We start from the raw sequence: 60948 nt of genomic DNA, 5'->3' as shown, positions 1-60948 counted from the left end.
TCCTCTTTTTGTTGAGGAAGACTGGCCATGAGCTAACATCTGTACCCATCTTCCTCTAATTTATATGTGGGATGCCACGACAAGCAGTACATAGATACACACTGGGGATCCAAACCAGCAAACCCCAGGCCATCGAAGCAGAATGTGCTAACTTAACCACTGTACCACCGGACCAGTCCCAAACATTTTTAATACAGTAGATAGTTCTATCACTTTCCACGTTTGATTTTGGGTTCCCTTGATATCCTAAATGATTTATTTTAACATTTGCATTCATTAAGATTTATATTTTGTCCTATAAAACTTATGCATTTTTTAACATATATCTCTCCTGATACTTGGAAATATTACTTTCAATCTATCTACCAGTATACTACTTAGAAAAATTACTGTATAATGCCTTCTTTCTATATTAACCTCATAACTCCAAGACCTTCAGTTTATTTTTTAAATCATTGCTTCTCAAATCCTAGCACCTTTTAATTCCCAGGATTATGACATTCTTGCAAACCTATAAGTCAGCCACCTGATCTTTGCTTTCTCACACATAATGGCAGCCAATCTTAGCCCTATCCTCATTTACCTATAGAGTTCTAAAATCACATTGATTTAAAAGAAGAGCATGGATTTGTTAGAAATCTCTTTAAGGCAGATTTCACATCCTTATTCCGCAGGCTGTAGATCATGGGATTCAGCATGGGGATCACCACTGTGTAAAATACAGAAGCCATTTTATCAGTATCCATTGAATGGTTAGTTTGAGGCTGCACATACATGAATAGTAGTGTCCCATAGAAAACTGTAACTGCCATCATATGTGAAGCACATGTGGAAAAGGCTTTTTTTCTTCCTTCTGAGGAACGTATCCTTAGAATGGACAAAATGATGTTGAAATAGGATACGAGAACTACAATCATGGAAAAAACCAAGTCTGCAGCTGCAGATACAAACACTAGTGTTTCTGGAAAGTAAGTATCAGAGCAGGACAATGCTAACAGAGGGACAGTATCACAGAAATAATGATTGATGACATTGGAAGAGCAATAAGACACAGAGAATACAGAAGATGAAGCCACCACAGCTGTGGAAAAGCTATAGAGGTACGTGAGGGATACCAGCAGAAGGCAGACCCGCCGAGACACCACCACCATGTAGAGCAGGGGATTACAGATGGCCACATAGCGGTCATAGGCCATCACAGCTAACATCAAAACCTCAGCTACAATGAAAACCAAGAACATCCCCAGTTGGGTAGCACATTCGCAGTAGAAGGTGGTTTTCTTCTTTGCTAAAAAATTGACAAGCATTTTAGGGGCAATGACAGTAGAATTGCCAAGGTTGATGATAGCCAAATGTCAGAGGAAAAAGTACATGGGGGTCTGAAGTCCAGAGTCAACACTGGTGAGAGTGATGATGCTCAGATTTCCTGCCACGGTCAATCCATAGATGACCAGGAAAACAAAGAAGAGTGGAATCTGGAGTTCTGGACGGTTTGAGATACCTGTGAGAATAAACTCAGTGACCCAGGTGAAATTTCCAGGATCCATGTAAGAGTTTGGAAATTCATCTGTTTTGGGAAGAAAAGGAGAAATAGTTATAAATTTTAAGGATTTTTTTTAGGACTGCTGTTCAATGGCAAGGACAATTACTTGAGTGATATTTTCTACAAAGATGTATTAATCTAACTCAGTTATTAAACTCAAGGTTTTAGGTCTAATAAAATTTACAATCATTAGGTAGAGAGAACAAGGAAGTACACTAAATTAAACAGATGATTCGGCATCATGCATACTTTGAGGATTTACTTCCTCATGTCTTCATTAAATTATAAACATCTTATTAGCTTACAAACAATAGAAGCCATAATTCAATTCTTATGTCTCTTGAATGGAGTATGAGAAAGGCATGAGAAATTGTGTGGCCCAAATAATTCTGTGTTGCTTTGTGATTTCTTAATCTGAGATTTCTTGCTTTTTCTTCAAGAATAGACGATACACCAACAATCCTGCTCCATTTTCTTTACTGGACCTTTCTAAAAATTCTGTTTGATGTACACTCAACTTGCAAATTCTACCATCAATATCTGTTAACTGCCTTTTCTTATTTTCTATTTTATTAACTCAGACAAAAATGCATGGAGATATGTCCTCAGATCTATTTTTCAGTTTCCTGATTCTCTTCTCAATTTTAAAACACTGATATCGGTGAAAATGTTATCATTTTTGAATTGCATCACTCTATGCTTTATTAGATATAGCTTCCTTTTTCTTCCCTCTCATAAGTCTTTTCCTTCTTGCCCCACAATTTGATGCAATTCCTCATATTGTTTCCACTGTGGCTCAATATTAATCACTATTTTTTATTTATATAGTTTTATAGTTACATAGTTTATATGTATATATATATATTATATAGTTCTATAGTTTTATATAGTTATGTAGCTTTATATAGTTTTATACTTATATATTTTTATAACATCACTTTAAAATTTATAAATTATGTCTGGCCTTAATCTTTAGTTGACATTTTCTTGATATTTTTTCACATTTTGATATTTTTCATTATCATAATAATAATAAATATCCTTTTTTTAAAGAGCTTCTATGATAATTACATTGCATATATTTGCTAAAGAATTAGTATGCTATTATAATATGATTGAATATTTTTCTAGAGATGTTTGTTTGAAGAATGCTCATCTGCTCCTATATAAGCCAAATAGAGTTCCTTTCCAATCACAATTGATATTTCCTGTTGGGCGCACCTGGCCCAAAAAAGTCCTGTCCTAGTCCTTTACCTGACAATTTGGAGGCAGTTCCAGAGAATCAAGAATATATCATCATTTAACATAAGTTCTACCCTTTATCAAAAATTTAAGTACACATGCACACAAAATAATAATAGTACAACTACTACTAATAATTAAAGAGTTCAGGAGGAAATTGATGGAGATGAATTCTGTTTACGGCATAGACTGTGGCATTACTTTCAAGGATTTCAAACTTATAAAGTTGTAGACATTAAACATGCACAGCTTTTGTATGTCAATCATACCTCAATAAAATGCTTTTTAAAAAAAATGTGTATCACAAAAGCCTGAATTTTAAAAGCCCAGAGCTACTGACATTATCTCTCCTAAGAAAGGATAGAATAGAAACAGAAAACTATTCTGCAGTGAGAAAAAGGAATGAAGAATCAATGTAAAAACTAAGTTGAAAATAACTTTCTAACATTGTTGAGTTTGTTTGCTATCAGTTTGTTTCTGACACAAAACGCAATTCTTTCCCTAAGTTTCCTTGAATAATCTTCCTATTTATTTATTTACCACGTATTTGCTGATTTCCTATTTGTGCCAAGAAACACTCATGCTTCAGATAAATTCCTCATTCCTCATCTCATGGACATTCTATTTTAATAATAATGAAGAAACAAAAGGCTGGTAACAAAACATATCAATGAGACAGATGTAGATTATAGCAAGTGCAATAAGAAATTTAACAAAAAGGTACATCTGGTAACCTGAGAATTATTTCACGTGGCATGTCAAGGAAGGCCTTTCTGAGAGGGTGACATATGAGCTGAAACTCAAAAAAATGGGAAGGAAACAACTATTTAATAAATCACAGGAAGAACATTCCAAGATTCCAGGCTGGGGTATATTTCTTGGAAACGCTGTTCTGGGGTAGAGAATAACTGAGGTTTTGTTTGTGTTTTTTAGTTCTTTTTGAGGGGGAACTTAATGGAGACCAGTGTGACTGGATAATAATGAGGACATGGAGAATTACTATTCTCAGATGATGTAGGCCATAATAACTATTTGGATTTTATTCTAAGTAAATTGTTAGGAGCCGATAAATTTTAAGAGAGGTAAACATGATCAGTTTTAAGTTTTAAAAAGATTATTCTTGCTGTTATGATGATAGTGAATTATAGGATTGGAAAGGGGTAGAAATTATGAGTGAAAATTTTAAAAGAGTCAATCAGTTGTTACAGGATTCCTGCTGAAATATAATATTGAATTGGGCCAAAGTGGAGATGCTGAAGATAGAGAGAAGAAGGTACATCGAACTGTTGGGAGCACATACAAGATGATATCTTCAGCATAATTAATATTATGAATTATATGAGAGACACATGAGGGAGTGACAGATGAGAGGTAGATCAACAAGGACTAGAGATTTTATTGCAATTGAGTCAATGACCATGACATTTTTTGCATATTAGATGATATGGTTTAAAATGGAGTGATCAAAGTGATATTTTGAACATGTTAAGCTTTCAGTACTTATGAGACATTTAAACAGTCATTTAAGCTAATATTTACATCTGGAGCAGATAGGTGTGGTGTTTGCAAACTTAAGAAATCGCCACCTAGCTGATATACCATACATTTTTTAATCTATTTCAAGATGTTTTTAAATATTCATAACAAAAATCCCTAATGTGTTCCTCAACCAATCCTAATAATTTTCCATTGAGGGATAACCCTCTGTTTTGAGATTGTAGCTTTCCTTTTATCCTCAAACACTACACTAAAGGATATTGCTTCTGTGTCCCCTCCCATGGCTATTTCTCATCTTGCCTTCTCTACGTTTGCAATTTTTCCTATATTATCTGCAGCCCTCAGTCTCTCCATTGCCTCCCTTTTCAAATATATCAACTATCGGCCAAAACAAATGCTTCAAAATTATATCAGCTCCTCTATTTCTGCTGAAATCAAGTTTGTTGCTGGTTATATATTTTATTATAAATTGCAGTAATAAATTTTAAGTAGCAAACATTTTAAATCACAAGTATGTATCCATCCTCTAATTTTCTCTTTCAAAACTCCATATGGAATTGTTTGCCAATGTCTATTAATACTTTCCAGCCTTAAGCATCCCCATCTTCTATTTTCTCAGGCCAAGCTTTCATTAACATAGTCATTAACAATTTATCCTTCTTGGTCTCCATGCCATGAATCTCTCTGATTTGCTGGTAGGCAAATGACAGTCATTAAAGATTTTGGAGTAATCAAGTTATGTAATCAGAGATTTTTTTTAGGATAATTGAAATAGTCTTTAGCCTCATTTTCAGTTCTTTCCACATTCAGGTCCATATCACCTTTCCAGTCATACTACCCTACCAGGCACATATTGAACATACATTTTCATCTCTGACCCTCCATGTCCTTACTTATACTAATTTCTCTGAGATTACACCACTTATTTGTCAGAGGTGGCATATTATCTACAAGAAATTTGCCCACCACGTGTAGCAGTGGCCCCAGGTGATCAGAAACTGAAAATGAACATTGTGTCAAATGAGGCAAACAAACTTGATTTTAGATTACTTGAGAATATCATTCCTGCTCATACCCTAGTCATTTACAATCTTCTTATGAATACAAACGAGTAAAGAGAGGGTAAAAAGATGCATGAGTTTAATTTAAATTTGCACAGATATTTTATGGCTAATGAGTAATAATATTAGCTTTAAAAATGTATATAGACATAGTTTCTACGTATTTAGAATTTTATGATAAGGTAGAATATAAAGAAAATAAATTTATTTTTGAACATCCACTTTAGTGGAACTAAAAGCAACTCAGGAAATGAACATTTTCTTCTCGGTTTTATTTCCTCCTAGAGAATGTTATAGAGCTTGTGTTCTTTCAAACCAGAAATCTAAGGGTCTGCGTTTTTTTTTGTGTGTGTGAGACAGCTAACATCCATTGCCAATCCTCCTTTTTTTGCCTGAGGAGGACTGTCGCTGAGCTAACGTCTGTGCCAAACTTCCTCTATTTTGTATGTGGGATGCTTCCACAGCATGGCTTGATGAGTGGTGCTAGGTCCACACCTGGGATCCAAACCTGTGAACCTTAGGCCACAGAAGTGGAGCACACAAACTTAACCACCACGCCACTGGGCTAGCCCTGGGTCTGCATTCTTTAAAGTCTTGCTCCTGCTTATGCAGTGAGTTTCCTCAAATAGAAGTCCTTTTTTTTTGAAATCTTTTCAAATAAAATGTTGGCAGATTATTTTAACATTAGATATATGATTTATCTAAACATTTCATTATTACATTGATTACTTATTGTGCTTCTGTATATATATTTTCCCTTTGTTTTAAGAGTTAATGGAAAATTATCCTGAGAAAATTTATGGTCTAGAATTATGTTCTCAAACAGGAGCACCTTTTGGAGTTCAGGTAGATATGTATCCAGTTTTCTTTCACAAGATATTCTGTAACACATGGTGTTTTCATTTCAGCTAACATTGCAGAAAGAAAACTATGATATGAACAAACTCAGTGAGCAAAACTCCATCATTTCACTAGTAACATAATTTAAGTACATAAGACATAATGCCAGTTCTAATTTGGATCATATTTGACACCCTGTGTTAATGAAAACAGTTATAAATCTTGGAAACAAACCTTAAACACTCTGCTATTTGGTTGCATATAATACCCAGTGTCTTCCAAAATGAAAAAGAAGTGGCTCATTTTAAGGTACAGTTTTGGATCTTGTAAAGGCCATTATACAAAAATATAAATATTTTTTACCCACCTGTAATGGAGAATCGGCCACGGGTTCTTAGGGAGAATCTCTACATTGCTGTGGCAATGAGAGTTGCTGGGGCTCTATAAACATTTGAGACGCAAACTCTGAAGCACAGGTGCTTCTAGGATCCACAAATTGCCTTTTACATCCTTGGGGAAGATGCCACCTGGGGTTGATTCCTTAACAAGGTCACTTACTAGAAGTTCAACCAGAAACTCCTTGAGTCTTTGTTGCAATTTGGGCCTATATTGTCGAAGTGAACTCAACTCTATGACAGCTAAGGAGCATGGTGATGAAAGTGTGTCTCCCAAAGTAACTCATTTGCATTCAGAGATTCATTATTGAAAAATGTAGCATTGAAGAGCCAGAAACCAATGTTTTAGTAGTGAAACTAGAACAAACTATTTATAGATAGTTTTTTATTATGACACTATGTCTGCTGTTTTTTCCCCACTTTTACTTCAAAGAATACATTTAGCATAGTCACTATTTTAAGGAATGAGATAAGTGGATGTTAACAGGAGGGTATGTCCTCTAAAAACAATCCTTGGGTAATAGAATTATTTTACTCTCTTCTTTATGATTGTATTTCAGGTGAGAAAAGGTAGGTAATTAGTAGAGAAGAGTCAAAGATAATATTTAAAAATGGAACTCTGTGTCATATCTATAAATTCCTGTCACACAAATAATTTTTTTACACACTGAATAGTGTAGATATTTTGTACGCATATACTGACTACTAGAATTATGTACCATTTCAATTTTACTATATGTGCTACTAAAGCAAGCCCGTGACTAACAGAATTATGTAGAAAGCAAATTGCCCTGAGGCAATTCTATTCTTTAGGGCTTAAGTTCTATTTTCAGCAATACTTATTTTTTTTTTTGTCATAAGACATTCCCCTATAGGCCTTAAATTTAAGGCTGGAAGTTGAGATATTTGGCACAAAGTCATTTATGAAAAGTGTAAATGTATGCACATGAGAGTAATGCATATTTTGTAAGAACAGAGAACATAAAGAGAATCACATTGAATACATTTGGATGGTTACCTGATGGTGGTAGAGGGAACTGGATACAGAAATAAAGAGGAAGAATGTATCAATTTGCCAGTGGTACCATAACAAAATACCCCAGGCTAGGTAGCTTTAACAACAGAAATATATTTTGTCAACTCTGGAGTCTAGAAGGCCAAGATCAAGGGGTTGGCAAGTTTGGTTTCTTCTGAGGCCTCTCCTTGGATCACGGATGGCCGCCTTTTGCTATGTCTTCATATGTTCATTGCTGGGTCTGTACTTGTATGGCATCTCTCTCTGTGTCATAATCTCCTCTTTGTATAAGACACCAAACATGGTGGATTAAGATGCCACGTTAATGACCTCATTTTAACTTGATTACCTCTTTAAAGGCTCTATTTCCAAGTGCAGTCACATTCTGAAATATAGGGGTTTAGGGCTTCTACACATGAATTTTGGTGGGACACAATTCAGCTCATAACAAATTGGAACAAAAAATAAGTTAAGAAAAGAGAAGAGACTTGTCTGACCCAATGATGATAAAGTGTCATGAACTGAGGAATGTAATTTATCAAAATCTCTTGTCTTAGGTCCAAAAATAGTTGAACATGCATATCTTCTTTGGACAGAAAACTTGCTCCTGGAAAACTGTTCTGCAGAAGTAATACAAGTTATTTAAAATATATAAAATTCCTCACAAGAATATTATTAATAAGGTATAATACTGAAAACTAAATAGATAGTTTTGAAATTTATCAAGTAAATTATATACATAATTTAGCATAATTTTATATATCCTTTACAAGTTTATCTACATGAATTGTATGGAAATTCATGGAATACTTAATAGAAACAAATTAAAAATACCATTTAAAAGGTCAAATTGTATTGATTTTGCTTAAAACAGCAAATTTTAAGGTGTATTTTGGGTATAATAAAATGCCAACAGAGCTTGGATGACATTTAAAAAGTGAAGATTCCAGTGTGTTAATACAGCTCCCAGGTAGAGAGTATTTCCATCACTCAACATGTCCTTCAATGTCTCTCTGCAGTAAATTGCCCCACATTGTATCCCAGGCCATAATTACTGTAATTTCTATCACCATAGATTCAATTTACTACTTCAGAACTTCAAATGAATGGAATGATAAAGTATGTTTCTGTCTAGTTATTTTGTTTTACTTAATGCTATTGACATTCATCCATCCTTTTGCAAGTCTGAGCAGTTCACTCCATTTTATTGCTGGCAATATTCCATTTTATTTATATGTCATAATTCATCTTGTATCTGTTGATGGACAGCTGAAAAATTTCCATTTTTTACACATAAAGCTATCAACATTTTAGCATTCATTAACAAATGATTGTATACTAAAAACACTACATAGTTTCATTCTTTCCTATTGTTTAGTGAATCTCTGAGTTCCCATACCTAATTTTAGGAAATAAAAAGATTTCAAAAGACTGCATGGTTCCTTGCTACTAAAGCATCTGTTCTAGCTGTCCTTTATTAACCTAGGGCCATTCATAAGTAATTTTGTAATAAATTAAAGTAAACAAGAGACAATACAAAGTACCAACTAATGGCTTTGTCACAATGTTAGTGCAACTGATAAAAGAAAACTTTTATCTGAGATACCTCATATTTCTTCTCCCTAAATTCCAGAGAGTTTACAAGAAAACCCTTTGGATAATGTAATTAGTAAGGGAATTCATAAAAGACAGTTTATAGACCAAGAGTTTCCTTTACTAGTGTCTCTGTTCTCACAGATATTTGTTCAACGGGTGAAGACATTCCTGTGAAAGAAAGGATTAAGAGAGGGTTTTATTGATTTTATTCTCCTCTTTATGGTGGAGAAATCAAAATTGCTAAATAGTGTGTGGGTGTCCAGTATGATTATTTCAATAATTGTACAATAATGTACAATAATGATGACACCCTATGGCCATGGGGAAGTAGCAAAGAGTTTTAATGACTTGCCTAGGCTCACTCAGCTGGTTGGTGTTGGAACAAGACTCCTAAATGGTCACTCTTTGTTTTGTCATTTCAAAGGGTCCTGTTTCCCACTATAGAATCATCTCCAAATCTCCATCTGGATCACTACACTCTAGCCACATTGGCATTCTAGCAGCATTTAAAACATGCCAATCATTTTGTAGTCTCAAAGTTCGCACACATATCTTAGGTCCTCTCATTATTTGAGATGCACTAATTTCTTTCAATTTTGTCTTCTGCTCTACTCTGTTCTAGGCTATTCCTCAAGGGATTCCTGGTTAAGATTCACTAAATTTGAAATATGCTAATGGTGAGTAAGCACATTTTAAGAAACTCCTCTCTAGACTCCTCTCCTCTTCATAAACATAAATATCCTTTGGATAACTATCTTGAAGCATCTTCTCCCATGCTCCATGACATTTCCTTCACTGATTTTCTGACATAAAATGTAGTAATCTCCTTACTCTTAGGACAAGTACCAACTATTTTTATTCTGTATTTCTATTAAGAGAAAACATGAAATTCTTTTTTATCTCCCTTTTCCTTAAAATAGACAGCTATATAAGAAAATTTCTGTTATAAATTTGTTAAAATGATTAATATCCACAAGGAACGTATCTGTTGGGTAAATCTATTACACAGTTTTCTGTTAAAGAAACATCCAACTATCATAGTAGTGTACTCCTGTATAATGGGGTGAGGTGCTGCAGGAGATTATAGCAGCATTCTTGCTAGGCTTTAAGCCTAGGAAAAATAAATCCAAAATGGGTGACTGGGAGATTTGTGATCTGATACCAGATTGTTTATGCCTTGGAGTCAAAGGCCGGAAGGGAATATCTTATGGAGCATGAACGCAGGGGACTTAGGAATGCCAGGCCCTTGCAGGAACGGAACACTGCCTGCATAACTTGCTGATTGTTCTTAAAATATTCCCAAGGGAATGACCTGGGATGGGCTAGTGTGCTTCAGGGGGATGAAGAATAGAACCTTTGGACTTTGGCTTGCGTGTCCCTGCAGGCATTAGTTCCTGCTATTGTACATGCTTGAGATTCTTTACCTGCAAATAAATATGTGGCAATCCGAGGGACCTCACCTCATTCCTTGAGGCTGATGGTCCCTGTCCCATTGAATAATATAGATTGTGTTCTGTCTATTAATTCCATCCACCCCTTTTCGGCTGGCTGCCTAGCTGGTCTCGGTAGCAGTGCGGAGCAAATTATTACATTTCTTTTCACGTGATATGCATAGACACTAAAAATTTCAATGAAGTGTATAATGTGTCCAATACTTAAAAGTGACAGCCTGACAAAATTCTATGAGTTATGACCAGGATAGGAATTATATAGGCAGAAACTATATGTTTGAGTTATTAAATAATTATTCTATGAATATACAATGCCTATTTTTCTTTCATTAAATAACTTTGCAGATGAATCTACTACAATTGGTCAAATTTCCCACCTCTGTTTGTGTCTTGCTATAAAATGCATGACTTAAGGCCAGATGTTAGATGAATGAACAACCATGGTACTTAACCACAGGAGCATGGTTAGTGTTCTGAAAGAAGGCTATTTGCTCTTTATAACTGTTATATATATTTTTCCAGAATTAAATTTTATTGCCTAATAATTTTTAGCCTAAAATAAAATATCAATGTAATAGTTAATAGAAGATAACTCATAGGGGACATTCTATTGAGAGTCATGTAAAACTAATAACATAACTTTTCATACAGGAGTTTAGAAACTTTATATAATGAATCATCCATAAATTTCCCCTGATGGATTTGCTGAATATTAGGTTCATAGTTCATAGGTTTATTTAGAATTGTACAAGTGTAAGTGCCCACATGCAACTCACAGCTTAGGTTACAATATTACACAAATTTGCTCCCTTGTCAGAAACAAGATTAATAGTGTGTAGTGTCATCAATAAACAGAAGACCTCCCAGGAGCTCTTTAAGGAAGTTACAAATTTCTCATCATTTCTGTGAGACAGTACCATTGGGGCATTGCCGTTTATCTTAAAATCCCTACTGGGTTATCACATTGAATTAATTTGTGAGAATATATTATGGTACTTAGAGACCTTTCATACTTAAGGACTGATTATGACAAAAATGGAAAAATTAAATTCTTGGAGTCCCAAATGTGGCAGTGAAATTGATTTAAATAATATACATGATATCAAAATTTAGATCAGAAACATACTTTTCAGAGTTCAATTTTCCAATAGAAGTGTTACTGAAGATAAAATAAACCTTGAAATTTCAAAAAGAACAACCTTCTCCAAGAAATAAGAACCGTCAAATTTCCTATTTTCCCAGCAATCAGAATTCTCCTTTTCCTTTTAGGTTTTTTAATGCCTGATAGTGTTTAGAGCAGTAATGGGATTCTGTGAGGGTGACCCAGGGAGCATTGCAGAGTGACTGAGAGAAGGATGTCAGGAAAAACGTGTAAGACAGACAATTCAGCAAAGCTTTGTTCCTCCCACTTCAATCAACCAGAGCAGTATGCTGATTAGTATCTTTTCTTTAGGATTAACTTGGGAACAGAAGAGTTCTGTGAAAAATAAATGAATAATAAACAAACCATATTTCTAGCATAATATCATAATTATGCCCAAGAGAAAACACAAGCCTAGAGAGAATAAAGTAATAAATTTCCAAAATGTCATTCAGTATGTGGTTCTATCAGGGGTCAAACCCATGCTTCCTGATGGACCAATCTGTTCGTTTGCCTTTGTTTTTCCAGAATAAATAGATGCCAAGTCTTTGCACTAGAGAACAAACTAGAACTGGCTACGCATGTTGGTGCATTGTTCACATTTTTATCTTTGAAATAGAAGTCCATTTACTGACAGGAGTGAAGCTGGGAATGCCACAGTAAGAGGCAGGCCCCTGAATGATTTGGTGAGTGTCACATATTTTTGTTGTTGTTCTTAAGAAACTAAAGTATATCCTTTACTCAGATTTTCTTAGTTTTTCCCCAAAGACCTTTTTCTGATTCAGGATCACATCCAGGATAGAACATGACATTTGGTTCTCATGTTTTCTTAGTCTCCTCTTGGCTGTCAGAGTTTCTCAGATTTTTCTTGTTTTTTATGATGTTGACATTTTTGAGGAGTACTGATCAAGTGTTTTCTGAAATGTCCCTCAGTTGGGCTTTTTCTGATGTTTTTCTCATGATGATATTGGGGTAATGAGTTTTGGGGAGGCAAACTATGGTAGTGGATTGACACACTCATCACATGGTAACAAGAGTACATATTATCAATGTGACTTATCACTGCTGATGGTAATCTTGATCACCTCGCCTGAGGGAGAGTTTGTCAGGTTTCTCTGCTATAAAGTTACTTCTCTCTCATTTCCATACTGTACTTTTTGGAAAGGAGTCACTGTGTGCAGCTTACATACAAGGAGTGGAGGGTTCTGCTCCACCTCTTTGAGGGTGGAGTATCTACATAAATTATTGAGAATTCTGCCTGTGGGATCTGACTATTTGCCACTATTAGTAGTTTAGTCAATCATTTATTTATATCAGTATGTTGTCATGGAAACATTTCATACTTGAGATAATAATTCAGCTCTAAAATTCTACTTTATTTTGTAACTCATATTGTTTTGGCTTGGCCATGGGAAAAATTTTCAACTGACTCCTCTGTTATTTTGACGTACCCCATTCCCTTTCTTTATTTTTTCCTTTCTTCCTTTCTTATTTCCTTCTTTCTTTCTTTCTTCTGTCTCTTTTCTTCTCTCTTTTCTTCTTTCTTTGTTTCCTTCCTTCTTATTTTCCTTCTTTCCTTCTTTCCTGCATTTTTTCCTTCTCTTGTTCCTCTCTTTCTTACCACTTCCTTACTTTCAGTGTCTATAATATGCTTTGGACTCATTCTGTAAATTTCCAGCCCATTCCTAAAATCAGTCAAGTCTCAAGAAAATTCTGGTTCCTTAAATTGAAGGGTGTTATTGGAATCTAATATCTTGGTGGTAGATGTATTTGTTGCTGGTGAGATGTCAAGCGTCTAAGCCTTGGCTAAGAGAGCAAAAAAATGTATATGTGTACACTAACTCATGTGGATATACATATCTATAACTATTTCTAGAAACTTCAGTGTTTGTATTAAGCTGTTCTTGCGTTCATGCTGATGTCTCTGACACTGATCCATTATCACATGGATCATTCTGGTTTCCTTTCATTGCTTTTATGTAAACTCCAACCATAACAGTGAAAAATTTGATCCCTAAAATCTGCCATACACCTACTTAATTGTTTAATTTCAGTATACATGTGTAATGTTTCCATAATTATTAAACAATATCCAAATGGGAACTTACATTATAACTAGAATACAGTGCTACATATGATTATTTTCACCTTTAGTCTTACATACTCCACTCATTTTTAATGTTTTCAGGTCAGCATATTTCACTCCAACCCCTTGAGGGAAATTGTTTCATACATTTTTAATTTGATAGATAGTTTTGTCTCTTTCTGCATTTCATTTTGAATTCCTCTGAACTCTTAAATGATTTATTTTAATGTTTGCATTCGTTAATATTTACACTTTGTCCCATAAATCTCTATGAGTATTTGAAAAGGCAATTTCACATATCTGCCATTACCATATCCTGCAGCACAACTTCGGTACTGCAAAAGATAGCCCCTGTGGGGAGAAGATCCAAGATGGCGCCGTGAGTAGTCCTCTTTGTCTCTCCCTCTTCGAGTCTACAATTATTTGGACACTCATCGCTTAACAAAGGATATCCAGATAGCGTCTCAGGACGTCTGAGAGACCCACGCGACTATACATTGGAAGGCGGACGGACTTCCCTCCGGGAGGAGGTGGAGATAGGTGAAAACTCTCCGACCCCGACTGAACAGCCTAGTAGCTGCAAGCGGCTTTCTTCCAACGGACGCCCCCAGAAGATCAACACACACCTAGGGCAGGAGCGAGCACACACCAGAGGAGCGACGGTGGAAACAGGTGACCAGAACCCTACCTAAACCCCCCGCAATTACTCCTAAACGCAGAGGGAAACTCTAGAGTTACACACTTGAGCCCGTGGGGAAAGTCTTGCCCCACCATTGGCGGGGAGATCCCGCCTGGTGTCCACGGGGCCCGGAGGGTCCCAGAGAGAATGACAGAGGGCATGGCAGCCCCCCAGCTGCCACTGCCTGCACGGCCAGGCAAGGGATTGCCAGAGATCTCGGAGAGGACTGGGGCTGGGTGAAGCTCCAGAGGCCGGCTCCGTGTCCCAGAGGGGAAGCCCCAGAGTTCCGCCTGGGCAGCAGACAAAACTCTCTGTCTGCCATTAGCGGAGGGGCGACGCCCAGCATCCACAACACCGGGAGGGTCCAGGAGAGGAGAATATCAGGCAGGGCAGCAGCTGACCAGCTACCACTGAAATCAGAATCTCCAGCTATCCCCCAGTCAGGGCAAAGGGCTCCCCGAGTTCCTGGGGAACAGGACTGGGGCTGGGTGGAGTTCCAGCGACCCGGCTCCGTAGCCTGGGGGGAAACCCTACAGGCTCACAGCAGCCTCAGTGAAAGCCTCTGCACAGCACTGGTAGAGCGCACCCATCCGGCAGCCACAAGGCTGGAAGACCCCAGGACAAAAGTAGCATAGCTAGGTGAGCTAACCACAGACTGTAGAAGATGCCAATAGCTCTGCTGCGACCCATAGTGGACAAGTGAGATTTTGTGGGTGCCGACAGTGACAGAGAAGCAAATATAAATGATCCTACCCCTGGCCGCTGGAAAAGCCCATAACACCGTTGCAGACCCCAAGGAGGGAGCATGTCTAGGTGGGTTGCAACAGTAGGCACCAGCAGCCTGAAGCCACCCCGTGATGGCCCCGATGGCAGAAGAGGGAATCCAAAGAACCACTGTGACTATGAGGAGGGGCCCAGGCCCAGTTAGCAACTGCGGATAGGGTTCCTGGTTGGTGCAGTATAAACAGCTGCTCCCCCACCACACCAGCAGAAACAAGTGGAAGGAGCAACTAATCTCTATCTCTATGCAGAGGCACAAATATACAACATCAAGCAATATGAAAAAATACATTAAATCTCCAGAACAGAAGGAAAACAACAAATACACAGACAACAATCCCAAAGAAAATGAAATGTATAACCTAAATGACGATGACTTCAAAACAGCCATCATTAAAATACTCAATGAGTTAAGAGAGAATTCAGATAGGCAACTCAACGAGTTCAGGAGGTATGTCACAAAAGAGTTTGATATGATAAAGAAGAACCAAACAGAAATACTGTAAATGAAGAACACAATAGAGGAGATTAAGAAAAATCTACATGCACTGAACAGTAGGGCCGATAATATGGAGGAAAGAATTAACAATTTGGAAGATGGGAATATAGAAATGCTGCAGGCAGAGGAGGAGAGAGAAGTAAGACTAAAAAGAAATGAAGAAACTCTCTGAGGATTATCAGACACAATTAGGAGATGCAACGCAAGGATAATAGGTATACCAGAGGAAGAAGAGAAGGAGAAAGGGGCAGAAAGCCTATTGAAAGAAATAATGGCTGAGAACTTCCCAAATCTGGTGAGAGAGATGGATCTTCAGGTGACAGAAGCCAATAGATCTCCAAACTTTATCAATGCAAGAAGACCAACTCCACGGCATATAGTAGTGAAGCTAGCAAAAGTCAATGACAAGGAGAAAATACTAAGGACAGCCAGGCAGAAGAAACTAACCTACAATGGAACCCCCATCAGGCTATCAGCAGATTTCTCAGCAGAAACTTTACAGGCTAGAAGAGAGTGGAATGATATATTCAAAAATCTGAAGGACAAAAACCTACAGCCGAGAATTCTCTACCCAGCGAAAATATACTTCAAATACGATGGAGAAATAAAAACTTTCCCAGATAAACAAAAATTAAGGGAGTTCATTGTCACAAAACCTCCTCTTCAGGAAATCCTCAGGAAAACCCTCATTCCTGAAAAATCAAAAAAAGGAAAGGGGCTACAAAACCAAGAGCAGAGGAGATAAGTAGAAGGACAACAACAGAGAGTAGCAACTCTTCATCAGAACAGATTAAACCATGGGATGAGAAACAAAGGAAATTGAAGAAAACTGGAAAACAAGATATAAAATGGTAGTGGTAGGCCCCCACATCTCAATAATCAGTCTAAATGTAAATGGATTGAACTCCCCAATCAAAAGACACAGAGTGGCAGGATGGATCAAAGAACAAGACCCAACAATATGCTGCCTCCAGGAAACACACCTCAGCCCCAAAGACAAACACAGACTCAGAGTGACGGGATGGAGAACAATACTCCAAGCTAATAAGGAACAAAAGAAAGCAGGTGTCGCTATACTAATATCAGACAAGGTAGACTTCAAAGCAAAACAGATAAAGAAAGACAAAGAGGGACAATACATAATGATAAAAGGGACTCTCCACGAAGAAGACATAACACTTATAAATATATATGCACCCAACACTGGAGCACGAAAATTTGTAAAGCAACTCTTAATAGAACTAAAAGAAGACATCAACAACAATAGAATAATAGTAGGGGACCTCAACACACCATTAACACCAATGGACAGAACATCCAGACAGAAAATCAACAAGGAAATAATAGAATTAAATGAAACATTAGACCAGATGGACTTAATAGATATATATAGAACACTTCATCCAAAAACAGCAGGTTACACATTCTTCTCAAGAGTACATGGAACATTCTCAAGGATTGACCATATTTTGGGAGACAAAGCAAACATCAATAAATACAAGAGAGTTGAAATAATATCAAGCATCTTTTCTGATCATAATCCTATGAAACTAGAAATCAACTACAAGAAAAAAGCAGAGAAGGGTGCAAAAATGTGGAGACTAAACGACACGATTTTGAACAAACAATGGATCATTGAAGAAATTAAAGAAGAAATCAAATATTATCTGGAGACAAATGAAAATGAGAACACGACATACCAAATCATCTGGGATGCAGCAAAAGCAGTCCTAAGAGGGAAATTCATCGCAATACAGGCTCACCTCGCTAAACAAGAAAAAGCTCACATAAGCAACCTCAAACGACACCTAACAGAACTAGAAAAAGAAGAACAAAGCCCAGAGTCAGTAGAAGGAGGGAAATAATAAAAATAAGAGCAGAAATAAAAGATATTGAAACAAAAAAGACAGTAGAAAGGATCAATGAAACAAAGAGTAGGTTCTTCGAAAAAAGTAACAAAATCAATAAACCTTTAGCCAGACTCACCATGCAAAGAAGAGAGAAATCTCAAATAAAATTAGGAATGAGAGAGGAGAAATCACACCAGATACCAATGAAATACAAGGGATCATACGAGAATACTATGAAAAAACTATATGCCAATAAATTGAACAACCTGGAAGAAATGGACAACTTCCTAGACTCCTACAACTTCCCCAAACTGAATCAGGAAGAAATGGAGAATCTGAATAGGCCAATCACAAGTAAGGAAATAGAAACAGTAATCAAAAACCTCCCCAAAAATAAGAGTCCAGGACCAGACGGCTTCTCTGGAGAATTCTACCAAACATTCAAAGAAGACTTAATACCTATTCTTCTCAAACTATTCCAGAAAATTGAGGAAGATGGAGTACTCCCTAACACATTCTATGAAGCCAACATCACTCTGATCTCCAAACCTGACAAGGACAACACAAAGAAGGAGAACTACAGGCCGATATCACTGATGAACATAGATGCAAAAATCCTCAACAAAATTCTGGCAAACTGAATACAGCAATACATCAAAAAGATTATACACCATGATCAAGTGGGATTTATACCAGGGACACAGGGATGGTTCAACATCTGCAAGTCAATCAACATGATACACTACATCAACAAAATGAAAAACAAAAACCACATGATCATCTCAATAGATGCAGAGAAAGCATTTGACAAGATCCAACACCCATTTATGGTAAAAACCCTCAATAAAATGGGTATAGAAGGAAACTACCTCAACATAATAAAGGCCATATATGACAAACCCACAGCCAACATCATACTCAGTGGACAAAAACTGAAACCCATCCCTCTGAGGACAGGAACAAGACAAGCGTGCCCACTTTCACCACTCCTATTCAACATGGTACTGGAGGTGTTGGCCAGAGCAATTCGGCAGGAAAAAGAAATAAAAGGAATCCAAATAGGTAATGAAGAAGTAAAACTCTCACTGTTTGCAGACGACATGATCTTATATATAGAAAACCCCAAAGAATCCATAGGAAAACTATTAGAAATAATCAACAACTACAGCAAAGTAGCAGGGTATAAAATCAACATACATAAATCAGTAGCATTTCTATACACTAACAATGAAGTAACAGAAAAAGAACTCAAGAACTCAATCCCATTCACAATCGCAACAAAAAGAATAAAATACCTTGGGATAAACTTAACCAAGGAAGTGAAGGATCTATACAATGAAAACTACAAGACTTTCTTGAAAGAAATTGACGATGACATAAAGAGATGGAAAGACATTCCATGCACATGGAATGGAAGAATAAACATAGTTAAAATGTCCATACTACCTAAAGCAATCTACAGATTCAATGCTATCCCAATCAGAATCCCAAGAACATTCTTCACAGAAATTGAACAAAGAATCCTAAAATTTATATGGGGCAACAAAAGACCGCGAATTGCTAAAGCAATCCTGAGCAAGAAAAACAAAGCCGGCAGAATCACAATCCCCGATTTCAAAACATACTACAAAGCTACAGTGATTAAAACAGCATGGTACTGGTACAAAAACAGGTCCACAGATCAATGGAACAGAATTGAAAGCCCAGAGATGAAACCACACATCTATGGACAGCGAATCTTCGACAAAGGAGCAGAGGGCCTACAATGGAGAAAAGAAAGTCTCTTCAACAAATGGTGCTGGGAAAACTGGACAGCCACATGCAAAAAATTGAAAATTGACCATTCTTTTTCACCACACACCAAAATAAACTCAAAATGGGTCAAAGACCTAAAGATTAGGCCGGAAACAATAAGTCTTCTAGAAGAGGATATAGGCAGTACACTCTTTGACATCAGTTTCAAAAGAATCTTTTTGGACACTATAACTCCTCAGTTGAAGGAAACAATAGAAAGAATAAACAAATGGGACTTCATCAGACTAAAGAGCTTCTTCAAGGCAATGGAAAACAGGATTGAAACAAAAAAACAGCTCACTAATTGGGAAAAAAATATTTACAAGCCACTTATCCGACAAAAGGTTAATCTCCATAATATACAAAGAACTCACACGGCTTAACAACAAAAAAACAAACAACCCGATCAAAAACTGTGCAGAGGACATGAACAGACATTTCTCAAAAGAAGATATAAATATGGCCAATAAACACATGAAAAGATGTTCATAATCGCTAATCATCAGGGAAATCCAAATCAAAACTACACTAAGATATCACCTTACACCAGTTAGATTGGCAAAAACATCCAAAACCAAGAGCGACAAATGTTGGAAAGGTTGTGGAGAAAAAGGAACCCTCATACACTGTTGGTGGGAATGCAAACTGGTACAGCCACTATGGAAAACAGTATGGAGATTTCTTAAAGAGTTAAAAATAGAAATACCCTATGACCCAGCCATCCCATTACTGGGTATCTATCCTAAGAACCTGAAATCAGAAATCTCAAGAGTCCGTTGCACCCCTATGTTCATCGCAGCATTATTTACAATAGCCAAGATGTGGAACCAACCTACATGCCCAGAAACTGATGATTGGATAAAGAGGATATGGTATATATACACAATGGAATACTACTCAGCCATAAAAAAGACAAAATTGGCCCATGCCCAGCAACGTGGATGGACCTCGAGGGCATTATGTTAAGCGAAATAAGCCAGTCAGAGAAAGACGAACTTTATATGATTCCACTCATAGGTGGAAGTTAACATATTGACAAGGAGATCTGATCGGTGGTTACCAGGGAAAACGGGGGGTGGGGGGAGGGCACAAAGGGCGATGAGGTGTACCCACAACATGACTAACAATAATGTACAACTGAAATCTCACAAGGTTGTAATCTATCATAACATTAATAAAAAAATAAATAAATAAAGGCTTGAGGATGAAAGAAAAAAAAAATAGCCCCTGTGCTTCACCTACTTAATCTTTTTACTTCACTACTGAGCCCCTGGCAACCACTGATCTGTTTACCATCTCTATAGTTTTTCCTTTTACATAATGTCATATAAAAAGAATATTGTTGTCTTTGCAGACTGGTTTCTTTCACTTAGCAACATGGATTGAAGATTCATCTATGTCTTTGTATAGCTGGGTAGTTCACTGTCTTTTATTGCTGAATAGTATTCTATTGTATGTATGCATCACAATTCGTTTATCCATTCATCCATAGAAGGACATTTGGTTGCTTCCAGTGTTTATCAACTATGAATGTAGCTGTAATAAACAAAATTTTATTTTGAGTAAATCAAATCATTTGGGTAGATACCTAGAATGTGGTTGTTGGGGCAGCCATGAATACCTACGGCTTTGCTGATAGACATGGGCTGATTTATTTGGCGTGGGGCTTTAAAAAGATCCCTTGCCCAGAGGTGTTTTGAAAAAATATATATGATTTCAGTGGTTTGTCTCTAAAAAGCCAAAGTTGTAGACAGTGTGTGGTCATAGTACTGGTTGGTATCACCAACAGAGCATCAGAACAGCTACAGATTTAATAGAGCACTCATGCTCAGTATCTTCCACCATTAAATAAATGCAAATTAAAACCACAGTGTGGTGCCACTACATATCCTCTAGAATGACTCTAATCAAAAGAACTGATGGTATTTATGCAAAGTGTTAGTGAGGATTTGAAGAAACTGGAACACTCATATTGAGTGTTTTAACATTCTCTCTCTAGATCCTATCTCTACTTGACGGTCCAAATGAAATCAAGTATATTTTCCAGGATGTTCTTCATGTACCAGGTACATGGCTAGCTTAGGGGTTCAAATTTTTTTTTCCCCTGAGGAAGATTCACCCTAAGCTAACATCTGTAGCCAATCTTCCTTTATTTTGTATGTGAGCTGCCGCCACAGCACAGCCACTGACAAGTGATGTAGGTCCATGCCCAGGAATCAAACCTACACCACTGAAGCAGAGCATACTGAACTTAACCACTAGGCCACGAGGGCAGGCCCAGGTTCAAATAATTTTAGTAAAATAATTTCAAAGATGGATTATTGTTCTTCTTTGGAAATGCCCAGTATGGTTACATTCACTACATAAATGATACACATTAATTTGCTATCACATTGGTTAACTCAGTTCTGATTTGATAATTCTGAGATAGAATATAGTCACCTTTATATATTCAAAGTTGTACAGTTTATTTTGCTGTACACTCACTGATCAAAATCTATCAGAAAACAGAATGAAAATTTTACAAATCAATTGAATTTTTCCTCTAATGATGTCAAGAACTTACACAAACATGGTCCAGTGAATGCTTAGTAGTATTGCAATAGAGTAAATTTATTAGACACACTAAAAAAGACTCAGAATAATGAGAAAGGAAAACTTTTACAAAATCCATGAAGTTTATCAATCAAAATGTACCAAGAAGGAAAGCATATTCAATGATGATACTCCCAGTCTTTCTTTAAAAAGTTGTATAAATTACTCAATTGATATAAAAACAAATTCAATTATATTTTAGCTGGTGTTCAGAATATAAGTTAATTGGTAGTATATATTTTTTCATTCAAATATGACATTAAAAAAGAGTTAAGGAGTTTTATTTTAAACCTATTTGTCAGTTTAATTTTGCTAACTTCACTTTAAGAAAGTTTTTAGCCATCTGCAACAACAGTTTTTCAAAGTTCATTGACTAAACATACCCAGGAATAAAAAAGAAGCCAAAGAATCAGAAAGATGGACTTACTTCTCTAATCCATATTCTGTTACTCGGTTTTAACTCATTTAATTTTTTTCAACTTATATCTCTCCTGACTGTTGGAACTTTTTCTATCAATCTACCTACCTGCATACTCTTTGGCAAAGTCAGTGAACAATGCTTTGTTTCTGTATTAACCTCATAACTCCTAGAGCTTCAGTTTATTTTTTAATTCACTGCTTTCTAAATCCTGGCCCCTTTAATTCCCAGGATTATGTGCTTGTAAAGTAAGTAGGTCAGTCACCTAACCTTTATTTTCTCTGACATAATGGCAGCCTTTCTTAACCTTCTCTTCATTTACCTATATAGTCCTAAAATCATATTGATGTCAAATAGCATGAATTTGCCAGAAATCTCTTCAAGGCAGCCTTCACGTCCTTATTTCGAAGGCTGTAGATCATGGGATTCATCATGGGGATCACCACTGTATAGAATATGGAAGCCATTTTATCAGTATCCATTGAATGGTTAGTTTGAGGCTGTACATACATGAATAGCATTGTTCCCTAGAAAACCGTGACTGCCATCATATGTGAAGCACATGTGGAAAAGGCTTTTTTTCTTCCCTCTGATGAGTGTATCCTTAGAATGGACAAAACAATGTAGAAATAAGATACTACAACTATAACAATGGAAAAAAAATTTGTAGCTGCAAATATGAAAACTACTGTTTCTGGAAAGTAAATCTCAGAGCAGGACAATGCTAACAGAGGGACAATGTCACAGAAAAAATGATTGATTACATTGGAAGAGCAATAAGACACAGAGAATACAGAAGATGAAGCCACCACAGCTGTGGAAAAGCTGTGGTGAGGGATACCAGCAGAAGGCAGATCCGCCGAGATACCACCACCATGTAGAGCAGAGGATTATAGATGGCCACATAGCGGTCATAGGCCATCACAGCTAACATGAAGACCTCAGCTACAATGAAAACCAAGATCACCCCCAGTTGGGTAGCACATTCATAATAAAAGGTGGTTTTCTTCTTTGATAAAAAATTGATGAGCATTTTAGGGGCAATAACAGCAGAATTACCAAAATTAATGATAGCCAAATGTCGGAGCAAAAAATACATAGGGGTCTGAAGTCCAGAGTCAACACTGGTGAGAGTGATGATGCTCAGATTTCCTGCCACAGTCAGTCCATAGATGACCAGGAAAACAAAGAAGAGTGGAATCTGGAGTTCTGGACGGTCTGAGACACCTGTGAGAATAAACTCAGTGACCCGAGTGAAATTTTCAGGAGCCATGTAAGAGTTTGGAAATTCATCTGTTTGGAGAAGGAAAGGAGAAGTGGTTACTAACTTTTAGGAATTCTTTCCTAGAACTGCCATTAGATGGCAAGGGAAATTCCTTGGGTGAGAATTCCTACAATCATTTACTAATCTAACTGTTATTAAAGTTGTTTCCAGGTCTAATATATAAACCTTGCCCCCATTTGGGAGAAAGAAAAAGTAAATGTGGTAAATTAACTAGATTATTTAGCATTATACATATTTGGAGGATTTACTTCCTCACAATTTCATTAAATTATGAATAACTTACTGGCTTGCAAACAATAGAAGCCATGATTCATTTCTTATGTCTCTTACACTGAGGTGAGAAAGACTTGAGGAATTGAGTGCTCCGAATAATTCAAAGTTGCTTTGTGATTCTTAATTGAGATTTCTTGCTTTTTCTCAAGAATACACGATTTAGCCACAATCCTGCTCCATTTGCTTTATTTGACCTTTCTATAACTTCTATTCCATGTACATTGAACTTGAAGTTCTACCATCCATGTCTGTTAACTGCTTTTTTCAGACACAAATGCATAGAGATATGTCCTCAGATGTATTTCTCAGTTTGCTGATTCTCTTTTCAGCTTAAAAAAAAAATTTGTGAAAATATTATCATTTTTGCAATTCCATCACACTATGCTTTACTGGATTCAACTTCCAATTCCTTCCTTCTCATAACTCTTTTCCTTCTTGCCCCACAAGTTGATGGAGTTCCTCATATTATTTCCACTATGTTTTTGTTTTAATCAGTATTTTTATTTATAGAATTTTAAAACATTATTTAAAAAATTTATGGAATATACTTGCCCTTAATTTTCAGTTGACATTTCTGATATTTTTTCACATTTTTATATTTTTCATTATTGCCATAATATTAAACATCCTTATTTGTATAGAGTTTCTATGATAATTACATTGCATATATTTGCCAAAGAATCAGCATGCTATTATAATATGATCAAATATTTTTCTAGAGATTTTTCTTTCTAGGATGGTCACCTGCTCCTAACTAGGCCTATTTGAGTCACTTCCCAATCACAATTGACGGTTCCAATGGGAGGCACCTGGCCTAAAGAGTGTCCTGTCATAGTCTTTTATCTGAAGATTTGTAGTTCAGTTGCAGAGTGTCAAGCCTATATCAGTGTTTAACATAAGATCTCTCCTTTCACAAAAATGTAAATATACATACACACAAAATAATAACAATAAATAAAGAGTCAAAAGGAAACTTTTGGAGATGGGGATATGTTTATGGCATAGACTATGCTGATGGTTTCAAGGGGGCACACTTATCTCTAAACTCATCGAGTTGTATACATTAAATGTGTTCAGCTTTTTGTATGTCATTCTTACTTGTATAAAGCTTTTTTAAAAAAGACTATGTATCATGAATGCCTAAATTGTGAAAGCCCAGAGTTACTGACATTATCTGTCCTAAAAAAAGAACAGAATAGAAATAAAAATAGACAACTATTCTGCAGTGAGATAAAAGAATGAAGCAACAGTACAAAAAGATTCAGAGACATAAGACTAAAATAGCTTTTAACATTGTCGAGTATATGATACCAGGTTGTTTCCAACACCAAACATCTTTCTTTCACTAACTTTCTTTGAATCATCCTCCTATTTATTTATTTACCAAGTATTTGTTGATTTCCCACTTGTGCCAGGCAATGCTCAGGTTACAGATAATTATTCATTCCTTACCTCATGGACCTTCTACTTTAGTCATAAGGAAGACCCAAGAAGCTGGTAACAAAACACATAAGCAGATGATTGTAAATTGTAGTAACCAAAATAAGAAAATTTAACAAAAAAATGCATCAGGATAACCTGGGAGAATTATTTCACATGCCGTGTTAAGGGAAGTCCTGTCTGAGAGGGTGATTTGTGAGCTGAAACCTGAAAAATGGGATGGAAACAGCTATTTAATGAATCATAGGAAGATAATTTCAAGTTTCCAGGCTGTAGTGGATTTCTTGAAAATGCTGTTCCACAGTAGAAAAGAAGTTAAGGTTTTTGGTTTGTTTGGTTTTGAGGGGAAATTTAATGGAGTACAGTGTCACTGGATAATAATGAGGAAGCACAGCATTACTAGAATCAGATAATGTAGGTCACAATAAATATTTGGATTTTATTTTAAGTAAATTGTAAGGCAGTCACAAGTTTTAAGGTGGGTGAACATGATCAGCTTTAAGCTTTAAAAAGATTTATCTTGCTGTTATGATGATAATGAATTATAGGATTAAAGGGGTTGAAATCATGAATGAAAGTGAAAAAAAGGTGAGTCAAGCAGTTCTTATAGGATTCCTCATGTAAGATAATGTTGATTTGGGCCAAAGTGGAGAAGCTGGTGATAAGGAGAACAAGATACACTCAACAGTTGGGAGCAGAAAAAAGATTATGTATTCAATATAATTCATATTATGAATTATATGAGAGAGTTATGAGGGAATGACAGATGAGGGTAGATCAAGAAAGACTAATGATTTTTTTGCAAATGGGTCAATAGTCATGAATTTTTTTGCATATTAGAGGGTATGATTTAAAATGGAGTGATCAAAGTGATATTTTGAACATGTTAAGTTTTCAGTGCTAATGAGATATTTAAATAATCATTTAGGCCAGCTAATATTCATGTCTGGAGCGCATAGGATTGGTTACGCTTGCAAACTTAAGAAACCTCAACCTAGATGCTATACTATATATTTTTAATCTATTTCAACATCTTTTTTAAAATTTGCAACAAAAATTCCTAATATGTTCCTCAATCAAACTGCATTCTCTTCTACTGAGGGACAACCCTCTGTTTTGAGATTGTAGCTTTCCTTTTGTCCGCAAACACTAGGCTGCATGATATCACTTCTGTGTCTCCTCCTATGCCTCTTTCTCATCTTGCCTTCTCTGTGTTTACGATTTGTTTTTGTGTGAGGAAGATTGGCCCAGAAGTAACATCTGTTGCCAATTTTCCTCTTTGTTGCTGGAGGAAGATTGGCCCCGAGTTAACATCTATGCTGATCATCCTCTATTTTTTCTATGTGGGATGCTGCCACAGCATGGCTTGATGAGCAGTGTGTAGGTCCATGCCCAGAATCCAAACCCGTAAACCCAGGGCCACCAAAGCAAAGCATGTGAACTTCACCCCTACACAACTGGGCTGGCCCCAAGTGTGTCTATAATTTTTAATATTTCGTCTGCAGACTTCAATCTCTCCATTGTCTCTGTTGCCAAACATATCAATCATCACCCAAAAGAAATGCTTCTAAATTACATCAGCTCCTCTATTTCTGCTGAATTCTAATGTATTGCTGGTAATATTCTTTAAGTTGCGATGATAAATTTTAACAAGCAAACATTTTAAATCACAAACATATATCCATCTTCTAATTTTCTCTTTCAAAGCTCCATATGGTATTACATGTCAGTTTCCATAAGTACTTTCTCATCCTCATCTTCTACTTCCTCCTTTCACTAACACTGTCATTAACTATTGTATCCTTTTTGATCTCCATGCCATGATTCTTTCACATTAACTGGTAGGCAAATGACAGTCATTTAAGCTTTTGGAGTAATTAAGATATGTAATCAGAGCTATTTTCTTTTTTACGATAATGGAAATAAGCTTTAGCTTCATTTCCTATGCATACCACATTCAGGTCTATAGCACCTTTCCAGTCATACAACCCTATCAGGCACACATTCAACACATATTTTCATCCCTGTCTCTCTACATCCTTACTCATATTAATTCCTCTGAGATTACTCCACTTATTTGTGAGAGGTGACATGTTGTCTAAAAGAAGTCTGCTCACCATGTGTAGTAGTGGCCCCTTGCGATCAGAAGCTGGAAATGAACATAGTGTCAAATGAGGCTAACAAACTTGATTATGGAGAATTAAAAATATCATTCTTGATCATAATCTAGTTATTAACAATTTTCTTCTGAATGCTAATGAGTAAAGGGAGAGTAAAAAGATAATGAGTTGACTTTAAATTAGCACAAATGTTTTATGGATAATCATTAATAATAATAGCATTAAAAAGTGCTTATAGAGGAGGCTGGCACCATGGCCAAGTGGTTAAAGTTCCACACGCTCCACTTTGGCGGCCCGGCTTCATGGGTTCAGATCCCAGGCACAGACCTACTCCACTCGTCAGCCATGCTGTGGAGGCATCCCATGTACAAAACAGAGGAAGATGGGTACAGATGTTAGCTCAGGGCTAACCTTCCTCAAGCTAAAAAAGAGGAAGGTTGGCAATGGATGTTAGCTTGGAGCGAATCTTCCTCATCAAAAAAAAAAAAAAGCTTATGGAAGTAGTTTGTACTTAGAATGTTTTTATTATAAAATGATAAGGCAGAATATAAGGAAAATAAATTTAGTCTTACACATCTTATTTTAGGTTTGTGGAACTACGAGCAACCCAGGAAATGAACATTTTCTTCCAGGTTTTATTTCCTCCTTGAGAATGTTATAGAGGTCCTGCTCCATCAAACTGGGAATCTATGGGTCTGCATTTCTTCAAATCTTGCTCCTGCTTATGTAGTAAATTCCCTCAAAGAGAAGTCCTTCTTTTGGGGCTGGCTCCATGGCCGAGTTCGCGAGCTCTGCTGCGGCGGCCCAGGGTTTGGATCCTGGGCGCGGACATGGCACCGCTTGTCAGGCCACATTGAGGTGGCATGCCCCATCTCACAACTAGAAGGACCTGCAACTAAGATATACAACTGTGTACAGGGGCGGGTTGGGGAGATAAAGCAGAAAAAAAACCCAAAAAGATTGGCAACAGTTGTTAGTCCAGGTACCAATATTTAAAAAGAAAAAAAAAGAAGATGTCCTTCTTTTGAGATCTTCTCAACTAAACTGTTGGCAGTTTATTTTACTATAAGATACGTGGTTTATCTAAACGTTTCATTATTATATTGATACTTATTATGCTTCTATATATGCACTTGCCTTTATGTTTTCAGAATTAATGCAAGAGTTTCCTGAGAAAATTTGTGATGTAGAGTTAAATTCTCAAAAAGGAGCATTATTTGAAATTGGGTAGTTTTGTATCCAGGTTTATTTCATAGGATATTATACAAAACATGCTGTTTTCATTTTAGGTAATATTGTGGAAATAAAACTATGATATGAACAACCTCAGTGAGCAAAAATGCAATATTTACGTAGTGATATAATTTAAATACATAAAATACAATGATGGTAGTTCTAATTTGGAAATGTAAAATCTGTGTCATATTGGGCACACTGTGTTCCCAAAAATAGTTATAAATCTTGGAAACCAATCTTAGTCATTGTATTATTTGGTTATATATAATGCCCAGTGCCTTCCAAAATGAAAGGGAAGTGGCTCATGTTAAGGTATAGTTTCAGATGTTTTAAAAAGGCCATTATACAAAAATAACATAAGTATTTTCTACACACCTGTAATGGAGAATGTGTTTCAAGCTCTTAGGTGGAATTTCTATGTTGCTGTGGCAATGAGAATTGATGGGGCTCTATAAACCTTTGAGACCAAAAGTCTAAAGCGCAGGTGATTCAAGGATCTACAAATTGGCTTTTACATCCTTGGGGAAGATGCCGCCTGGGGTTGGTTCCTTAACAAGGTTTTTCTCTAGAAGTTCAACCACACACCCCATGAGTCTTTGTTGCAATTTTGGCAAATGTTATTGAAGTGAACTCAACTCCATGACAGGTAAGGGGCACAGTGATTAAAGTGTGTCTCTCAAAGTAATTCATTTGCATTCAGAAATTCATTATTTCAAAAATGCAGTATTGAAGAGTGAGAAACCAATGGTCTAGCAGTGAAATTAGAACAAACTCATCTATAAATAGCATTTTTATCATACCTGTATCTTTTTTTTCCACTTTTACTTCAAAGAATATAATTAGCATAGTTATTATTTGAACGAATGGGGTACAGCAAATGTTAAAAGGAAGATGTGTTCTCCAAAAAACAATTTTTAGGCAATAAAAATATTATTTTATTCTTTTCATTTTGATTATATTTCAGGCGAAAAAGTTAGAAGATAACTACTAGAGAAGAGCCAAACAGAATATTTAAAAATGAAGCCTTTCTGTTATATTTGAACATGTTTATAAATTCCGTGTCAGATAAATGTATTTTTAAACACTGAATATTATATATATATATAGCTTATGCATGTCATGACTACTAGGATTATATATTATTCCAATTTTAGTATAAGTGTCACTAAAGCAAACTTATGACTAATACAAATATGTGTAAAGCAAATTGCACTGGGATAATTCTCTTCTTTGGAGCTTAAGTTTTCTTTGCAGCAATAGTTATTTCTTTATTAGATATTCCTCTATAGGCCTTAAATTTAACGCTTGAAGTTGAGATATCAGGAAAAATGACATTTATATAAAGTATAAATGCTTGCACATAGAAGAGTAATGTATTTTTTGTAAGAACACAAGAGCATAAACAGATTCACATTAAATACATTGGGATGGTTACCTGATGGTGGTAAAGGGAGCTGGATACAGAAATAAAGATGAAGGATGTATTAATTTGCTAATGCTGCCATAACAATATATCCCAGACTAGGTAGCTTAAACAACAGAAATACATTTTCTCAACTCTGGAGCTTAGAAGGCCAAGATCAAGGGCTGGCAGATTGAAATTCCTCTGAGGCCTCTCCTTGGCTTGCAGATGACTACCTTCTTGCTGTGTCTTCATATGGTCATTGCTGGGTCTCTGTACAGGGGAATTCCTGGGATGTATGGTAGTAATGTGTTTAACTTTACTTAAAACTGCCAAACTATGTTCCAAAATAAAGTACCATTGTGAATTCCAATTAACAATGTATGATAATTTCAGAAGCTGAACGTAGGAGCTGAGACGGTACTTTGTACTTGTTAATCTAGTATTTTTAATTTTACCAAGACTAGTTGATTGAAGTAAAATCTCATTGTTATTGTAATTTCATTTTCCTGGTGACTAAAGACATTAGGCTTTTTTGGATGTGTGTATTGACTGTTCATATTTTCTTCTGTGAAATGTCTTTTCAGATCTTTTCTCGTTGTCTTTTCATCATTGATTTGTAGAGAAAATTTATATATATCTTGGATCCCATCGATTACTTTGGCTTCTTAGCTGATAATCAGTTGAACATATATATGTGCACAATTTTAGACTATTTATTCTTTTCCACTGATCTATTTACTATCTTTATAAAATATTGCTCTATCTTGATTACTAGAGATTTATAGTTAGTCTTGAAATCAGTGTTATAAATCTCTTTGTTCTTTTTCAAGATGCCTTAGCTCTTCCAGGTCTTTTCTTTACTGTAGAGAAGTAGACATAAAGCCAGATGTGGGCGACCTTGTTTGTGTTGGGAAGGGGAAATTTTCCCCCTCTACCCCTCTTGAGTTCTTATGGCTAGACTAATAATAAAATTGACACAATGCCAGATCAACAGGAAAAAAATAATTTAAAATGTGTGCCTGAGACATAAAAAAATGATGCTCAGAAAGTGAACAAAGCAGACAGCTTATTTTTTTTTTTACGCAAAGTAACAATAAATTTGTGAGGACATGACAGGACAAAGAAACTTAGGTTTAAGGGCTTAATTAGTAAGGAATTAGTAAGCAGACTTTGGATTTGGGCTAGTAAATTAATAAAGAAGTAACAATTTTCATTATAGGCTTCTCAGACCTGATTTTCCCACTTTGGTGATAAAAAATGTAGAGAAAGCATCTTTCACATAGGGAATTTATTTCTTGCTTTCAGGAGGAAGAGAGAGAGGATGGGCAAAATGCCTTTTTTATTTTTAATTTACTGTTTCTCAAGTAACTTTAATTCAAAATAATCAATATGCCATTGTGGGATATTTTAAGGTGGCCTGACCTGGGCCCCAATAATTACAAAATATGCTTAGGTCCAGACCTCTTGACTCTGAGAACAATCATATTTGGTTGCTGTTATTAGATCATTTGAATATTAAAATTTGATCCCTAACTTAAAATTGTCTTGTTAATAGCTGTAATTTAGTCTCAACACTATGGTGTTAAATTAAGGGATGAATAACTTGTAGCCTTAGGATAAAATATCCAAAGAGATAATTCTTTTTTGAGGTCTCTCTCTCCATTATCTTAAAGCCAGAAGGCTTCCTGTTCCATGTGGAAACTTTGAAGTATTTGAGAAAATCCCTTCAAGAAAGAGTGTATCTTTCTTCCTTCATAAGGAAATCATGGGATATGTTTGGAAGAAATCATTGCAGAGTCCATGTAGGAAATACACATTGAGGATTTTTATAAATAATCAGAGGTTGAATTTACGCAATTGAGTCATTAGGGCTTTGTAAGTATTGCCATTTAAGAATTAATACAGATATATTCCAATTTCCTACCTAAAAGCTTTTGGTATATCAAGCTACTAATTAGATATGGAGTGAAAATAAGTAATCAAAAGAGAACTAAAGTTTTTAACTCTGGGAAGAATTTGAGAGTGTACAAATACTAAAGGATTTTCCCCTAAGTTGACAGCATTATTTCTAAACTCTTCATCAATATAATGATGAGGAGAAAATATACTTTGTGGCAATAAAGGACAATGGCACTATCCAGTGAAGTTGAGAATACTATATGCTTTCTATAGAAAACAAGGTAATGTTTTGGAACCCATCCTGTGGTTTCTATGCTATCAAATGGGTGATGCTACCCACCTATTATCAAGATTTTGTGATTTTATCATCACACAGTGAAAACGATATGTCAGTAAATGTTAGTATTCTTTCTCTGAAAATAAAAAAAAGTAAAATATCAATTGGCAAAAAAATCACAATGCATAGAACTTTTTCTCAATGTTTTCCTTTTTTATTTCAAACTATTATAGATGTTTGTAAAACACTGATCCAGCAGTACATCATTAGTATGTGGAAGAAGTCTCACACATTTATTTTAGAAATAAAAAGCAATAGTATACAATGTTATAAGCACGAGGCTATTTATTACAGCATTTTGTACAGTGGCAAAAGAAATACAGGGCTGCAAGAGATCAAATGTTCATCAACCATAGAATTGCCAAATTTGAAGTGATTGATCTATGCTCCACTGTATATTAAAAATGACATTTATGCTGATATTAAAAATAATGTTTAATATTTATTGGCTAAGAAAGATTTGATGGTGAATTCTCACATAACAAAGTAAGTTGCCAGGAAGATGATGCATTATGATTTTTTTAAAGTTCTTTCTATATGGATGATATTGGAAAATGCTGTTAATATTATTTAATTTTACTTTTGGTTTGTGAATAATAATAGAAACAATAGAATCTGGGAAAAAATAGTAATGTGGTAAACAAATTGATATGTTTAGACACTGTAATTTGTATTTCTTTCCCTGTGTTCAATTTATGTTTTATTTTATTTTTTGATTTAAAATTTTTTTCCATCTTTGTTTAGGTTACAAGTGATAAATAAAAATTGTATATTTTTAAGGTGTACAACATGATCTTTTAATATATGGATATATTTTGAAACGATTAGCAACATCAAGCTCATTAATACAACATCACAACATATAGTTACTTTTTTCTTTTTGTGATGAGAATACTTATGATGAATTGTCTTTAATAAAGTAAAATCCAGTACATTAAAGAAAGGGGAAAAAAGTTCATAGATTTGGGATAAAGAGACTCTGGTTCATTTTCTGATTTAATTCCCCACAATTTTCACTTTGAATACTAGGGTAGATTGAAACAAGCATGATTGGGGTAGTGTATATATTTTTAAAAATCAAAAAAATATGTATCCAAATGAGGAGAATACTAAGATGTAAGGAATGTGTTCTTTTTCTGAATGAGTACACAACATGAATGAAGCATTGTGTTAGCACAGAATCCATGCAAAATATTGTCACTGTGTCTAAAAGCTCATGAAGTAGTTAAATAGACATGGAAAAATTGCAGTTAAACCTTGAGTGTATCATTCATTTTTAATCTTCATCACTGCTGAAAATTTTCAAAATATGATGTCATTCCAGTATATGACCAGATAAGTCATTTGAGTTTTCCAATCCAAAGTCAACTTATTTATCAAGAGGGTATCATCAACTGAAGTTAGCTATATTGTGAGTATCTGTCAAGGGGGAGCCAGAGTTAGCCAATATTTTTATCATGGTTCCTAATAAAAGAATTCCCCAAATGCCCACTCTATCCTTGAGATATAAAATATTAACTTGATCTGATTGAAAATCTCATTCTGAGGTGGCATGCTCTTTTTCCTATTTAGCCTAGATTCTTGAGTCAGTTTTTCCATGTCGTGTTATAATCACAAATTTACTTATTTTGTCTCCTCTGTAGCCAACATAGTGTTTATGGTTCAATCATATTTCTCTTTAATACAGTAACTGCTCTAAAATATATATTACTAATTGTCTGGCTAATTTGCTCTATTTCAAGTATTTAAAATTTTTAGTCTCAACAAGTCTAAGTTCCACCCAAGGCTTAGTATGATATTCCTTGTTTCTAATTAATTTAGCTTCCAATATGACCTTGAAAATCACTTCGAACTTATGTTATCTGGCTGCAATATTTATTTATTTTATTGAAGTGGAAAGAGTACACGGAGATATGAGGAAGTGTTTTGTCCAGAAAAAAAGAGGAAAACTTAATCTGGTAAAATATTTCTACTTTTTGATGCTATAATTGGTGCAACAGAGGGATTAAACAAAGATTTCTGGCCCCACCTTTGCAACTAAACATTAAGATTAAATTAATTGGGAATTTTGCATCGATTAGTTAAAGTTCTCTTCAGGGCATCTTTTACTTCTTTGTTTCTTAGGCTGTAAATCAATGGATTCAGCATAGGGATCACTAGGGTGTAAAACACAGAGGCCATTTTATCATTATCAAAAGCATGGCTGGATTTGGGTTGCAGGTAAATAAACAATAATGTTCCGTAGAATACAACCACAACTGTCAGATGGGAGCTACAGGTTGAGAAGGCTTTGTACCTCCCTTCAGTTGAGTTCATTCTGAGAATGGCCACAAGGATAAACATGTAAGACACAAGAACAATCAAGAGGGAAGAAAGCAAATTACAGCCTGAAAAGATCAAAATGATCAATTCTAATTCATGTGTGTCAGAACAGAGCATGGATGTCAGAGGGAGGCAGTCACAGTAAAAGTAATTGATGATGTTAGATCCACAGAAAGACAAGTTAAATAACTTAATTGTGAGAAATAGTGACTCAAATATACTGTAGAGATAAGGAGTTATTACAAGCCCCCAACACACTTTCTCTGCCATGGTGACCACATAGAGTAGAGGTTTGCAGATTGCTACATAGCGATCATAGGCCATTGCTGACAGAATAAACAGTTCAGTGATGATGAAAATCTCAAAGAACGCCAGCTGAGCAGCACACCAATTGTAGGAAATTGTATTTTTGTTCACCACAAAGTTTGCCATCATTTTTGGGCTAATCACAGTGGAGTAACCAAGATCAGTAATTGACAAATGTCTAAGGAAGAAGTACATGGGAGTATGTAGCTTGGAGTCCAAATGGGTCAAGAAAATCATGCCCAGATTACCCACCACTGTGACTAAGTATATGATGAGGAAGACTCCAAGGAGAGGTGCCTGCAGCCCAGGGTTGTCAGTGATCCCCATGAGAATAAATTCAGTCACCTTGGTCACTGCAGTATGATTCTGTTTCTCCATATAGTTCACCTTGGTAACCTGTGTAAGGGATAAAATCAATACTTATTATATTTGAGATGCTATCTTCTAGAGAATTTAAAACCTGATGTATGAGATACAAAGACATTTTGTTTCAAATTATAAATAGAGACTCCTCTTCCCATCAGGTTAAAACTACACATACCTACACTCACATTGTAGTGTAAGTGCCAAACAATTAGCTTTTTGTATTATAAGCTCCTGCTATTAAACTTTTGATTGCCATGGTATCCATTTCAAAGCTACTCATCTCTAACAAAGTATTGCCAGCTACACAATTAGATAACAAGCTGGGCTGCTCCACCCATGAACTTCCCCTTTTAGCAAGCCCTGGGAGACCTAGATAACTGACTGCTTGAATGGTCTGGCTCTTCCATTCCCATGCATTAATTCCTGCTTTTATGTTTTAAATTCACCAATAAAGATTAAACACATTACAAAATCCTAGGCCCCCACCCTCAATCCCAATAAAGGTAGAACCCCAGGGCCACACTCTCTCTCTCTACCTGTGCCATCACTGTGTGGCCCCAGTCATGCTGTGTACCCTCCATGACCTGAGTAATATATCTTTGTTCATAGTTCCCTGATCATTGTTGCTGAGGTGTGTCTTACAATCATAATAAAAACCATGAGGGCCACAACATTGTCTACCACACAATGTCTAGCCACAACATTGGGTCTGGTTGGGGAAAATCTCTATGAGGGCTTTCCACGACTAGTACAGGCCCAGGTGAGTGCTACCAGGCATTCCCAGCTGATAGTTATCACTTTCCATAGGCTGAGCCTGACACAAACCACACATTCATTTAAACTTTGGTAAAGTATGTTTTAGAAGGGGCAAGATATTTTGAAGTGGTTGTTTTGATACAGCTAGTATGACCTACTTCTTTTGACCCAAAATAATTTTAGGTGTGTTGAAAGACCTACCTTTCATATTACAGCTTTTTAAATTTGTCAAGTAATTTGGAAAACAAACATCTGTAACTAAACCATAAATTTAAATTATTGACAATCTTCATATATGTTTATAAACAGCAAGATGTAGGGGAGGAAGACATTTCCTCTACCCTCTCTGGGTTCTTCTGGCTGGAGAACAAATTAAATTCACATGAGACAGAATAGCAGGAGAAAATTAAACAAAGCTTTATAACATGTATACATGGGAGAGGCTCAGACAAGCTGAGCAACTCGTCAAAATGGCTGAAGCCACCACCTTAAATATCATATCCAGCTAAAGACAAAGGAGGATGTTGGGGGCAGGGGGAGTCAGTTACAGGAGGTTACCAGACAAGCACAATAAACAAATGCAGATTTAAGTCCTTGCCTTCCCCATTGATTAAGAGTTTCTAGAGATAAGTTCATCCCCCTTCTTCCTGGTACAGAGAGGGAGACAACTTTACAGATGGAGATTTCCTTTACAATGTAAATGTCTCTTACAAAGGGTAAGTAAATTCCACTTTTCAGTTGCTTTCCTGTCTGCAAAGTAACCAGCCCCGAATAATCATCATGCCAAAGAGACATATCTTGGAGTGGCCAATGCCAGTCCCCCACAAAGACATACAGGAAAACACTTTCTAAACTGTTGGTGGAGTGATGAATAACATGGTGATTAGGAATGCTCTGACCACTAAATATGTATTTCAATATTTCTTACTATAAGTTTAGTTTGTTTACCTAATAAAAATCTAATGCTATGATATGTTAACTTTAGAATTTTGTTATTAATATATTGTCTGCATTTGCCACATCTGTCATTTCTGCCTATTGAATCACTTCTAATGACCTTCCAATCATACATCACCCTTCTGCATAAAAGGACTTGGTCATTCTGATTATTTATGAACTCTTAATGGAGATTAATGTAGCAGTCAAACAGAACGAATACAAATGAATATCAAGCTATGATAGAGAACTCATTATGTAGCAGGCACTTTTCTGAGCACTTTACATATATTAACTCAAATGATCCATGCAATAACTCTGGGAAGTAGATAGTATTACCATCTCCATTTGACAGTCAAGGAAACTGATACACAACGTGTTAAATAACTTAATCAATGTCACTCAGATAATAAATGGTGGAATCAAGACTCAAAGTCATTTGTCATCAGAATATATCCTCATAAACACAATGGTATGCTACCTCTCTGTTAAGGTCACCGTGAGTAGAAAGGAAACAGAAAGTGGGAGAGGAGGTTCACCAGGTAAATAAGGATAAACAATAATCCTTGCTAAAATAAATGACCAAAGTAATACATTTATTTGAAAACTAAGTTAGTCAATGCACACACAGAGTATCACGGACTCTCTAACAGGTCTTTCCTACACATTAATCCTACTGATGACAGAAAAGTATATTGTAAAGGAAGAACCTGTTTCACAGAACGTAATTCCCTTCAAGATCTTTGGTGATGATCCAGTTTAAGCTGTATGCCCTGAGAAATTTTTGAAGACCAGTGTTTCCTACCTACATTAATAGAAAATCTGCTTTGGTTTGCTATTGTTTTAATCCTCATCAGTTCTTGCAGAGTGGATTTAAGTTTTTTTCTACCCCTTTGAGACTCATTTACGGAAGCTCTAATCTGATTCAAGGAAAAACAAATTGCACATAATTACCTGAGAAGAATGCTTTGCTTATCTAATTATCCTCAGAATGTCCCATTAGGAAAAGTCAAAAGTTTTTCATGCCTCAATATAACTGAATAAATAAGTTATATAACATTAATAAACACTGGAAATCATAAATATGTCTTAGCGGACATCTCAGTTACACAATATTGTGCACATATTAGGTACATTATATGCACATACACACACACAATATGTGAGAAAGTGAAAAATGTCTTCCTAGAAAAAGATTATGCAATATTTGATAATACAACCTCCACCAACCAAGGATGCTTTTGCTGGACAAATAATTATAAGTTGACAAAAGACAATGGCTTATGACTTGTATTATTTCTGCCAATAAATCAGTGGTAAATCTTTCATTCATCTGTTCATAAACTATTTTTGATCTGTGATTTTAAGGATTTCCTTTTGTCACTGGTTTTCAAAAATTTGATTGCGATGTGTGTGCTTTGGCATAATTTCCTTTCTACTTATTCTGCTAAGAATTGTTTTAACTTCTTATATCTTTGGAATTATAGTTTGTTTCGTTTTAATAAATTTGGCAAAAATTCTGGGTAATATTTCTTCCAATGTTTTTTCTGTCCTGTACAGTGTCTTCTCGCCACTTGGATGTACATTTAAATGTACAATATATAACTTGTGATTCTTCTATAGATCACTGAAACTATTTTCATTGTTTTTGATTAATATTTTTTCTCTCTGACTTCATTTTGAGTTATCGTTACTTTGATATGTTTAAGTGTAGTTGAAATTTCTTTATCAGTGTATAATCTGCTGTTACTTTCATTCAATAAATACTTGTTCATATCTAATATCGTATTTTAATCTCTACAAGTACCATTTGGCTATTTTTTAATCTTTCAATTGTCTCCTCAAAATGTTAGTGTTTTGTTAAATCGTTCAGTATATTGAACATGTTTATAATCTGTTTTAAAGTCCTTGACTGAAAATTCTATCATCACTCTCATTTCAGGATCTATTTTAATTACCTCCTGGGTAGCATCACATGTTCTTGCTTTCACAAGTTTAGTATTTGTGGTTGGATGTTGAATATCATAAATTTTATGTTAATAAGTGTTTTTTTTCTGTCTTCCTAAAAGAATGTTACATGTTTTAAACAAGGATCAGTGGCTCTTTCTGAGACTTGTTTACAACTATATGAATAGGGACCTAAAATAGCTTTTACCTCTAAGATCTTTACTGGATGCCCAAGTGTTAAACAAGGGCTCTCTACTCTATGGCTTTTTGGAACTATGGTGTCTTCCTGCGCCATACACCCTCTTGAAATGTTAAGCTGACAATTCCATAATCAGTCTTTTAACAGCCTTGTGGACTTTCACTGTAGATATGCCCAAGTTAGGGTTCAGACACAAACTCAAGAAGATTTTGTATTGTAATTAATTTCAATGCAAATGGATTAAATTCTCCAAAGACAAAGATTGGTAGAATGGATCTAAAAAATCATGATCCAACTATATGCTGTCTGCAAGAAACTCACCTTGTTTATATTGTGGTTTTAGGTTCAGAAAATTCAATAGAAACAAGATTGAGACGATAAGTGCCTTAAAAAAAACTGACAGAAACGAACATGTGGTTTACCAATGTAGAGTTTCCACTGGGAAAAATGTGAGGTTCTGTGGGATCACTAAAGTAAACTGAATCAAAATCAAAGAATGTTGGAGAGAGAGTGACAGTTAATTGAGATCTAAAACACGGTTATTTGGCTGAGCATAAGAGAAAAAATGTGTCTGTACATTATAATTAGCTTTGCTCTGGAGCCAAAGAAGAATGTAATTATATCTGAGAGAAATATTATAAAATGACATTTATTTTTATCATGGTGTATTAGAACAACATTCCATATTGAATATTATATACAAAGTTTGTACCGATTCTTAAAGACCTTGTAGAAGGCATTTTTTACCTCTTTGTTCCTTAAGCTGTAGAACAAAGGGTTAAGCATGGGGATCACTGAATTGTAAAATACAGAAGCCATTTTATCAGTATCAGGAATGAGTGGATTTGTGGTGCATGTACATAAACAATAAAGACCCATAGAATACAACACCACCATCAGATGACAACCACATGTGGAGAAAGCTTTTTTCCTGCCCTCTGCAGAATGCATTCAAGATATGGCTATCAGAATGAGTATGTAGGACACTAGGACTACCAGAAGGGACACGATCTAATTCAATGATGAAAATTGTGTGCTCAACAATTTTATTTCTCACTCAGGGGAACACAATTACAGTAGAAATGACTGATGACATCAGAACCACAGAAGGTCAATGTAAAAATCTTAATAGTGAACATTAGAGCCTGAAATGTACTACGTAGGTATGGAATGCTTACCAGCACATGACAAAGTCTCTGGGACATGATGGCATTCTAGAGAAAATGGTTACCATGGCCAAATAATGGTTATAGGCCACGGCTGAGAAGATGAAAAATTCACTGATAATAAACATAAGGAAGAAAGCCAACTGTATGTCACATTCATAATAGGAAATGGTATTTTGCTCCATGACAACATTTACCAGCATCTTGGGACAAATTACAGTATTACTATCAAGATCAATGAAAGCCAGGTGTTTGATAAAAAGATACGTAGTTGTATGTAGGCATGAGTCCACCTGGGTCACAAGGATCATACCCAGATTTCCCACCACAGTGTCTGTGTAGATGATGAGGAAGATCCCAAACAGGGGAACTTGCAGCTCAGGCCCTCTTGTGACTCCCATCAGAATGAATTCCATCAGCAATGTTAGATTCTGCTGGCCCATTTAGTCCAGTTAGCTCTTCTGGGAAGAAACAGAGGGGTTGCTGTTAGTTTTCGTGTAGTGTCATCTAAACAAATTATATTCGTAGACAGAATGGAAATTTTTCTGCATAATAAGGCATAGAAAATTAATCCCCCTATCTGATTTAAAGCTAAAATAAATGATAGAATATTCTACTTTCCAAGAGGAGGAATCTAGATGAAACACACGTAATTTTATGACAGATTAAACTTCAAGAAGAGTCAGAAATGTTTGGAACATATCCATTGATTTAAAAAAGCTATATAAGTATTAATATAGAAGATTAGACTTAATTTTGTCTAACCATTGGCATCACACATTTTATTTAGTATATATCTATTTTTCTCTGAGAATTCTTGTGGAATTTTAATATTCTTAAAGAGAGAGACAGAGATAATATAAAGCTAATAAAGTTTAAGATTTAATCTTCCTCAATTATACTCTCAAGGCCCTGGGTGGGGCCTTAGCAATGAACTTACAAAGGGATATATCTTTGTAAAAGTTGCAAATGTAAAGGATTTTAACCTTAATCAATTGAGCCCACTTTCTCTTTCCATTCTGACCTCCACTCCATTACATTTCAATTAATTTCAGGGTGTGTTGGCATATCTGAAGTCATTTGTAGGGTCCAGCTAAGGGGGAGAATCAGTTAACAATATTTTACTTGATGTTTAGTGGGTGTATTTATATGGTTCAAAATCCATAATATTTATCATTGAATGCTGTCTATTCAGGCATAGGAATGGCTTGTAAGTACACTCCTGCTAACCAATATGGTGAGATTTCTGAAATTCCTTTAATAAAAACAACGTTTGGGGGCTGACCACATGGCCTAGTGCTTAAGTTTGGTATGCTCCTCTTCAGTATCCCAGGTATGCTTCCTGGGCGTGGACCCACACTATTCATTGGCAGCCATGCTGTGGTGGCAACCCACATACAAAAGAGAGGAAGACTGGCACAAATGTTAGTTCAGGGTAAATCTTCCTCAAGCAAAAAAAGGAAGATTGGCAACAGATGTTAGCTCAGGGAAAATCTTCTACAGGAAAATATATATATATATATTTATAGATTTTATGATGTTTGTGACTATTAAAACTGAACTTTTAAAATTCTTTTTCCATTCTAAATAAACATTTATGCCTTAAATTACATGTATAATTTTATTTCTTTTTATTTAAAAGAAAACCATCAAATTAGTATAAGTTTCAAGATGCATAAGGTCTGGATCCATTCCTGCTGAAATATAGTGTTTATATCAATATTCAGGAATTTTGAATATTTAATTTTATATTCTTTAGTTCCTCTAAATGCTTATTTATATGCATGAATTAATTTCTCCACTGTAGATATGATAGAGTCTACAAAGCATTTAAATATTCATTTGAGTATTTATGACATCTTATATTACTGCCAATTGATTTCTCAAATTGTTCAATGGAGTATATATAGAAAGCGTATAACACTGTGACTGGCAAATAGTTCAAAGATAAGTCCTTCCCACTTCATTTCATAAAATTTACACGAGAAGTCAGAAAAACAAAGTGGAACTGCTCTGATTGAAGACAGTGGAGATGCTTTCGCTTAATTCACTCGTATTCCTTTTCTCTCACGTTCAGTTTCTCCTTAATGAAAATCTGGAACTCTGTGAGCATGATTTTTTAATTGAAGGAGTAATTGGAGTTGAAAATACTGTTAGTTAACATCAAGATAGAATTATTATAATGTAATGTAATACTCAGCTTTAGTCTGCACTGCTTTCAAGTAGAAACTTCTGGAAGCCTACTACAAGGTCCAAACCTACAGTTTGGAGTAGTTGAATTAGGTGATACCCTGTGACAGTTGGTAGAATTCTAGGAATTTGCCAATTTTTGGTGTTGATTCAGCCAGTCTGATCCAAGAAATGGGGATGAGGAAGGAAGCCACTACCTGAGATCCGTGAGCCACTTCTCTTTTTCTAGTTGAAGTTGTCTGCTGTTTCTCCGTTGGGTGCCACTTTGCTTTCAGGTCACTTCCTTTTTCACAAATAAGAACCAAGTGTTTCAGGGCCTGCTTTCATAGGTATTTTGTGGAATGGAAGATACACTGAATTAATCAACGGAATTCAGAATTCTAGTACCCACCCCACCACTTTGAAGTCTTCAATTCTTTGCTAAGTATCATCCCAGTATTTATTGAGTTTATCTCCATTTTCAGTGTCAGTTACTACCTCCCTCTGAAGATAATCTAGATTCCTCGACCTTGCCTATTTGGCTTATTTTTTATCTTAATTTTACCGTGTTAAGAATACTTAACATGAGATCTACACTATTAAAAAATTTTTAAGTGTACCATAAAACATCATTAACTCTGTTGTATAGTAGATCTCTAGATCTTATGCATCTTACATAACTGAAACTTTATACTTGTTAACTAGCAACTCCCCATAAGATCCAGCAATCCCACTTCTAGGTGTTTATTGAAAAGAATTGCTACGAGGATCTTAAAAATATAGTAATACCCTGTCCATTCTTCTTATTTGGAAAAGGATCTCTCCTATCAGTTTTGAACATCTTGACAAATACATTTTAAATAGTTCCATTTAGGACTAACCATTAGAGGACTCAGGATATAAGAAGCATGCAAAGGGATGCCTGAGTTTTCCATCTTTAGATATGCTGGTATCAGTAAGGAATTGGTTGAGGTTCAGGGCTTTCTCTATAGCTCTTAAAAATCATTCTAGGGCCAGCCCCAGTGGCCTAGTGGTTAAGTTCAGTGCACTCCAATTTGGTGGCCCAAGTTCAATTCCTGGGCATGGAACTATACCACTCATCAGTGGCCATGCTGTGGCAGCAATCCACATACAAAAAATAGAGGAAGATTGGCAACAGATGTTAGTTCAGGGTGAATCTTCCTCAGCAGAAAAAATAAATTCTATTTATTTGTCAGTCAACACAATCAGTTTGCAAAATCCATTCTGAAAAAAAAAAAAAACCTGAGAATTAAACAATCCAGTAGGGAAAACAAACAACTAAAATATCTAAAAGTTCATGCATGGGAATTATAAACTTAGGAAATATATGTATATCCTTATATTAAAATTATTTTCAGTTTAGAAAATGTTGCATGGGTAATACACATTTTTAAATATTCCTTTTCAAATATTGCACTGGGTATATTTATATAGAAATATTTATTAAATATTACATAGGACTTATACTAAAAATTATTTGTTGTTTATCTGAAATTCAAATGTAAATGGACATCCTGTATTTTATCTGAAAAGCCTAACCTTAATAGTATTTAATAGATGAGGTTGGTGATTTTTTTAGGTATTTCTAACTTTCTCTTCAGCTGCAATATCCAAATGGTGCTATTATCTGTCATAAATCAAATGGATCTATGACATCTAGTCAATTAATAGGACTTAATGCCCTAAATATACCATTCTACTCCAGGGAACCCAGTTAACAAAGGAGATAACGAATTTTTGTGGTGTAAATAATCAGCTTCCAGGGACCATAAGAAGCCAGGAATCATGGGAAACTACCAACACCCAGGTGCCTAATCAAAATCAACCACCATTCTTATTCATTCACTTTTAATGAAAAGTTGGATTTTCGTCTCCCAAATTTCTCTTACTTATTCTTCGGGTGGGGAGAATTTATGGTTCTCCTCCTTTCTTTGTGACTTTCCCTGAGAAAGTAGCACACAAGTCCTTCCAATGATTGTTCCCAAATCATCTGAGATATTTTTAAAAAATTGCCTTTTGGTGCTTGCTAATTATGCAGAACACCCTACATATTCCCTAGTGAGAAAATGTAAGAGACAATTCAAGAAAAGGAACAAAACAACATAAATGATCTGTACAGTTCCATGGACACCTATGTGGTGTAAATGTATTCACTCACTTACACAGAGTCAGTGATTAAAGTAACGATGAAAAATATTTTGACGTCAGCTTTATCCCAGTAAAACGGAAACAGTTTCAAAACTGTATATGACATTATCATCATCACATAGAACTTATTATTTGGATTTATTGTTCCAATAAAAATAAGTAGTGATCATGGGTTAAAAGCATATCATTTAACCTTTGTGAGATAGATATTGCTATTGCCATATTCAGAGCACAGCAATCTCAGATAAAAAATGTAATTTGCCCAAATCACATGATTCATAACTAGAAGATTTGATATTAATGTCTCATCTTTAAATGAGTGATATCTATGCCTTGTCCTTTCATATGGTGAAGCCATAACAATTATTGTGTTACTATGAGAGTCTCAACTGTAGTGTTTCCTGAGCTGAGAGCCCATCGTTATATTTTTTCTGTGATGTCTTATCACTTTTTAACAAATGAACAATGAATTATTACTTTCCAATATTATATTCAATTTTAATAACTCAATTTGTTTCTCTATTATAATCCCCTTTTCTCTTTTTAATATCTATGCTTGCCTTTAAATTCTTGCAAATATTTATAACTGTTTTAAAGTCTTTGTCTGCTAATTCCATTGTCTCTGTTATTCTTGGGTCTAGTACTGATGATTTATTTTTCTCATGGTTGTGGATAACATTTTCCTGCTTCTTCAGGTGCAAATAAATATCTCTTTGGATGCTGGACATTGTTCACATTCTGCAGTTGAGTCAGAATTTTTTAGTTCTTCTTTGAATAGTGCTGAGTTTTCTTTGGTAGGTAGTTTATTTACTTGCAAATCTGCTTACTCTTTTTGAGAATTAATGTTGAGTTATTTTAGAGTGGAGTTTAATGAAATCTTTCCTCTGAGGTGATTTCTTTTCTCTTCCATTGTCTCCATTGATTTCCCTACATATTCACTGACTTTCTTCACTAAACTTTGGCAGAATGTGAACATATCTCAACCATTTGTGAACTGGTAGTTTTCATCCTAGAGATCTCTGGTGGTTTCTCTTTCCTTGGTAGTTCTTGATCTGGTCTTACGGAGTATTACCTTAATATGTGCAGTTAGGAATCATTCAAAGTTTGAAACAGACTTCATGCCAATATCTTAAACACTTTGTCTGCTTAAGTCTTTCCATTCCAGTATTCAGCTCCACATATTCCAGGCACCCCAGCCCTGCCTGATCTGAATTTTTGTCTTCAAGTCAATAGGCCTTTTGTGCTCTCCATGTGCCCCACCACCACCACACATCAGGGACCAGCAAATGTGTCCCTTCTCTCACAGATCACAGTCCTGTGCCACCAGCTGTCAAATATCTAAAAACATTTGTTACGTGTGTTCTCCGATTTTTCAGTCATTTCCAAAGCAAAGTTATTAAAATCCAAGATTCCAGTTACGGAGGTTAACAAATGCCCCCAGAAAATGCATACTACCAATTTCTCCTTATCAGTCTAATTTTTAACATCTCTCTCATTTTTCTCCATGAAGGTTACCAATTTTTTAGAATAGGTTTCTAGATATTCTGATATAAGTGTCTTTGGAAGTATATTTATTCTTCAATCTGTAAAAAATGAGTATTCAATCATTTTTGACAACACTGGTATGTCTTGTGTATAATATAATCCCAAGAGTATATCATTCATTAGTTTGACGAGTGTAAGCTTTGAGTCTAAACCAGATTTCTGGCAGGATTCTTCTCTGAATAAGTGATATAATTGAATTTTTAAATCTCATATATAAATTCTATTTCCTTCATTACGCTTGTAATGAAAACTATTTACAATAGGTGATTCTTCCTTGAGAAAATGTTGTTCAATTGGTATTCTAAAAGAATGAGTCAGAAAGATGAGCAGAAAATTATAATGATCACATGTATTTATCTTTCTATGCAGGATGTGAAAAAGTATTCTAGAGCAATAGGTGATTGTGATTAGCCACATTTTAAATTTTATCTTTTCTATATATGTGCATGTGAGTGTATGTAAACATATATTTATATATACTCGTATTCAGTAAATAATTAAATGCACTAAATATACATTATTTGTATAGGCATTTATATAACAACAAATTATGAGCAAAAAATAAATATATAATTTATTTATTCACAGCCTCAGATGAACTCTTCTAACTGCTTCGTGTAAGCAAGACATATTTTTCTGTGCTCTGAGTCTCAGCACTGGGTGATTGCACTGAGAATCTCCTTCCACATTGCTGACAAGGGGATGTTGGAAGAGGCCAAAGATTTATGCACTGTAAAGAGTATCATGGCATCATCTTTGGAGGTCAGGCCCACTGCCTCATAAATTTTGCCAATTCTTTCATTACGTCATAGTGCTTTTGTGGATTAACTACATAGTTAATAGTGCACCTGATTTTAGATCTTCTTGTAATTAATTCTTTTATATTCAAAATGAAGTGTTCAAAAAAAGGCTTAAATATGGTTTCTCAAATTCATTTTATTTGCCATCATTGCCCCTCATTCTGGTATCACCTTCCTATAGAAGTAGGTATTTTAGAGACAGACTAAAATTTTAGAGAGCCAAAATGCTTTTTCACGTATTTCCTTATAGGATAGAGTCATAAATAGCACTAAAAAAATAAGAGATAATTTAGTTAATCTCCTACTATTAAAATTGAGGGGACTTAGGTTTAGCAAAATAATGTATTTCTCAGGTCTATAAATGTTTGCTTGTTTTTAATAAATATCAAATTATTCTGTGTTCATTCTAAGCCCCTTATATTTTTCACCTCAGATTTCAAGATAAGGAACTAACAGATGGCTGAAGAGAATTTTACAGCTGTTATTGAATTTATTCTCTTGGGATTGACAGACTGTGCTAATCTGAATGTTATGCTTTTTGTGTCCCTCTGGTGATTTATGCCATTACCTTGGTGGGGAATCTGGGCATGATCTTTATCATCCAAATCACTCCCAAGCTCCACACACCCATGTCTTTTTTCCTTGGCTACCTTTTACTTGTAGGAGCCTGCTATTCATCTGTCATTGAACTGAAAATACCCATCAACTTCTTGATTGTGAAGGAAACCATCTCATTCTCTGCCTGAAATAGCTCAGCATTTATTTTTTCAGGTTTTCACCACCACAGAAGGCCTCTTGCTGTTGGTGATGGCATACAACAATTATGTGGCCATTGTGTGATGTTCTCCCACTGCTAAAGCTGTTATGTTCAGTTACCTCCATGAATGAGTTGTTGCTCTTAACCTTATCTAGAGTCGTTGACATGGCAGCCTTCTCAATTGTGATAATTTCCTATGTATTCATTGCTTTTGGTCTCCTGAGGATCCGCTCAGCAGCAGGCAGACAGAAAGCCTTCTCCATCTGTGCCTCTCATCTGACTGCTGTGACCATATTCTATGGTACCTGAAGTTGTAATTATATTCAGCCAAGTTCCCAGTATTCTGTAGAACAGAAGGTGGTTTCTGTGTTCTATATGCTGGTGATTCCCATGTTAAACTCTCTCCTTTACAGTCTGAGAAACAAAGAGGTAAAGGATGCTGTGAGAAGGGCCGTAGAAATGAAACATTTCCCCTGCTAATTTCAAGTCCCTGTTAATCCTATCACATTCTACCAGTTGGCTATTACTTCCAAGAATTCCATGAATGTTGCAGCTTCTAAGGATTGTACAGATCTTTTCATTCTCTACACTCATATGTCATATGAGGATGCAACCGGAAAGGGAAAACTGTTTAATTCACAGAACTGCATCACAAAAAGAATAGCCTATTCCATATGTCTTCAGATATTCCAGGTTGTGAATCTCTGAATCAATACAAAATACAGTATTGCATTTATATTTTTTCTGTTATTTGGAGAAATTAATCATATAGTAATACTTGCATTTAAGGATATAAAAATAGGATACTTACTAAGAAAAAAACAATTGATTCTCAAGTTTCCAAGAACATAGACATAATTGTATAGCTGAAATTTGGCTTCATTGACATATTTTAACTGGTCTAAAGGGTGTTTGTAATATTACAATTTATAATAAGAAATATATATTTATTCTCCATCCAGTTTCTGGCACAGAGCTCCTAAAATCTTTGGAATTTCCTAAGTGGTGAGAGTCACACAAGTGTCTTTTCTTATGTTAATGAGGTGACTTTTGCAAAGCACCTAAGATGGAGGCTAGTTACCATGAATGGATATTTGAGGTTTTCAGTTCCACACCTTGATTTCCAGGGAGGGGAGAGGGGCTGGAGGTTGAATGAATCATCAACGGCCAATGGTTTCATCAATCTTGCCTATGTAATGAAGTCTTCATAAAAACCCAAAAGGAATGGGCTCAGAGAGATTCCATGTTGTTGAACAGGAACACTTCAACCTGCCGCTGTGCTGGGCTCCAAACTCAATGAGGACAGAAGTTTCTCTGTTCCCTATGTGGTTCTATGTATCTCTTCATCTGGCTGTTGTTTTGTATCACTTGATATCCTTTGTAATAAACCAGTAATCTAGTGCGTAACTAGTTTCCTGAGTTCTGTGAGCCACTCTAGCAAATGTATGGAACCCAAGGAGGGAGGTCATGGAAACTTCTGATTTATACTCAGTAGGTCAGAAGCACAGGAAACAACCTAGACTTGAAATTAACATCTGAAGTTGGGTAGTCTCATGGGACTGAGCCCTCAACCTATGGAATCTGATCTTATCTACATGCAGATAGTGTCAGAACTGAGTTGAATTGTAGGACTCCTAGCTGTTGTCAGAGAATTTCTTGGCATGAACCTCAGCGGAACTGGGCTGACCATCCCCTGCTGCCTGGATTGCAGCATAAAGAGAACAGCAGTGGAGGCTAAAAGGAAAAGAGTGAGAGACTGCTTACTTATGCTGCCAAGATCTATCTGAGCAATGCCAAAAGCACTCACTTCTGACTACCAGTATGTGATATTCTAGCTGCAAATTACATAAAGCTTTCAACTGTGAAAAAAATGTGGAAAGCCCCCACACATGTTGGAATTTGCATGCAGGATTATTAGTGGTAGACCCCCATGCAAATACAATGAGAATTTTCCACTTCAGCTTTTCCAAAAACATGTTATTTGGTTAGAGTTCCTTTTTTTTTTTTTCCAGGGCTTAATCTCTGAAAAGGGAGGGTAGCTTCTCTTATGATTACTTTTGAGATTATAACAGAAGTCTCAATATTTAAAGTTCAGATTTTAAATTTTAGTTACATGTCAAGAGTAATTTTTGAGTACTTAAAATTCAAAACCAATTCCATCTCTCCTTTTAAACATCTTCTTCTTCTTCATACAAGATTTAAAACAAAAAATTGCCAAGAAGTTATTTCATATTCCGGAAACTTATCATTTACAGAAATTCCATTCAAAACACTTAAAATCGGACTATGTAAGCTAATTTAACCTACTTATTGACTTAGTTCTTTAAGTATTCAATCTATGATTCTTTAGTTTTCTTGTTTTAATAACGTCAACCTTTATCATTAATAAGCATAGAGAAATCTGAGGGAAATATATTTGCATCAAAATTAAATTTGGTTAAATACATTTTCTGTATTTTTGAGCTCCATTGCTATCAAGATTAGTAGAGGCAAACTGAGATTCTTAAAGCCCTTGAGACAGTTGGAGAAATATTCAAATGACTTTATTGTTGCAACTTTATAGTTGACAGGTCAAGCATACGCCATATAATTATTTCTAACAATAATAATGACAATCATAATTATAATATTATTAATAATGCATAATATACATAATAAATCACTTGAGATGTTGACACTGACAATAAAATATCATGCTCTGATAGCCCCACATCATGATGTTAATTTTAGCAACTTATATATAAAAATTAAGCCTCAGATAACAAAACACCAATTTCCCCAATCTCTTTAGAAGTCTTGGCTTATATTTCTATTTCTGTGTCTACTTAACTTTGCTCTTTTTTCTTATGTTTTGAATGATTAGCTCCCATTATGCCTTACTCTAAGTGTGTTCTACATATACAGAAAGAAAAATAAAAGGTAGTATGTGAGGCCTCCAACATTGTTTTTATTTTTTTTTCAAATTCTTTGGCCTGTTCTAATTTCTTTACCCTTCCATTTACATTTTAGAATCAACTTATGGTTTTCTCCCATTCAGGTACTAGATGTTTCACATCTAAAGAATATCATGTCTTTCAATCCATGAGCAAAATGTAATTCTTCATTTACACAGCTTTGATTTATTTCATCAGTGTTTGCCATGTTCAACAGGTTAGCCTTTCACATATTTTGTTAGATTTATAGATATTTCTTGTTTTTGGTTTTATTGTAATAAATTATATATTTAGTTAAACTTTCAATAATTTATTGCTTGTATACAGAGATACACTGGACTTCTGTATGTTGGCCTTCTAAACTGTGACTTTGCTATAGTTAATTATTAGTTCTAATAACTTTTGCAGATTCATTTTCTACATAAACAATAATGTCATCTACAAATGCAAGCAATTTTATTTATTTGTTTCAAATCTTTATGTCTTTTTATTTATTTCCCTTGTCTTATTGCACAGGCTGGGATCTTCACTATGGTCTATAATAATTATAGTAAGAGAAAACAGGTTTGCCTTTTTCCAATTTTAATGGGAAAACATTCATCCTTTCATTTATCCACAATAAAACTGTAAGTTTTATAGTACATGTCCTTTATCATTTTTTGATGAAGTTCCTTTCTGTGTCCAGATTACTGAGAGTTTAATTTTATTTTATGCTATAAATAGATACTGAATTTTAATACATGATTTTTCTGCATCAATTGAGAAATTCATATTTTTTTCTTCTTTATTCTGTTGATATAATAAATTAAATTATTGATATTTGAATGTTGAACTAAGCTAGCATTCATATATATACATAAGATTAAATTTGCTAACATTTTATTGAAGATGTTTAAGTCTATGATAATGAGGGATAGTGATCTGCAATATCATTTTCTTGTCCTATCTCTCCATGGTTTTGGTGTCTGGATAATATTGACTTCAAAATATTAGTTGGGAAGTCGTCTCTCTTCTCCTACTTATTAGAGGAAAAAGTGTGGAGATTTTTCTATTAAATGTTAGTAAAATTTTTCATTGATATCATCTTGACCTCTAGTTTCCCTTGGAAGTTTTTCTATTATTAGTTCAGTCCTTTTCACAGAAAAGTAGCCCTTTAGTTTCTCTGTAACAAATTAGCATACTTTTTAGTTTGGATTTTTCAAGGAATTCACTCATTTCATCTATGGTCTCAAATTCACGGGTAAAAGTTTGTTCATAATATTCCTACATTATAGTTTTAATATTTGTAGAGGAGTGATGTCATCGTCGAATTTACTTAATTTTACAAAACTATATAGAACAGGCATAACAGCATGGATAACCCCATAGGAGAGGTCTAGTGACCCCTGATCTCATCCTCCATTTTCCAAGGTATTTTATACTTGAGATAAACATGGTCCTGAAAGACTAAGCTAACTGTACAGAAAACCTCAGCTGAAGGAAGCCATCAGTTATAGGGTCCTTCCAGTTGTTCATCCTTGATACTAACAAATTCTCCTCACATGTTTTGTGCAACATATAGTCATATCAACTGGAGTTCCATTTATCATTTTTTAAAAGTGTAAGTCCATTTATCTATTTTTCCATTTTACCCCCATAAATTCCTTGAATTAATTCTGGAAGTGATGTCTATCAAAGGGGGGATCCTTAAGTGTCCCCTGGACTTGAAATAATTATACAAACTGAGAGTTAAAGATGGTCACATAGTGTCTATAGGACATTGTTGACAGAATAAAATGTTTGTTAACAATGAACACAGGAAAGAAAGCTAATTGTGTAATAAAAATTAAGTGATTGTATTTTGATCCACAACAAAATTTACTAACATTATGGGTCCTACAGTTGTTGAATAATCAAAATCAGTAAAATCCAGGTATCTGAGAAAAAAGTACATGGGTGTTTGTAGCCTGGAGTCCATCTTGTTGAAGATGACCATGCCCAAGATGCCCACCACTGAGGTCAGATAGATGATGAGGAAGAACTCAAATAAAGGAGTCTGCAGCAAACAAGTTTGTCTGGGATCCCTGTTAGAATGAATTCATTCAGCATTGTTAGATTTTGTGTTTCCATGCAGGTTTTTCTGTAAGGTAATGAAAAAGAAAAGTGTTTTATTCTCTCAAACTTTAGCATTCTGTGGAAAGAACTACAGTGCTTTTTTGTAGTGTAACATCTTTGTTGAATACTTATTGCTATTTTTTTTAAATCTATACTGTTTGAGATAATTATATCTGCTTCCTGTCAGATACCACTTGAAACTGAAGAACATGCTGAACATTATATCATGACTATAAAACTGGACACTTAAAGTTTGTTAATATTCAAATAATACTTTTCACTTCTCAGTGTGAGGTGAAAATCCCCCTTTGCCTCATCAAGAGTTCTACAAATAGTCATATTTATATATTTATTTAAATAATAATAAAATATTAAATTGTATTGAGAAGATCACATAAAAGAGCCGAGTCACTTAATAACTATGAAATTGAAAGGATATCAAAAGCAGAGACAATACCTGCACCTTCTTAATACTGCCAATTTTTAAAAATTCATGTCTCTTTAGTTATGCTTCATTTGTTCTTTGTTTCGGCCTGTAGTAGAAAGATAATTATTTATACAAAATGGATATATTATAAGCAATGCATGATGATGTTTCAAAGATGTTTTTGAGCATTTAGTCTGTCAACTCATGTGAAAATACTCAAAAAATTAATATGAAGAGAAAAGGAGAGGTGTCTTATTCCTGCGCAGGCATTATGGAGAAGAGGAAGGCAAAGAGAGCTAAACCAGAAATAGTCAGATTTTACCAGGGCTTTGACATTGAATTAAAGTGGAACTTCTCATATATCACTGAAACATCAATATAGGTAACATAAGGCACACATAAAATATTATTTTTACCTGTAATGAAGCTTCTATTTTGACTCCCTTATGTATTTCTTTTGTGGCAGAGTGAGAACAATTTACGGATTTTTTAGCATTTTGAGACTCTCCCTGTGGTGATGCCAAGGAATTTGTTGATTATCCCTAAAGTATTTGAGAGCACAACAAGAAGTCTGCAGGTTATCCTTTACATGTCAGGGACAATCTGTATTCACTAAGTTTTTGTTCTCTCTTTCTTTCATTTCTTCCTTCCTGACTTCCTCCCTCCCCCACTTCCTCCCTCTTTTCCTGCCTTCATTCCTTCTTCTCTTCTTTCCTTCCTCCATTCCTTCTTCCCTTCCTTCCTTCCTATTTTTTAACCTGGTTAACTTTAATTTTGTGCCACACAGTACTCCTGATTAAAATATTGTACCTATAAGGACTGCGTTTCCACGGTGATCTCCTCAAAAGATTGACAGAGTGTGGAAATGTTTAGACACTCTCTTATTACATTATTTGAAAACTTGAAGGGAATTAAAATAATGCATTTTGCAAATATGAGGTGATGCTTCCCTGATTTGTTGCTCATGTTGTTTTTACTTTCACTGAGAGACAGAAATTAGTTATTTATTATTTCATTATGAGTTTCCGTAATCTTTTTACCACTTCTCTTTTGATTTTGATTTTTTTCTTTACTGCATATTGTGCCAGTTCAGTTACTCCATTCCATGCAACCCCCACTCCAATACATGTCAACGCCATCACCACAAATTTCCCTTTGGCTATCCCATTATAGCCACACCCACTTCCTCCTCCTTTGCCATTGTTCCTAACCCCTGGTAATCACTAATTTGTTTTCCACCACAACATTTTTTGTCATTTGAAAAACCTTTTATAAATAATATTATACCATTTGTAATCTTTTTGGATTGGCTTTTTTCATTCAAAATAAATCTTGAAATTAATTTGTGCTTTTGTGTGTATAAATCACTTGTTCTTTAATGTTGCTGAGTAGTATTCCATGGTATTGATGATAAAATTTGCTTAAACATTCACTCATTAAATGCATTTGCGCTCTTTCCAGTTTTAAACTATGATAGATAGAATTTCTATAAATATTTCCATAAAGATGATTGTAGGAACATGAGTTTTCATTCCCTTGTGATGAGTGTCCAAGAGTGTGATCGGTAGGTGGTTTTAATTTTGATGAAGTCCAGTTTATCAATGTTTAGATGTTATAGATTGTTCTTTTCATGTCATGTCTATAAATTCTTCATTAGCTCTAGGTCCTATACATAGATTTTCCCTTATGGTTTTATCTAAGCTTTTTATAGTTTAACATTTTACATTTAAGTTGTTATTCATTTTGAGTTATTTTTTGCATAAAGTTTCAGTCAACATCATTTGTTTATTATTTTTGCCTCTATACTCCCAATTACAATAGCAGCATGTTTTAAAAAGACTATCTTCCTTTTATTGAATTACTTTTGTATATTTGTGAGAAATTAATTGAACTATTTGCAAAGGTGTATTTCTATGTTGTCTATTCTGTTGCATTGATTTATGTGTTTGTATCTCCAATAATATCACACAGTCTTGATTATTGTGGCTATGTTTTAAATCTCAACATATAGTATTTTCTTCACTGTTATGCTACATTTTAAATGTGTTTTGTCTATGCTAGGTCCTTGACCTTTCATATAAATTTCAGTATAAAGTTCCCTCTGCAAAAATTCTCAATGGGATTTTGTTTGGATTTGCATTAAATCTGTAGGTCAACTTGGAAAGAATTAATATCATTAGTTTGTTGAGTCTTCTAATCTATTAACTCAATATGTCTACTAATTTATTCAAATCTTCTTTTATTTCATTAATCAGTATTTTGTACTTCTCAGCATACAGATCCAACACATGTTTTCTTGGTTTCTACCTACATATTTTAGTATACATGGAGTGAGTGTAAATGGATTTATTTTTTATTTGGTTCTCTCTCTCCTTCTATATGTATATCTGATTGATATTTCTTTGTTAATTATTTATTTCTGAAATCACATTTTTGTTCTAGATGTTTATTCAGATTTGTGGAGATTTTTTATAGATAACATATCATTTGCATATAGGGAAGCTTTCATTTCTTCTTTTCCCAGATGCATGCATTTTGTGTCATCTTCTTGCACATTCTGGGGATTCGTATTTCATCTGTTTTGTGTAACTTTAGATGATTTTGCATTTTTAGTAAATGTAATTTGGTTTATTGGTAAATGTAATTATAAGCTCTTTATTCTTTTTGTTTTGGCATCCTTTACTCACAATAATTATTTTGAGAGTGTCCATATTTTTCTCTGTACCAATAATTCATTATTTTTTTATTGCTAGTGGCATTCACTTATTGGAGATCTTACAGTCTTTCATCCATTTTCAAGTGAATGAACATTTGGGCTGTTTCTAATTTGGGGCCATTATAAATAAAGCTTTAATAAATCTAAAAGGGAAGAAAAATTTCTCCTTTACTCTCTTAGGGACTTTAGCAGGGCATAGAATTAAATGGACATAAGACAGATAAGACAAAAGCATCCATATTTTATTTAGTAATTTTTGCATGTATGTGGGAGTCATAACAAGAAGAATAAAGACTCAAAGAACTCATTAAGCCTAAGTGCTTATATACTAGATTGAATAAAGAGTGGAAATTGTACAAAAGTAACTAAAATATATGGTGAGACTAAAGGCACATAGGAGGTATTTTAACAAGGTCAGTTTGTGTAGATTTCTCCTGTCCTTGAGTCTCTATTTCTGGTGATAAAATTGTTTCTTTCCTCTTGGTGTAGGGAAGGTGTTTTTCACAAGGGAATTTCATCTTCTGCTTTCAGGAAGGTAAGGCGAGTTTACAGTGTCCTTTAACCTGGTTTGTTTGTTTGTTTGTTTGTTTTTTGCTGTGTGTGTATGTCTCTAGCTCAAAATGATCAATATGCCAAAGCAGCATATTTTTGAGTGGCACATCCTGAGCTCCTTCATTTCACCTGCCTGAAATTTCCCTGGAGGTTTCACATAGTAAAAGCTGAGTTGGTGACTGTGGAGAGATATTCCAAGTTAGAAGTTATCAGGTAAGAGATTTGTAAAAGGAAGTAAAAAACACATAGATTGGAATAAGCAGAAAATGATATATCTAAATTCATTGTCCCCTGTTTCACAAACAGTCTCATAGTCCTGATAAAACCTCATATCAGTTTCTCTACATTAAACCCAGCATATATGGGGTTAAAACCAAAACACTCATTCTCTGCTTACTCCCTGGCTTCCTGGCTCCAAAATCCACTATCCTCCCTGGAGACACACTGTCAAGGACAAGCACCCGGATTCATTATCTCCTCCCACAAAGAGATACAGGCTGGTGGGAAAGCTGCTGACCAGCAAGGCCATATGCTCCCCCTCCCCTAGCTAAAACCCCAAATAAAAATCCTTCCTTTTAGCTTTTCAGGGAGTTTTGGATTTCAGTGTTAGCTGCCCTCTCTCCTTGCTCAGCAGTGTGCAATAATAAAAAGTCCTACTTTCTTCTACTACCCCCAGTGTCAGAGATTGGCTTGCTGTGCAATGGGTGAGCAAACACACTTCAGGTTCAATATCAGTTCTGAGACTAGATCAGTCAAGTTAGACAGTTGTGTCTCATTTAGGAGCCTCTGCCATAGTTTGGGGTAGGATTACCACCTAAATTCTGCCTCTGTATGGCCTCAGAAATCAGGCATTTAAAGAAGAGCTTTTCAATGGAAATGAAAGAGGAACAGGGATAATGGTTAGAACAAATTATAAACTCAGTTTTGTGTCCAGAGGGCAATCAGTCAAACAGACTTCTAGATGTTGGTATGGAAATTTCTTTAAATGAAGACAGGCAGAGGCAATTTGGTGAATTTCTTGGTTTATAGTTTGCTATCTCTGGTGCTGGCATCTCGTGTTCCAGTTAGCTTTCTTAGTGGCCCACACAGCAGCAGACACAAAAGTGTAGGGGAGGAAGACGTTTTTCTCTATCCCTATAAGTGCTTCTGCCTGTTCTAAGAATTAAAATGACATGAGACAGAATTACAGGAGAAAATTGAACAAATTTTAATAACATGTATACAGGGGAGAAACCCAGGAAAAGTTAATAACTTGCCATAGTGGCCAAAGCCACCATCTTAAATATTACCTTCAGCTGAAGACAAAAGAAGATGCTGGGGATAGTGGTCTGAGACTTCAAAGGAGAGGAAGGCAATTCACATGGAGACGGAAAAGCAAATGTTTGTTAAAGTAATGTTTGCCATGCCCTGCAAAGACAATGGGACATAGAGAGAACTCTGATCAAATGTGCTTTGCTAGGTTATTCCTTGTCTACCGCACCTACTTCACATTATACTACAGTTTTCTATGGTAATAGCTGGTTCCTGAAATAGACCTTCTACCTTAAATTCTTTTAGGCAGTTAGGGGAAAGTTTTTTCCTGAGGCTTTTGTTCTTAAAAATAATCAAGCCAAAGAGACAAATTTTGGGGTAGCAAATTCTGTTCCCCTACAATTGTCTGTGGAGGAATTCTTGTAGTGATTTTTCTGAAGTTTATATCAAATCATCTAGCTTCAACTTGCAGGGCCTCAAGAAAAGGGCAGCTGTAGTTTGCAGTGATGTCAAGATAGGAGGGTGGGAGAAAAATTAGAAATATTAGTTTGGAGAATAGTAGACAGATATTGGAGGAAACTAGAAGAATTGAGAATCCATCCATTTTACAGGTAGATAACAAATCTTAAGGATAGTGAATAGGGCTAGCCTCTAATACCCACAAAGAAACACTATGGTTTTCTACTGAAGCAGAAGATTGTCTCCTATGGTTACCCACTCTTTAGATTCTTATTTGCATAATAAGTCTGTTCTCATTTGGCTTTAATTTAATAAATTTACATAAGTGCAGCAAGAATGGTAATTGATCATATAAGACATTTTTAAGTCTGCATTTCTGGAACTTTAACTTTTAAGGATTCTCAGACTAGACTTTTAAAAGCCTCTCATGGCTAGCAAGGCAAGCCATGGATAAACCCTCAGACTTCATCTATAATAACCTATAGATTTGGGGGAATTCCTCTCTTGAGATCACTAAAATATCTTGAGTTTCCTGCAACTTCCAGAAAGTGACCTCCTGAACTCACCTGTAAAGCTGGGAATCCTGTAAGTCAGGATCCAGGGTGGTATTTCAAGAGGTCTTTGTAAACATTGGCTCCATACAGTCAACCTTAGTTCCTTAAATCTGTCCGAACATGTTTGAGACCTTTACGTTCCTCTCAAACCCTTGGTAATATAACCAATGTTTTCAATTATGTCCTGTTACAAGAACAGATTCTTATTGCACTCATGAAAATACTACATTGGCATAAAATAAGAATAAGAGTTTCTGGATTCTGTTTTCAATTTTGTTTATAAAGCATAATTTATCAGATTTATATGAGCTATAGATACCTTAAGAGAAAATAAAAAAGGGATTTCTTACATCTGGAAAACAAAATAATAAGGAAACAGTAATGCTTCAAACAAAAAGTCATAAAATTGTAATCATTCAGATCTTGTAATTAATACTTGTTCTGCTTGATCTTGGGTTAAAAGCTTCAAATGTTTTCGGAGAAGCAGAGTAAAATAATAACTATTTGTGTATGACAAAAGACTTAAAATTGCCATGTTTAAAGATCTGATGAGAGTTTATTTAAATGCAGTAAACAATAAACATTTATAAAATTTAATTATTTCTCTGACATGTAATATTTTTAAGATATTAACTGGAACTATGACATGCCATCCAGAGGTAGAAAAATGTTTCTTATATATAGCATACACATGTAGACATACATAAACATATAGATAGACACAGAGATCTTACAGCCTTCGTTGAAAAATTTTAGCCATGTGTGAAGTTAAATAATGCAAAATCATTACTTTATAAAGAATAGTTGTGTCCAAATTGTTTTTCAGGCAGATAAAAAAAAGTCAAGTTTACCTGTTCAGATGGCCAAAGCTTTTTCTAATATTTGAGAAGACTTTTAAGGTTTCCATTTGTCCCTGATAGCCAATTTTAAGGAGGTTGTAGACTAAATTTTGAGCAAAGGAGCACGCAAAAATATTATGTACAGTTGTTGTTTTTGTTTTCATTTTTGGATAAATCTCTTTTTAATTTGTTTTTCCCTTCTGGTTGGGAGGCAAATATCATTTTGGCATTTTACGTTTCAAAGAGATGGCTTTCAGGTCTTAGAGAAGATGATGTAGAAAATTTACATCTTAAAGGCACAGAGGAAGGTTGTAAGATCTCTAAGGAGTTTTGGAGTGTATTTGCTTATTATCAGAGGTCCAACGTAAATACTAGTTTTAGAAATTAATAATTGCTATGGTAATTACTAAAGACAATTTTCTTAGAGTGGTTTTAGGTTCCCAATAAAATTGAGAGAAAAGTACAAAGATTTTCCAGATATGCCCTGCCCCCAAACATACAAAGCCTCCCCCACTAGTAATTTCACTGATTAGAATGGTACATTTTTTACCAAGGATGAACCTACATTGACACAACATAAACACCCAAAGTCCATAGATTACCTAATGGATATGCCTAACTCTTGCTGTTGTACATGAAATGGGTTTGGGTAAATGTTTAACAACATATTAATCATTTTAATACTATACAGAATATTTTCACTGCCCAGAAGATCCTCTGTGCTCTGCCTATTCAGTTACCCTCCCTGCCAACAACTGTTCTGTTTTCTTTCTCCATTGTTTTGCATTTTCCAGAATGTAGTGTTATTGTAATCAAACAATATACAGCCTTGTCAGACTGGCTTCTTTCACTTAGTAATATACATTTAAGGTGCTTTCATGTCTTTTCATGGCTTGATAGAGCATTTCTTTTTTAGACTGTATAATATTTCATTGTCTGGATATTCCAGTTTATTATTCATTCACATGCTGAAGGACATCTTCCAGATTTTGACAATTGTGAATAAAATTGTTATAGTAACTGCGTGTAGAGTTTAGTGTGAACACAGTTTTCAAGTCCTTTCAGTAAATATCAAGGAGCAAGATTGTATGATTAGTTTTGCAAGAAACCACCAAACTGTCTCCAAAGTGGCTGTACCATATTGTATCCCATATTGTATCCCACTAGCAATATAGCAGCATCCCTATTTCTCCACATCCTCACCAGCA

At 35.1% G+C, this 60948-nt stretch overlaps 1 protein-coding gene and 4 pseudogenes across 1 annotated transcript; 1 reads left to right on the top strand and 4 right to left on the bottom strand.

The window, feature by feature from the left end:
• Positions 1-599: 599 nt before the first annotated feature.
• LOC106844107 (olfactory receptor 8J3-like) lies at positions 600-1547 on the bottom strand (annotated as a pseudogene).
• A 21273-nt stretch (positions 1548-22820) lies between these two features.
• Positions 22821-23755, bottom strand: LOC139040875 (olfactory receptor 8J1-like; annotated as a pseudogene).
• Positions 23756-34532: 10777 nt separating this feature from the next.
• Positions 34533-39405, bottom strand: LOC139040874 (olfactory receptor 8K1-like). Its single transcript, XM_070488597.1, has 2 exons — positions 39319-39405; positions 34533-35501 (listed from the first exon to the last, which is right to left on the bottom strand). Exons 1-2 carry the CDS (start codon positions 39403-39405, stop codon positions 34533-34535), a joined length of 1056 nt encoding a protein of 351 aa, XP_070344698.1.
• A 597-nt stretch (positions 39406-40002) lies between these two features.
• On the bottom strand, positions 40003-40918 carry LOC139040873 (olfactory receptor 8K5-like; annotated as a pseudogene).
• A 6696-nt stretch (positions 40919-47614) lies between these two features.
• On the top strand, positions 47615-48395 carry LOC139040833 (olfactory receptor 5J3-like; annotated as a pseudogene).
• Positions 48396-60948: the final 12553 nt, after the last annotated feature.

This window comes from Equus asinus, chromosome 17 (assembly GCF_041296235.1).
Source record: "Equus asinus isolate D_3611 breed Donkey chromosome 17, EquAss-T2T_v2, whole genome shotgun sequence".
NCBI classification, from domain to species: domain Eukaryota; kingdom Metazoa; phylum Chordata; class Mammalia; order Perissodactyla; family Equidae; genus Equus; species Equus asinus.
Note: the sequence above shows the minus strand (reverse complement) of the source record. Positions and strands in the feature narration are given on the sequence as shown.

Excerpts from the sequence above, each read along its gene's own strand:
- LOC139040874 (XM_070488597.1), bottom strand. The coding sequence starts at position 39,405 with ATGGCGCAGGAAGACACCATAGTTCCAAAAAGCCATAGAGTAGAGAGC. Across the intron at positions 35,502-39,318 it reads ATCCAGTAAAGATCTTAGAG|GTTACCAAGGTGAACTATAT; the intron begins GTAAAAGCTATT and ends TCCCTTACACAG.